General features: G+C 38.7%; 4 protein-coding genes across 10 annotated transcripts in view; all 4 read right to left on the reverse strand.

Annotated features, from left to right (window-relative positions):
• The window catches only part of stmn3 (stathmin-like 3), a 4,734-nt gene extending 2,750 nt beyond the window's left edge, over window positions 1–1,984 (reverse strand). The window contains exon 1 of the mRNA XM_079460642.1: window positions 1,855–1,984. Within this exon, the coding sequence (XP_079316768.1) occupies window positions 1,855–1,873 (19 nt within the window). The 5' untranslated portion in view covers window positions 1,874–1,984. The remainder of the gene's footprint in view (window positions 1–1,854) is intronic.
• A 1,686-nt stretch (window positions 1,985–3,670) lies between these two features.
• Window positions 3,671–6,809, reverse strand: arfrp1 (ADP-ribosylation factor related protein 1). 2 transcript variants are annotated; one of them, XM_079460641.1, is made up of 8 exons: window positions 6,607–6,809; window positions 6,061–6,111; window positions 5,371–5,458; window positions 4,945–5,027; window positions 4,779–4,860; window positions 4,606–4,676; window positions 4,395–4,495; window positions 3,671–4,067 (listed from the first exon to the last, which is right to left on the reverse strand). In XM_079460641.1, exons 1-8 carry the CDS (start codon window positions 6,628–6,630, stop codon window positions 3,980–3,982), a joined length of 588 nt encoding a protein of 195 aa, XP_079316767.1. In that variant the 5' UTR covers window positions 6,631–6,809; the 3' UTR covers window positions 3,671–3,979. The 2 variants fall into 2 exon arrangements, with proteins under 2 accessions (XP_079316767.1, XP_079316766.1); XM_079460640.1 differs by lacking the exon at window positions 6,607–6,809 and having other exon boundaries at window positions 6,061–6,422.
• A 4,650-nt stretch (window positions 6,810–11,459) lies between these two features.
• On the reverse strand, window positions 11,460–34,161 carry kcnq2b (potassium voltage-gated channel, KQT-like subfamily, member 2b; the record flags this gene model as incomplete). Its single annotated transcript, XM_079461376.1, has 16 exons — window positions 33,698–34,161; window positions 26,082–26,172; window positions 25,868–25,994; window positions 25,370–25,545; window positions 22,829–22,954; window positions 22,294–22,404; window positions 21,789–21,884; window positions 21,293–21,387; window positions 20,174–20,242; window positions 19,922–19,951; window positions 18,905–19,128; window positions 17,951–17,998; window positions 16,549–16,657; window positions 15,739–15,870; window positions 12,271–12,394; window positions 11,460–12,194 (listed from the first exon to the last, which is right to left on the reverse strand). The coding sequence occupies exons 1-16, from the start codon at window positions 33,988–33,990 to the stop codon at window positions 11,460–11,462; spliced, it is 2,586 nt and encodes an 861-aa protein (XP_079317502.1). The 5' UTR covers window positions 33,991–34,161.
• Window positions 34,162–39,147: 4,986 nt separating this feature from the next.
• On the reverse strand, window positions 39,148–56,598 carry ralgapb (Ral GTPase activating protein non-catalytic subunit beta). 6 transcript variants are annotated; one of them, XM_079459942.1, is made up of 33 exons: window positions 56,426–56,598; window positions 54,884–55,091; window positions 53,750–53,952; window positions 53,376–53,542; window positions 52,935–53,121; window positions 52,575–52,706; window positions 52,272–52,450; window positions 52,000–52,050; window positions 51,769–51,816; window positions 51,477–51,524; window positions 50,375–50,526; window positions 50,089–50,293; window positions 47,733–47,934; window positions 47,321–47,488; window positions 46,918–47,032; window positions 46,665–46,812; window positions 46,434–46,498; window positions 46,203–46,341; window positions 45,209–45,342; window positions 44,803–44,985; window positions 44,521–44,672; window positions 44,251–44,438; window positions 43,877–43,980; window positions 43,620–43,772; window positions 43,248–43,457; window positions 42,903–43,061; window positions 42,648–42,807; window positions 42,413–42,535; window positions 42,037–42,173; window positions 41,596–41,701; window positions 41,445–41,520; window positions 41,181–41,329; window positions 39,154–41,097 (listed from the first exon to the last, which is right to left on the reverse strand). In XM_079459942.1, the coding sequence occupies exons 2-33, from the start codon at window positions 55,058–55,060 to the stop codon at window positions 40,904–40,906; spliced, it is 4,614 nt and encodes a 1,537-aa protein (XP_079316068.1). In that variant the 5' UTR covers window positions 55,061–55,091; window positions 56,426–56,598; the 3' UTR covers window positions 39,154–40,903. The 6 variants fall into 6 exon arrangements, with proteins under 6 accessions (XP_079316070.1, XP_079316068.1, XP_079316066.1 ...); XM_079459940.1 differs by having other exon boundaries at window positions 43,620–43,775; XM_079459941.1 differs by lacking the exon at window positions 56,426–56,598 and adding an exon at window positions 56,006–56,320 and having other exon boundaries at window positions 43,620–43,775.
• Window positions 56,599–72,089: the final 15,491 nt, after the last annotated feature.

Genomic DNA, 72,089 nt, shown 5'->3' on the forward strand with positions numbered 1-72,089 from the left:
CTGTAATGTTGGCACAGTCTTACAGCAAATCGTAACTATTTTATGAGGTCGCTAATTTGTATGTCATTTGTTTTTTAGTACGTTTTGCTTTCGCCCAGTATAAAATCTGGTTTAGAGATGGACCAATATTGCTTTTTTCCAATCATCGTACACACACAAATTCATACAAAAATCGCCAGTTTGTAAAATAGTTGTTTTCCTGCAATATAGGTTTGGCGAAACTGGACTAGGTTGTCAGTATTCAAATCCTGAGTCACGTTTAAAAAAAAATGTATCTTTAAGAGGTATCTTTACCTCACACAGCATCACAGATCAGATAACCAATCAGCAGTCAGACAGCCGCCCTTAACAAACCGATTTATGCTTTATTGATCTGATAGGCCCAGGACAAGCACCCATTTCCTCACTATCTTCAGATGGCATTGTGTCCAGCATTATGTCCATCAGCAGATTTTAATGGCATAACTGAAGCATGACACAATGCTTTGTTGTCACGGGAACATGACAGCTGAAGGTAATGAGGAAATTACTTCGCTTCCTTTGCCAAGTGCATTCCAAACGTCTCCATAATGGCACGTAAATGCCTTGTTCACTCCAAAGGGTAAACTCCAAGGGCTCCGCCCTTCGAAGGAGTAAGGCATAGGAATAATAACTATAATTGGAATGTTGCCCATGACAGTTCCGTACAAACACACGTACCTTTACACCCCTAATGGACTGCTATTACTATTTGTATGTACAATACGGGTGGAGTTAAGTGGTGTGTGTATACAAAATAGAAAAGGGATTGAGTTCATTACAGTGGCTCATAGTGTTTGTTTCTCCCTTGAGCTCTTTGTATTGTATGTGTGTGCATGTATTAATCAGTCATGTGTTCGGCTTAAAGGGTAAACTTCACAATGAACCCAAAGACTATTATAATTCATATCATGCATCGCGGGCGCTGGTCATTAGATAAACCCAGAGACCTTGCCGAGATCATGATATGTGGTTGATCAAGTCGACTCATTCCAAACCTGTCTGACTTTCTTTCTTCAGCAGAACAAAAAAGAAGATATCCTGAAGAACTTTGAACATTTAAACCTGTTTATAAACACAAACCACAGAGACATTTCTCGTCTTTTGTGTTCAACAGAAGAAAGCGTCACGTACAGTTTTAGAAAACATGAGGATGAATAAAAGACAGAATTTTCATTTTTGGACGAACTCACTAAACATGCTAAAGTTTATTCAGAGAGTTGTCATGACGGATGTAGTCCATCTGTTGATACATATATTTATATAGATTTACCCGACCTTGCACATGACATTTTAGCATCAATGCATGTCTAAAGCTTTGAAACAGGAAACACTATAATTAATGTTTAATATATTTAATATTTCCGACAAACAGTGCTTTGTATAGAAAAAGATGAAGATAGTTACCCAAGGGTGTGACACACCTATTATGGGTCCTTCATCCTTTTTTTTCCGTAGTATTGACGGATTTGTTACTGCACCAAATGAACCCGTGTGGATTTTATATCAGAAAATCTGCAGTTATGCAGCACGCACACACAGACACAGTGATGCTTAAAAATATTTATTCCTGTGATTTCTCCAGTTATCCTTCAGTTCACCTCTACTGTGCAGAGACCGGTGCCACAAGGCAATATTATCACTATCGTCTGATCTCAGAAAAAAGAAATCTGTGCTATTACCATCAATGTCATGTTAAAGGACCTCCGCCCCAACACACACACACATCTACAACAAGATTCACATTAAATATGCTGTTATATTCCAAATAAAACCCTACCTACAATAATGTATACTGTTAAACTATAGAGATGATTGTAAAAGCTTCAGGCATACCTGAAATTGTGCTGCTCATAGTGATGCTGGAGGCGGGCGGATGCTGAGCAGAGATGAACCGAATGAACCTCAGAAGAGTGATGCACAGCAGGGGAGGAGAGAGAGAGGGAAAAATGCATGCAGACAGAAGAGATGTGGAGGGGTGTTGAGAGAGAGAGAGAGAGAGAGAGAGAGAGAGAGAGAGAGAGAGAAATAGAAACAAGAGGTGGTGATGCAGTCATTCTGTTTGATCAAAAGAAACAAATAAATAAACAGAGCGAAACGACAATAAGAAAGTGATAAAATAAAGAGCATTTTTGCTGCTCCCACACACACACGAACAGATATTTTGATACCTTTAAAACAATGTTACAATCTTTATAGATTGATCATTTGTGCTGTCAGGGAATGTGCCATTTAACTTAAAGTAATAATTGCATTTACTAATGTTACTTGATGACCAGAGTATAAACATGTGAAAGGGTGAACAAAACCGTTCCGTACAGCCACACTTAAAAACGAACATCAATACATTAAATATATAAAAGGTAAAGACACATTTGAAAATGTGGATTTAGTTCAACAATATAATTTGCGAAATAATCAAACAATAATCTATTGCCAATGAAAACAAAAAGAAATAGTCATTTTAAAGTGTGACCAGGGTGTCAAAATACTTTTACGCAGGATGCTGTATGTGGTTAATATTTAATGAGACCTATTTATTCAGAGTATTGTTGTCTGTGAGCAGTATTGATTTCTCGGGTGATGTATTGAGCTCAGATCTGTGACAAGCCCTCAACGCTCCATCGTTTCCGATCAGTTATTGATCCAGGAGTGACACTGGAATAAATGAAATGGATCAAGCTTGACAATTCTGGTGGGAATTAAAGTAAAACAAATTGAAAGGTAAACATGTTAGTTCGTCACAGCACATCATTTTTTAATTAACAACAAACCCGCCTATGGTTTATCTATCCCACATCTATTCCTATCAACAATCTATTTATTCTCTTCCATAAGCATAAACCAAACAAAAAAGTGAAGTTTATACCTAAAGCATAAGGGGGTTAGAAACTTGCAGTGTAAACATGAGACTGGGGTTTTATTCAAGAGTAAATGTAGAGTTATGAAAGTCTTCATACACAATTCATGCCTGTGCTGAAGTGTTGCGTGCCGGGACAAACTCCGCTGCTCTCTCACAACATCAGCACAAGACAGCCGCTTCATTAAAGACAATTCAGGTCATCTGTCTCAGCCAATCACACGCAGAGGATTTCCATCCTCTCCAGAACTATCTGCAACGGCCACTCCTGTGGAAAAACAAAGTGTTCATAGAGCCTAATATAATCAAAGTTATTAGTATTTTAAAGTGAGACAGACTAACCAATATCAGTATTGCATTGATCGTGCATCCTGACAGTATTCCGGAATTCTTGTATTGGGTTGTCATTGGATTTGATCATCATATTAGCTCTTTCACAAACACATCCGAACATTCGGCAGGTGGAGTGAATCGGTTTTAAGTGTCTGAGGATTTACTCCGCTATAATCACATGCATTTCTTAAGAAACACTTATTGCTTCTCCGGTGTAAAATGCATTCGGCTCAGATAACAGTAAATCAATAACATGATAGAATAAAGTGTTTCCTGCAGTCGCTTGCGGGGGGTCGGAAAAACATCTGTTGGGTGAATGAAATCCAGTGGCACACAAATGATCTCATTTCCATCTCTGCTTTTTATTATAGAATAGTTCTCAAAAATCGTTCAAGCGCAATCACAGGAATGTCTTCGAGTTCTTCAAACAGAGTTTAGTGTAAAATGAAATTGCAAGTGTATATTTTAGTTAGAATAAAAATCATTTATTCGATTGTGCAAAACCAAAGCAGATTCACTTGTTTTCAACTTCATTGTGTTTAATAGACCAATGAATCGCGAGAGAAAATACCTGTAACCATGTGTCAGCTTAAAATACAAATATGACATTAATATCGCACACCGACTGTTCCAGTACCACTCAAATATAAAGTCACGTTTCTTCTATATCTTCTGTGAGGTGGCAAGTTGAACTACTGTAGATTCATCAAGTCTCTGAATTTACAGGAAAGCACTTCAGATACCTATACCTCACCCCGCAGGGTTGGTCTATGTAATGTCTTTTAGTCTGGGTGGGCGATGAATGTTCCGGATCACACATTTGACCATCCATTCAATTCCCTCGTCCACCCCTTCCCTGAAAGACACAAGAGAAAACTGACATTATGACCTTACAATGACTAAAAACTCAATTCTAAATATTTAAGTTTTTTTCTTATCTTAACAGATCAAAACATAATTTCACTCAAACAGCAGTTACACCGTAATTAGTCTATATTACCCAAATCAATGCAACTTTTTAAATAATCATTGGTTTTCAGTACAACTGCACACTGCTCTTTCTGTATTTTTAATAACAGCACATCATTTTCTTATTCTTTGCTCAGAATGCTTGTACAAAGCAGGCTGCACCTTTCCATCCAGATCACTGAATAATTGATGTGCTGAAGGAAGTCACACATACCCTGATAAAGCACAGCAGGGCTGAACCAAACAGTCACGTTTACCGATTTTGGGAGCACAGTCGCTGAACGTTGTTTTGATGTCAGGAACAGAGAGACAGTTCTGAGACACAAATCAAGAAGAAACCCATCACACTTTTGACTTTCTCTGTTGTCAAAGCGTAAGATGCGTGACTTTAAAACGTAAATGTCCATGTGTGTTGTACTTCATACCTCCACATCTTGTTTGTTTGCCAGCACAAGAAGAGGAACACCTTCAAGAGTCTCGCTGCTGATCATCTTTTCTGAAAGAGCAAAACTTGTTTCACATCAGATGTTGAAATATGTCTATGTCTATGTAAAGGACAGATCAGTTGGTTTAGCATGTTAAAAGAAAGAAAATGTACCGAAAGCATTCTTTGACTCGCCAAGTCTCCTCTCATCAGTGGAGTCGATGACATAAATGACACCGTGAGATTCTGCATAGTACTGAAACACCACAAAAACAACACAATAAGATAAAATCAAGATTTGTTTTCCCCAGAAAATCACGTGATGAATGTGACTGATCACCTTATCCCAGAGAGACTGTAATTCCTCCTGCCCTCCCAGATCCCAAAACATCAGCCGGGCTTTTCCCACATCAATAGTGCCAACTGAGAAAATAGACATCACAAAATTTGTATTTGATGTAACATTTTTATTTCTATGTTCCTCCAAACAATTACAGGATAGCAGGAATAAACAATATGCAATAAGAAAAGTCAATATACACTACAAATAAGGGGATAAACAAAGTGCAATAAAAGCATTAAGAATATTTAATAATTGTATAATTAAAAAATGTATTGTCATGCAGGTAATGATCAAATAACAAATGTAAAGTGGTGATAAAGTGACAATCCATATCACATAATGAAGAGTGCGTACGGACGTCCAAAGTGAAAGTTTTTATTCATTTTATAAGATTTCATTAGTTTCACGGCATATATTACTCACTGTTGAGGCCCACTGTGGTCGTGATCTTTGACAGATTCATTCCTTTGTAATTCTTGCTGAACTTTGTCTTTGTCTGTTCCAGAAAGGTCTGTACAAGAAATCACAAACAAAAGTCAAGACAGCCGGCATTACAGAGATCAAAGTGCTTTTACTACATGGGCAGAATGAAGATCTCCACATGTCTTCAATCTCAATGTCCTCAATACTTGAAGCACACTTTCCTCCAATTTCCAAACACTATATTTTCATTTCTGCTTGTTATTTATCAATGTTTGTTTTGCTTTATTTCACATTTCTGTGTCATCTCGAGGCCCTCTTGGATGTTAGTCGGGGCCGCCATCTATTGGACCCCTGTTAAGTATTAGCTATGGTAAACTGCACTACCTTTTACTGTACTTTTCTGATGCATACTACATCAATCTGAATATTGTAGTACTTACTATTGTAAAAAACGCATATCTAGGAATTTAACTACAGTTCACGGCAGTAAACAGTATGTTTGGTAGATGGAAATGTCATCATAACAGTGACATCATCACAGCATTTGGGAGGTTTCTCATATCGAGTCAAACTCTAGTACGTTCACTAAATAAACAGCATCATAACATTTTGTGAGCAAGTGATGACGTCTGGATGCTAAATGATATAACTGCACTGTATAAGGAGTTTAACTAACATTACGAGTCTTACCGTTTTTCCAGCATTGTCCAGTCCGAGGATGAGGATGCAGTATTCATCCTTCTGAAAGACATATTTATACAGACCCGATAATAAAGTGTACATGCTCGAGTCAGGGCTGTTTACCAGCTAGCATTACATCCGTCTGCAGTTAGCTTAGCCTAATTGCTAACTGACACAAACGCTGAACGACTCTCCGGTGAGGACTAGAATATATAACAAACTCGATTAAACGACCGCATGTAAAGTCAAAGGTCAATGTGAAATATTAAGAGTGGTCTGGTGTCCAGTATTTTCAGTCCATGCTCATAAAAGACTTTCGACTTCCTGTGTCAACCGATCGACGAGTGACATCGAAGTGCCCAGCACGGCTCACGAAACGATCTCGCGATACTTCGATGTCACTCGTCGATCGGTCTACGCAAGCGCGGCGTGAGGTCGAACACGTAAACACTTGGGAAATTACTGAGTATTATGGGATTATCATTGTGAAAAAATACCGCGACAAAATATATTACACGTAAAAGTCTACTTTAGATGTTTGATGCTGTTCTTTACCTTAAAGGAGTCATGATATGTCATGGCTAAAAAAATATTATTGTTTGTTTAAGATGTAATTCAATGTGTAAACACGATTTAAGGTTAAAAACGCTGTTTTTACACATACTGTGCATGTTTTTATCTCCTCTTTTCCCCCGCCTCTCTAAAACGCACAGATTTTAGCTCATCGATCTGAAATGCCAGGTGTGCTATGATTGGCCAGTTAACCAGTGTGTAGTGATTGGTCGAATACTGCAAGCGTGACGGAAATGTTACGCCTCTTACCATATTTGGAACATCAGGTTCCTCTTTGATTGTACTGACAGGTACGCCCACCTTACGCGCATATACATTTGGGCGGTCTTAATCAAATCATAACACGAACTGACGTAGATGTGTGGGGGTGTGGTTACACGAGGCGTTTCAGGCAGGTCTGGGTGAGCATTCGCTTTTAGATAGAATGCATCTTTGTTCTGACACTTTAATTTATGCGATTTTCCGTGTCTAATACATGCATGGGCAACTTATAACACACCAAAGACAAAGAAAACACGTATTCGTGCCATATGACCCCTTTAAATGCTGCCTTCACGTGCTTTTGGAAATTGGATCATTCCCACTTTAACTGCGTGTCCTTACGTTTTTCTGACTTTATGTTTTTTTGGCACTTTCAGTTTCAGCTTTTCCCTCGACACTTTCATGATCCATAAATCCATGTTGTGGGAACGATTCCGAGCTTTGTATCATACAGCTGAGATCCAGAACTGCTGCGTGTCAGAGAGTCAACTGCCGTTTGTCTAAGTTTTATATTATAAACGTTTTAAGAACTAAAGCCTCTTTTTTAGATTAAATGTTGTGACCTGTTCAGGAATACGGTCACACATTCCCTGCAGAAAAGACATGACATCAAAGACCTCTGGACCCATCAGACGATACAGGTCCCTGGAATATCTGCCTCGGCTTGCACAGTGAACATCAAGTCATCTGCAATACTCAGGTTCACATCGTCACTGTTTTACCAGAAACAAAACGTACATATGTCAATCACAGATCACGATATCACTGTTTTATTTAGTTTTCAGACTCCTGAGATTGCACTTCGGTTTGGTTCACTTCTGATGCAAAGAGAATCCATAACTTAAAACTTTAGAAAATATTTGCATACGCAGAAACATACGTTTTATAGAGAAGACCGATTGAAGCATATAAAAAAATATTGTAAACCTCAACCAAGGTTTGATCAGACCATATTTCAATGCCATATTAGATGTAACATTTACACTATGATATTTAATTTCAGGTTTCAAAAATGAGAATGAGACGTGGACTCAAAGACTCACAACAGTTTGTGATAATGTGACTGCAGAAAACAACTATTCATTCATTCAAGTGAATCTGATTCTTTCAGTCTGATATTCTCTAGTTATATTGTTAACAGATCATATCGTCATGAATGGAATCATCAGGTTCCTTTTTTGTTTCGTATGGCATCGTACTTTGTGTAAAGCTGCTTAACAACGATTTATTTGTATTGTGAAAAGTGTTACACAAATACATTTGGATTGATTCTACGTTAGGGCTGTGAGATAGTATTTCATGACAGTGAAGGAGAAACTGTGATAACAGAATGAGGACACAGCTGTATCTGAACATTCTGATATACAAAGTTTATTGTACACGTCCCATGAGTTCATGGCTTTGAGAGACTACACAACGGATATGCTACATAATAATCAAAAGTGATATATATTTATACATATATATGGCATTCGGCGACTGAGAACATGCCAGCAAGCATTTAGTTTTTGTGAAAATGAAAATAAAAGACAACATAATTTGTGAGAAACAGCATTTATGGAGCGCCAAGGTTGGCTCTGATGAAAGCATGGTGTAGGTTCGCCGAGAGCCGGGCTGTTGGAAAACACAACTTTTGAATCGCACGTGAATCACATAAGTTGAAAAGGGGATAATTTAAGGCATGCCGCATTCGTGCCGTGAGTGGGCCGTGACATTCTGCTTACTGTAAATTCTTGATTTCTGGAAATAACAAACACGGCCACCCTGGTTTCTGAGAAGTGCTGTGTTAAGATTTAATTTTTAAGTTTAAAAATATATTTTGGTCCATCGTCAAAGCACTGATGACTTTAAAACAGCAATCTGTAACCTTTGCCTCTCTGTCGTCACCTCTGTTTAAAACATTAAATTGAAGAATACATTGTGCTTATTTTTATGTATTGAATAACATCAAACCGACATTTCCCATGAAAACATCTCTATTTTTCTTCATTTTTAATGAACATTTTTTTGTGTTTATTAAAGTTTTAAAAGTGTAAAAAAAATGTCAGAATTTCCATGCAGGCCCAGTTTGGTTTATGCTGGACCATCATGAGAGTTTTGCTGGTTTACCTGCTGGTCATTTCAAAGGGCTGAAAACATCTAAATAAAGACTTGCTTTAGTGTTTTGTTTCTCATGTAAAATTGTAAACTGATATAAGATGAATGTCGGGAGTCTGCATAGTGAAAACAATGTAGGCCCTATGACAGCATTTTAGAATACATTCACATTGAGTATATTCACAAAGAATATCAAAACATTTTTACATGACCCAAAAACAAAATGGTGACAGCATTACAAAACATATCAAATGCAATTTAGCGAAATAGAAAAAAGAACTTTGGGAAAAACAATGTACCAGGCAAAGCAGCTATTAAAACATTCAAACACTATTACAGACATCACTGACTGTAAATGTGCAAAGAACTCAATTCTTATATTTCTCTATTGTGTTGGCATCAGATGGAAGTAAAATGGTAAATTTGGACACTTTTGTTTCGAATTCTCTAAGGTCTCTAAGGTGTATGAAATCTCAGTCCCGTTGAAGGCCCAGGTGGCTCTCACAGGGCTAATATGTTGTCACGTGTTCGCTTCTTTGCCGAAAGACAGAATCTTCCGTATTTAGGAAACACGTTCTGTAGAGCAGTTCGTCCGTTTAGGGCTACAAAAGGGCAAATTCCATGTGATGGGACCCGCGTTATATATAGATAGAAACAGCTCATTCTAAGGTAATAAAAACATAACACTGAACACATAGTCATGTCAATTATATAGCGTTTGTGTCAATAGATCCTCCAAAAAATGACACACTGGACCTTAAAGAATTCAAATTTCTAATCAGATCTGTGTATACTGCACATGATTTTGTATCAAGTAGCTTTTACTAAAGTATCTGAGTAAATCTGCTGCTTTAACCACATTTGCGTCCCAATTTCATAGAAGGAACGAAATCTTAATTCTGCATAACTAAAATGAAACTTGTGTGAAGCTTTAAAACAGCATTAAAGGGTTTGTGAGAGAAAGAAACTGCTGAATATTGAAACGCAGGCCGTATGGAAGACACGATGGTGCAAATCTACACGATCATCTTTGGAGATGGAGAGTGTACATGTGAAGTGCTATAAAACAGTTTAAACACCACGACTGACAGCTTCAGAGGACTCCTGTCACAGGTCCCGTCTGTGTGTTACCGCTGATATTTGCAAAAAGATGCAGTTTTTCTAGTTGGACCGCGGGACAGCAGACTCTACAGTCGTACAGTCATTTTAAACAATACTTCAGTATGATTTCAATCGATAAACAAGCAATAAAGGCAATCGAACACCAATTACATTAGAACGAGACGCATAAGGCAAAAAGTAGCTGTACGTTTTTGAAGTGATAATAGTGCATCATTCAAAGCTGATGTTTTATGAGTGACCACATTGATTTCAAAAGACAGACCGAGTTTATGATATTTAACTTTATCTTACAACTTGCCTTCACGATGATTGAAGATGATGACACAAGACATCGCAAGTGAAAATAAGACGCTTATACATCAAATACATGATCGTAGACACATTTCGTTATTAAATTAAATTGTGGCGTTACGGAAATAGTTTCTATATACATTTTTGTCCTTTATAGAAATTGCGTTGAAAGATTTATTGTATTTAGGAAAAGAAAAACAAAACTGGTTAGGCGCTCTTATCGCTTACAAGGCCGTTAATTTGCGGTATGAAATTTATTGGAAATATACATTTCTTCTACGTATTTTTAATTGATCAGCATGCAGATTATTAATCTGGGGTGTTTTCAAAAAGTGTAAATTTGTGAGAAAGTGTTTATATTTCGTACGAACTTCTTTACCCTTCGACGTGAGTGTAATGAAGGAATATTGTGATAGTCGTTGAGTGACCTGGCTTGAAGAAGTTACACCTTTAAAAATTCACAAGCTGTCGTGAAGTACATTCACAAGCGAACATGGACGACGTGAAACTACAGTGACGTGTCTTAAAGGAACAGTTCACCTCAAATCAAATTCTGTTGTTGTTTACTCACTCATATGTCAACATACAAATGTCAACGTCATAACTTAGTTTAGACTATAACCGTGTATTAAGCGTGACTGAATATAGATTTTTTTGGTGACAGTTTCTTTACCCACAACATGACAAACATCGACAATGTGTAAATCCTTGAGAGTCAACATGTTTGTAAAGATGAAAATGCACCACGTATGAAATGGTAAAGACGTTATTTCCTTCCTGCTCATCTATCCTGACGTCACATTCCCTCGCTCTCGTGTGTGCGGCGAGGTATGAACGGATGAATAAAGCAAGTGTTTCTCAGTTCTTGAGTCATTCCCGTCCGGACTTCAGTAGCAGACATTCTCAGACTTTGGTGGCTATCGTTTAATCCTAAAGCCGTGCTCGTGAGATTTCACGCTGCTTCTTAAACACGCATGACCACTCACATGGCTTACTAGCGTGTCCTTTGCTCCAGACACTGCTCTTGTTGGATTAAATCCTGCTTTATGACATTTCTACCAAGCTTACTTGGGACCAGACCATCCTCTGTCTCCGTAGGCACCATCGCCGGTGGCAGAATGAGGGGACGGAGCACACAGGTCAGAGTCCGTGTCCGACTCGCCCTCAGCGATGTAAGGCCTCACTTTAGCGCAGCGCGACACGCCGCTGAAGTAGGCGTTGTTGAGAAACTCTAAGTTCTCCTTGGACTGAGAGATGGAGAAGCCACTGAAGGAGCGTTCTAGTTCCTCGTGGTCCACCGAGGGGATGGACATGGACGTGTCACTCTCTGCACCGGGCTGCTGCTGGGAAAGAGCCAACGGGCGTCCGTCTTCCAGTCCACGTCCACTTCCCCGTGAATGACCTCGGGAACTGCCATTGTGCGCACCAGAGGAGCGCTCGTGGGCCGGAGGTGGCGGGATACGCACTAGAGATGGGTTGCCCACGGGTGAGGTGCCCTGGCTTCCACTTTGGCTGGGTTCCGGGAGGGTCTGTGCGTGCCAGGATGTTGACGGGGGACAGTGGTGGTTGATGCAGGTGGAGGGGGGCGGGTCGAAGTTCTTTGGGCCGGCGGAGCTGTTGGAACGGATGATTTTGGTGATGGAGCCGCTCTTCTCCATGTGGTCCAATGGGCTGTGGTATGGAGGCGCCGGGTCAGGCTCCTTAGAAGCAAAGTAAGCGTCCGTCTCAGACTGTGGAATTCCCATCCGCTGGATGTAGATGTTAACCAGGAAGTCCAGTTTTCTCTCCATAGACGTCACCTGCACGGTATGAATGTGTTCTTGTGTCATTCTTGGATTTGTTGGTGTTTGTGTGAATAACAGACAGATAACTGACCTGTTTCTCCACCTTTCCGAGTCTTCCCATCATGCTTGGGTCTTCGGGCAGTTCTGTTTCTGTGGTACCTTTAGGACGGTCTTTATCTGTTATCGGAGCGCCTCGACCGACAATCTGATCCACTCTGATAATACATTTAAACAGAGCAAACATCTAGAATACAGCTTAATACGTTTTCCAGCGCCCATACATCTAAAAACACTGTTTCAAGAGGAAAATGTGTGATTTCAGTCATACATCAAACATTGAACATATTTGATATAACTGTTGCGCTTACATGTTTATCAATGACATTGCTGGCAGTCACCTGAACAATAATAAACCAATATTAATGGAAGAGATTTATATATTGTTCATTTAAAGACGTGAATGAGGTAATTTCATTTCGTAAGCGCAAAGCAGAGAGGGATTTAAATGAAGGCATGCAGGGGGAGGGGTATGATAATGAGTGGGTGTGTCCACACACAGATATTCAGTGAGGATTGGACAGGAAGAAAGGGTCCTACCGGGCGGACATTTTTCTTTGGTCAATAATTGGCCTTTTATTTTAGAATAACGTGTCGATGCAAAACGTCGTACGCTCACTTTGACACGTTATCCAAAATTTCCAGTGATGTGCTACACTTGCAGGAGTCTGTCAGAGGCATCTATAGAAGATCTTCATTAAAACATCGAATTCGAAGATACTATTTAAAAGCATTTTGCACCAAAATTTGCACTGAAAAAGTTGTAAAATGTAAAATCAGTGCCGTGTAGAGCCGCTGGATCGAGAAAACGCCGCTAATGTAAAACAAAACAGATTAAAGACTCTTAGAATTCTGATATTCCAGCACAATCTCACAGGAACTCATAACTATTTTAAGAGGCAAATAATTCGTATGATGTGAATCGCACAAAAAAGAAAACATTGAAGCCCCACCCCTACACCCACTGGCGCAAAGAGCATAATAAAACTTATTAACCACTTCATACTAAAGTTTTGAATTGTCATGAGATTGTGTTGGATATTCTAAGTCAGCTGCTGCGCATTACTCTCGGCATGCTGTAAAAACGCCATGCAAACATGCATGTGTATAGAAACAGCAATGATTAACAAAATAAAAAAATCTCCATTTGCTGCTTATCGCTCTTAACTACCCATATTCATACAGCGGTGCAGGCAGACTAGCTTAACCAGTGTGTGTTCAGCTACATGACTAGTAATTCACCAATATGTGAAACTTACATCACTGATTTTTATTCAAATACCTCAGTTACGACAAACAAGTTTATACATTTCTGGTCTACTGCAAACAAAACATCATGAGATGCAGACCTATTTTTATGACGTGTTCCAGTAAAAATATCTTTTAGTTGACTTAGTTGCAGAGAACATGTTGAAGAATAATACCATGGATTCTACACACAAGAATAAATACTGCAGTATACTTAGTAAATTTGGGTATTTTAATTTACTATAGTATTTTTGAACTTTACTGTACTACAGTTTACTAAAGAAAACTGTCATCTAGATTGACAAAGTATAGTAATGTATACTACATATTACCATAGTAAATACTAAAGTATATTACAATATTCACCAGAGTTTAAACATTTACCGTAGTTGATACTGCAGAATACTGTCATATAGTGATGTGGTAACCATGGTTAACACTAAAGTATACTACACTATTTACTCTAGTTTATTAATTTACTGTAGTAAATCCTAAAGAATACTATCATATAGACCGGCAAAGTACAGTAATGTAGTATACAACAATTTACCATAGTAAATACTAAAGTATACTACGGTATTTACTACTTTATTCATTTACTATAGTTAATAGTACAGAATACTGTCATATGGATTGACAAAGTACAGTAATGTAGTATACAACAATTTACCATAGTGAAAACTAAAGTATACTACAGTATTTACTCAAGTTTCTTAATTTACTATTGTTAATACTACAAAATACGATCATATAGATTGAAAAAGTACAGTAATGTAGTATACAACAATTTACCAGAGTGAAAACTAAAGTATACTACAGTATTTACTCAAGTTTCTTAATTTACTATTGTTAATACTAGAGAATACGATCATTTACACTAATAAAGTATAGTAATATAGTATCCTACAATTTACTAGATTTGACTATAGTAGAAAAAACGAAGAAAAACAACTTGCCAATGTAAGAAACAAACCTAACTAAAGTTAATTTAGCTGGTTTATAAAACAATGTGAAGAAAATTTGACAAAAACACTGACTGATAAGATTGTTTGGGCAGCGTTTGTTTAATCTCACTGGTACTGTATATTCTGGACCGATCCAGTTTGTTGAAACTGATCCACTGACTTGATGCTCTACTAGTCATGTAGTCTGAAACAGAACTAGCTGTCTGTATTTGTCTCAGCAGCACATCCAGAGAGAAAGAGAGAGAGAGATAGAGCTCTATATAACGCAGGCCCGGGAGATGCAGTCTGGGGCGTCCTAACCTAGTCGAGAACTCAGGCGACTCTTTGGTTCCTTTGCTTGAATACTTCTTTTGGCGAGGGGTGCTGGGACCCGGGGGACCCAATATCATATCTAACCTGGCGAAGCAAATAGAGTAGAGGATAGCACAATGCAGAAGGACGTGACACGGACCACCAGAGCAAACACTAAGACCATGAGCACATCAGCATGACACGGAGAAACAAACAAACTAAAACACCAACACAGACACAGTTTTCAAGAGTCACAGGGATCCAATATGTACAAATATATTCCAGACATACTTCATGAAAGAAAGAGACAGGAAAAAGCCGTTTCGTGATGTATTATTCTAAAAGCCCCACACCTCGGCATGTGCTGAAAGTATGTCATCATGTTTGCAACACACGCTCAAGGAAAGCAGGAATATATTTACATATGTGTGAAATCACTTTTTTTTAATAATGATATTTCCCTAAACATGACAAATGTAAGCACCCTGAGGAAATGAATGTAGATTGTCGAGGTAAAACCATCTGCATTTGCGTGAAATGTTTCATATAGTTGAATAATATTGACTTTTGATTGCAGACTTGAAAATCTGAGCTCATCCGAAACTCAAGTGAGATACAGTTGAGAATTTGCTCCGCATTGAATCTCATTGATGTCTTGGAGAGAAAAAGAGATATTAAGAGATCACAACTGTGCTTTTTCTTTCATATGAGTGAAGCCTAAACCGTGAGCTTTTAGAGCTCAGGCGGTCCACTTTGTTTGATTATTTAAACACATACCGTATAAACACACATTATGTTGAAAATAAAGTCAGTGGGGTGGTTAGAGATCGTATGCAAGATAGTTCTGCTTTTGAAACATATGACCACCGAAACAGTGAAGGACGACCAGAAAACACACAACATGCAAAAACAATATAAGAGCGAGCCGTAAGTTTGCTGTCTGACAGCGAGTGTATGAGGAGAGATCAGATCAGAGGAGAGGAAAGATCGACTCTTGCCTGGACTGAAGGTTTTTAATCCTAGCCAGCATGTCAAGATGACCGGCAGAGTACTGCTCTATAACATCCATAACATCGTACGGCCGCAAACTCTCTTTAAACTTGCGCTTGGACACCATGAACTTCATAATGCTGCGGAGAGAAAGAATTCACAGACATTATTACAAATACAAGACAATGATAAGGAATGATCACTTTCACCCCAAAATCAGTGGACAGTGGAGATTTGATGTACTTTTTGACGTACATACGTATTTGACCATTTCTTAAAACAATCAAGTATTGTTGTTTTCCAGTTCAGTTCAAGACAGCTAAACTTATACAGTATATTTTGTATGATAAAACATTTTACGTCTTGATTTCAGTGTAACCGAACTTCATTTTGTCATGTTTTTGCTTAATACATGTATAAGCTGTTTGAAAACAACATGTTCTGGCGTTGTGCTGCCGAGTAAATGTGTATTTCTTTGCAGTGTGGACGGGGCGCATTTCTTGATTTTTGGGTGAACGTAACCTGCAAATTTTTAAAGCTCACACATGAACTGTGTCCTAAACATTGGTGTATTTTCTCTGGGTTAATATGTTGATTCAGACCTTCATAACATTACATGCATAAAAGCTCATGGATTTGAGAAATGAATGTGAGCATGTAACAAATCATTCAAGTCTGTGCAAGTTTTGTAACTTGCATTCAGAAAATACACAATTTAAGTAGAAATAATGTCATGCAGACTTGTATGTTATCTTTATTAATAATATGTAAGTCTGATGAGTATTAAAGTCTCTTCTTTTTTAGTTATGTTTGCTTACCACACGGCCCTGATGGTGACCTTGAGTCCCGGCGTTAAATCTTGAGGGACAAACTCACAATGGCAGCTTTTATTGTCATCGACGATATCTTCTCCAGGAAGACTGGCTTCTACAAAACACAACGCTTGGTTAATGATCAAAGCCCCTAAACCTCCATCCAGCTCAGCTCTGTACGACTGCCACCTCCATACGTCTATGAGATTACACTGTCAGGCTGGGTCGGATCAGACATCATGATATACAGTATAAGGTCTTCTTATGATATCTTTAAATAAACATTAAGAGTGTATTGCTTTGATCTGTGCTAACCATCTGATTTACCTGGAAGAACAAACTATTGATGACGGATGAAGAAACTCAAAAACTACTACGATAAGACGTAAACGTAGAAGGCTGTTAAACATGTCTCATGACTAACTGTACTAAACCTAAATGAAAACATGTTGTATAGCATTTGAATCTATTTAAATATTTTGCGAAAGTATACAAAAATAAAAGTAGCCAATAAAAGCTACAGTAAGGAAACATGCAAAAATATACTTGAATAAAACAGACTAATGGTTTCAAACTGAGATGGAAAACACAGCAGGTAGACAGCGTTTAAAACCATCAGCAGGTAAGATTAACTAGACAGTCTCGTCCATCCATTTCCCATCATGCCCCACGCTCCCGCACCTGTCCCGTCTTTAATGTTAAATGCAAAGTATAAATAAACTGTTATTGGTCATTATTAAAGTGTTTTAGTCTATTACTCATCGCTGGGACGTTCCATTACAAACATCTTCTAGATTTAGCCCATGTCTGTCTGAGGAAATCTTACGTACTGTGGCTTTAAATGAATAAATACACAAACAGTTCATCACTTCTTGAAATGTTTGGTTCACTGCTAAACAACAACTTACCTTACATAATAAATTGTTTAAATGCTGCAGTGTTGAAAACATTGTCACGTATAGAAATCAATACATCTATGAAATGATCTGTATATCACAAGAAATGTAAAAGAGATAACTGACGGACACATCCTTAAATAATTTAACACAATTCCCTTTTAAAACCTGCAATCTGTCACTTTATAGTAAATCTACTAAAAACACGACTTATTTCAGCCCAAATGAAAAGCTTATAATAATGATTTATAAGTTGAGCTGTCGGGTTGGAGAAAATGTCAAATTTAACTTCAACCTCGGTAATGATTGTAAGCACATAAAGAAACCTGCACTTTTATGATTGAAACTGAGATGGCGATATAGAGGCAAAAGTTACCTTTAAATATGTCAACACAATTGAGATTTCAAAAGCAATATTAAAGCACTTATAGTTAAGATGTGACTGATGTGGGTATATTGGATTTGATGTGGTACAGGTTGAATAAGTTTGCGGCCCATCTGGGTTGCCTGACCTGGGGAGCTCCTGTGTCTCAAATCTTCCTCTTGCATCTCAATGAGCACTTTACCATCAGCACCCGACAAAGAAAAAAAACGGAGAAGACAACATCAGGATCCATTTTCATTCAGAAGACCGAAGGTAGAAATCATAAACACACACACGCATATGGATTTTAAACGGCCAACTTTCCACAACATGCTTTTCAAACATAGATTCAGAAAAATGTCAAACTGATTATATGCTGAAATTGTACAGTTTTACATTCTTTGCACTTTGTGGAAAGTGTAACCGAAGCACAAACGCACAACTTTCTCGTAAAATGTGTTTGCACAAACTCAGCCGATTCAGTCTGTTATGATACGTTCAATTATATATCTTTAACCAACGTCATTTATATCATACCAACCATAAAAATAGCAAGCTTAATATTCAACACAGTTACGAAGATGTGTTTCTTCACACATACGTCTATCATCCAGCAAAACAACACGTGACTCGATACGTTACGACAGACTTCACAATAACAAATAAAACACATCCCCGGTCACAGTACAACACAACACGGATGACATGCCATACAGAACAAGAATCCTGATGTGTCCAGCTAATTCTATCTTCATTATTTTCATTTCTGTCAATCTAGTTTAAGATCTATTCATTTCTTTATCAAGCTATCATGGAAAATGTCTTTGTACAGTAAAGATGGATAGTTATGCATTGCAGCTTTAAAAATTGCTGTCAGGTGGAACCTGAAATATTTCTCCATGACTTTGTGGCTATAGTGATGATTGATAATAAACTTTCACTTTTTGTGTCTGAACCTACAAGCAAACTTTGCTAATTGTCAAATACATCTAAAAAGAGGCGTATGGACGGTTTATAACAGTCTAAAACAACAGACCCACACCGATATGTACAAATACAGAAGTGTGCGTTTGCTCGCAGGAAACAGGTTGACTTCCCTTACCTTCCGAGTTCTGGCGTGACGCCGCACCTTTAAAGCGAAAGGCTTGTCTGGTGCGACTGCGGTCACAGAAGCTGAGACTCTTGGGTAATTTAGAGGGACTGTCTTCAATGTTGTCGGCGCTGGGCGAGCGACGCGGGGTCTGCTGACCTTGAGGAGAATTCTTCCCTTTATTAGCCGAGTTTCTGGGGCTGGAGAACACGCGCTCTTTCAGACTCACTTTCTGACTGTGAAGAAAACATGAGGGTTGAGATGTTAAAGGCCGTGGATGGGTTACATGAATCTGTGTGAGTTTAAATTCATGGAATGTGAGGTACACATATTTTTATTATTTAACTCCGTTTATTATTTTGACATTTTGAAATAAAAGGTAACTTAAAACATTTATTTTATGGATAAGGAAGTGTTTTTAAAAATAGCATTGCAAAAACACTACAAATACTAAATGTACTTTTCAAATACTTCAAAATATGATTTTTTTCGAATAAAAAATGTATATGTATTATATAAATTATAAGTATACGTAATAAAAAATATAATAAAATCATCAAATTGTTTTGTCTACAAAAGCAGTTTTATTAAAAGCTGTAAACAAAGATTCTGATGTGCATTCATAAGAATTTCATACATTTTCAATCAAAACTGAAATTAAAATGTTTCCAATGAAAATGAATTGTGACAACTACAACAAACCTGTTCTGCATTATTAACCACCGTGATAATAAAAGTGTTTCCAAAATATGTCGTGCAGGAAAGCACTGAACAAAACATGCTTTGATGGTTTCAGATGAAATATGGATGAAACATTTATGTGCGTTTGGCTTCATTGAACGCTACACATCTGCTTTAAAACAAGGCCAAAATAAACAAGCGTTCATATATATAATGTGTGTCTGAACATAAATCCTCAGACTGATAAATGATGTATATCACAGCGTGACGGGGAAACACCAGCTGGACCGGTCCGGAGATTCAGCGTCATTCTCTGTGAACTATGAAGGAATATACTGTGGCACTCACCTGGGAGACGGTTCAGGTTGAGATTCTTTCCTGTATTGAACAACAAAATCATACAATTATTAACATATGAAAAATCCAGTGATGACACATTAAACCCTACAAACACAAGTCATTAGCACTTCAAGTCTTTAACTTATACTGAATTTGGGTCATTTTATACTAAATGGATGACATTTTCATTGCTTACATGATGTATGTGTTTAAAATGACTTGAAAAGGAATGAATCAATGAGATTCAATAAGAAATGTTACCTGAAGGAAAGTCCAGATTTGCTCTTCAGGTTTCTCAGCAGGTCCAGCTGGTTCAGAGGAGGAATGAGTCTACAGAAGATCACAGAAAGTGTTGAAAGTACTGGCTGATGATGAATATGTACATTTAGAAACACCCCAGAAAGAAGAATCCACAAGAAAGATAAGTGTGCGATTAATAAATCTAACACCGACTGAGAGAGAGAGAGAAATGTATGTTTTGTCTTGTAACTTTTCAGACATTTATGGTCAATTACTTTTAACAATGTTTTGACACTTAAGTGCTGTGTTTACACTTGTACACAGTAAAATCACCAGTGTTAAAAAATACCAAATTAACACTCACAGTGTATATATGTATATAATTATATATACACTGCAAGTGTTAATTTGGTATTTTTTAACACTGGCAATTTTGCTGTGGAGGTCTCTTGAATGTTTTGATCCTGACCATTAGAAACACACAGTGATGGCCAAAATCACATCTTTAATCTTAATAAATATAATCATATTATTAAATATACTTTGAAAATGTTATTTATGTCCTTTAAATGTAAACCAAAGCTCAACTTTGTGAAAAAGCTTATGCGCAAAGTTTATTGAGACAATGCCCAGAACAATCAATACAATATTAAAACTCGAGAGGATCAACAAATAATTATGACGGATACAAGTTTGCTCGATGTTTGCTTTGTTTCTTGTAAAACATTTGCTTTTATGTTCATTTTAGAATAAATCCTATATTCCCCCGCTATGCCATATTGAAAATACCTTTTCAAGTTGAGTGTTTTGTCCAATTTGTGACAAATTCCTCATATTTTATGATTTAATTGAATCTCAGAGGGAACTGAAAGCAAATATTCTACAAACTGATTTATAACGCAAACACAGCTGCAACATGAATGACCTGCTGCTCAAACATGTGATATCAAACTGTGACGTGTGTGTAAAATATGACGAATCGATGCTGGAATGAACGGACAGAAGTTTTGACCTTGACAGCGTGAACAAAGAAACAGTCTGAAAGGTCAGAGAGAGTGGATCGATGCCGAGATCTCATCTGACACTCGGGAGGAATACAGCTCGAGGGAGGCGGGGGAGATGGATTAAAGGCATATATACCTGTACATGGGTACTGATACGGTTCTCTCGTAATAATCCCACGTCGAGTAGAGATCTGTGCGATTCAGGTTTGTCGCATAAAACCTCCAGGCAGCCTAAATAGATCACATGACACAATATGATGATGTGTAAGGAATAATGTACAAGCAGCCGGTTGTTATGGCAGAAATAAGCCCTGACATTGTGATCGTCTTGTGTCACACTGAAGAGGTTTATTTGTGATAACAACCGGCTGCTTGTACATTATCCCGCTTATTACACGGCTACTTGCCACATGAGAAAAAAACTGGACATTAAATGTGAATTTGAAATATTTTATTAGCTTATTTGGGCATTTGGTTTCAGTGTGGTTTGGTTAGCAACGTTCTTTAAAATATCTTGAACGGTTCTGTACCTTTAAGTTTTTTCAGAACACCCAGTTTCGTGATTTGTCTCTGTTATTTTGGAACTGGCGCAGGTGATTGTAACTAGGACGATGAGAAGAAACCCATCTTACCTGAATGAGGCCAGCGGCCGGATTTCGGCGTTTCTCGAAATGTTTCTGCCGATGCTGTTCCTGAACTTTCAATGCAAAGCCAGAACCCAAGATTCCCTGCGGACGGTGAAAAACGATGATGATTGGACCTCAGATCACCGTGTCATTCATCATTTGATGTATTTTTCTATAATGATTTTTTTGCCGCTGGGTCCACTAAAACTGCCCGTCCATCTTAAACAGCCTCGATCTGTTCCGATCAGACTGAAAGCATATTATTCACTATACATAGTTCTTCCGGTGTTTGTTAATAAAAACAGTATTTACCTTCAGTATTTTAGTGTGTTAATGTGCATCACCAGCACAGCACAACATGAAATCAATCTTTTATGACTATAAAGGAAAAACACATCAGGCAGCTGACTCATAATAAACTTCATGCGTCTACGTCAGATTTCCAAGAAATAATTGATTATTTCTGTTTGACATTATTTGTTCATTTCCCCTCGGATCCCCGGAGACTCACAGCGGGCAGAGCGAAAAAGGACACGCCGATCAGGGTGAAGGTCGCCGCGAGAAGCCGTCCGTTCCAGGTTATGGGATATTTATCGCCGTAGCCGATAGTGGTCAGTGTGATCTGAGGGACGTTAATGAAAACTGTCAGTTACCCATGAAACCATTTAAGCCACTCATTACACGGGTCTGTTCTCACACCGGAATCCAATTCATCTGATTGGTTAAAATACATTAAGAGTGACCGGCTGATGAGGTTGAACCCTTTTCTGGAAGAGGTCCAACTACAGACCGGAAAACCTGAACTCATGAGCCGAAACATAAAACCAGAAAGTGAAAACCTACATAAAGCGAATAAAATATCAAGATAACAAATGGTGTTTTTTCGTCAGTCTATAAACGTCGATATATTTGAAAACCCTCTGAATGTAATGGTACTCCGGTGTTACAGCTCATGGAATAGTATTGATCCAGACTACATTACAAGAGATCTGCGGACGCAGTACATTGTGTCGAAGTGTATTTGTTAATGGTGTAAAAGAACTCACCAGACCCCACCACAGAGCATCAGCGTATGTTTCAAACATCACATTGTCTTCTTTCTCAGCGAGATACACCAGGAATGACGCCAGGATCAGACACAGAAAACCAATGTACCAGGCAGTGATGAGTTCCTGTCACGGACACGTACAGTAAACATGACTTCATCGTTTATGTGAACACACTTGACATCTTTTTATACATTTTATTTAGTTTTGTACTATTGTTGTACAAGGATAAAATAGCACAAGATATATCCAGACTTGAACCCAGTTGGGTGGTTGCCAGGGTGTTGCTAAGCAGTTGCTAAAGCGTAACAAATCAGACGTCTTTAGATTGGTCGGATCTATGGTACACCAACATATTTTTAAATAATGATGGGGAAAACACTCGTTTTTATTTTCAATCAAAATATCCAAACATATCAAAACCATTATAAGTAAACGTGAGTTTTGTATTTTTCTTACCACATGACAGATTTTCAACATAAACTGACTTCATTCGTATATTTTATTTCAAGCAACAAACCGAAATATCTCAGGTCACTGTCCCCAAAGATAGATATCTGTGAGAAAAATAAGACAAATATCTATCGTAGTAAGGTACATTTTCTTAAGAAGCAAGACCACTGCAAATTCCGTTTCATCATCAAGTGTCTCACAAAACGAATTTCTCCAGCCCTTTTAAAAATGAACCATGGCTTAATTTTTTTCGATTAATTTTTTTTTCAATAAAACCAAAATAAACAATATAGGGAAATCATAGCACATTGCAGACATAGTAAAACGTTTTGCCAAATGAGAACAAAAACGATGTCACGCAAGCTTGCACGCCTTGGCAACAACATGACAAAAAGCCTGTTAGTACTTATAATGACTCTTTATAAGGTTAGCCAGGCCATTGCCTTGGTTCTGAGATGATGACATCAGGGTCAAGTTAGTATCCGTTCCTCATTTGTTTGAGGTTAAATCATTCACATTTCTTAACAGACTCCCTAAGGACACTGAGAAAGGGCACACGAGCTTAAACACGGCCCGGACGCAACGCCACTGCAACCAAAAGAACACAAAACAGCATCTTATTGAGCCTTAAAACAACAAAGAGGAAATGTGCTTAAACGTGTCCAAACACGTCAAAGGTAGTGACTATTTCACACATATAAACTACTAAGTGGTCGGCCAGATGGTCAGTGAATAAACAGTATGTGGTCCATAGATGTGTAGTTTAGGTTAGGTTGACATCATGGGTATGTTGTTATGGCCTTCATGTTCGTGCCAAGCTGATGCACTTGTTCCTCGAGACAAGTGAAATGAAAGGTTGAGATGGAGAATCCCAAGGACACCCGGTTTGCCCGGGATGCTGAATAGGCAGCAGTTATGCCAACCATCTCAGCAGGACATCTGGAGCGGTTCCGAAATTCAAGATGTTTTGCTAACGTTCACATTAATTTATGAAAAGTTTTTAAGACATTTAGCAACGTCATCTCATGTTTATAAAACATTCTTTGAACGTTATAGCAACAACGTTTTTATAATGTTAAGAGAGCGTTAGCTCTCATTTTGTGTGGACCAATGACTAAACAAAAGGAATTACCTCCGGGTGCCCTGTGTGGTGTAAAACACCTCTGCTTTCTTGGGAAACCAAAAAAACGTAGGTGCTTTGTTTGGTACAGAATATTAAATCATCTGCCCTTTATCTACCCAACAACAAGAACACACCTAACCTATATTTCTCTCTGGTTAATTATTTATGAAATGTTTTTATAGTTCAGCATGCTTACCGCAAATGTGCAATTTCTATTGCGTGTCTGTTTTTCAGATGGAATACGTTTTTGTTTTTAGAAAACAAATAATTCCCTGCGCGTTGTGAAAGAGGAACCACGATGGAGATGGAGCAGCGCAGCTAAAAATAGACTCGCACGGCAATGCAGGAGATACACGCAACTCTTTCTGCCAACTCATCATTAACCGAGATGTGTCGAGGCCCGGCGACCACCCGACACGTAAACCACCATCCAAATAATGCAGTGAAATATTTGTGCTTTCTCCTAATGAGAATAAAAGTAGAAACTTCTCATCTGCGTGAGAAAACGAGTCAGAAATGTGTCTGTCAGAGTTTCAGAAGAGACGTCAACAATGAACTGAACTGAGCTCAGTCTGCAATCAAAAGTCAAATAAATTAATAATGTTGGAAATCACCGTCAAAACTAAAACGTCTAAATCCATCGCAATACTAAAAAGAACAAAAATGTATTTTTAACAAAAACATATTATATACATTGTATTGCGCACTCATAGATCCATTCATTATTTATTGTGCCATACATATAAAACTAATATAAATTAGTTTGCACTGTATGTATTAATCACATTTCCCATCAAATTGACCCAAATCCAGATTATTTCACCCCAACATTCTACATTCATTTAAACCTCCGTATCTTTATGAATTATTTCCCCTTTTAGGAGAGACATCAACGAGTAAAGTTGATAGTTTTGGAAAGGATCACTGCAATCTTTTTGGAATGGCCATCGCATTTTCTTAGTTACCTTGCTGTGAGCATAGACCACAGACCCCAAGAGTTTCCATGTTCCTCCACGCCGATCCATGCGGATCATCCGGAGAATCTGGAGGAACCGGAGGCTCCTGATGGCGGAGGTGGCAAACACATTCCCTTGCGTTCCAGCTGCCAACACTGAGATGGACGCGATCAGCACCATGATGTCTGCAAAAACATTTGGCAGATGCTTTTAAATTCAACGCATACCTTGTTTCCCCATGTTCCCTGTGAACCAAACATCATACAAAGATTTTTAAACTAATGCTGAGATCAAGCTGAAAGCATTTTAACGAATAGTTTAAACAGATAGCACCCAAAATGAGAATTCTTTTCAATCCTAAATGAGTTTCTTTCTTCTGCAGAACTCAAAAGAAGATATTTTGAAGAATGTTGGTAACCAAACGACACTGAGACATTTCTGAAAATATCTTCTTTTGTGTTCCACTGAAGAATTAAAAAGCGAAAATATTTCTTCAGACGTGCTCACCGATAACACAGAAAGGTTTCCGAGCGAATTTGAGTCTCCCTCTCCATCCTCTGTATCGACAGCAACATCCCGCAGACCAGATCCTCACGATGTATTCCACTCCAAAAACCACAATGGTTACGATTTCCTACATGGACACACACGTCACGATAGCTTAAGTCCGCACGTAAAACCGTGTTAAATCAATCTTAACGGCTACGGTAAGATCATGTACCAGTATGTAGAGGGCATCTTCAGAACTCTTCTCATATTCTCTGATGGTGGAGAAGACAGACAGGACCAGACACGAGAAGACCAGCAGAAACCTGTAAGAATGAGAGAGAAACATTACAGACAGTATTCTCATAATGAAAAATGTGAATAATGGATCTATAATGGTCTCTGAGGGTCCCTGCTGGTACCTCGTTGGGTTCTATATGGGACATGTTATTTAGAAGACCACCACCGTTCAATCCTACTGAAATAAAACCCAAAACACAGTTCACAAAGGATGATGTAATGGTTTTAATGGTAAACAGCTGATGGTTCATACAGGTTTAATGGAAACTGTTGGGTTTATATTGTTTCTTCCAGCACATAGTTTGATATGAACCAAAAAATGACTTTTATTATCTGATGCTTAAACATAAAAACTTAAAACTGCTTCTTGATCTGTAACGAGATATTTATTGAACAGGAGCAGAAAGTTATTCTCTCTCTCTCTCTCTCTCTCTCTCTGTCTCTCTCAAAATCTGCTGGGGTTTCTCAATGAGTGACATAGCTTTGTTTCATTTATGTTATAATTTGGTTGTTTGGAGTTGTATTTTGTCAGGACTGAAACATCAGGAATGAAGCTCTGGACCAGCTGACAGAGAGGATTCATTTCTTTGCTCATCTCTTGGTGTTTCTCTCTCTCTCTCTCTAAATCTGCTGGGGTTTCTCAACAAACTCAATAAGAATCATCAGGATGTGCTGAGCTGGCCGATAACTTAAAGACATATGAGCATCGGCTGGTCTCTGTCTACAGCTCTCACACACACATGTATTACACACACACATCACATACACTCGCACCCTCAAACATTCTGGTCAGCAGATTCTGCTAACAAACATCAAGAGGGAACAAGAGCTTTCAGTGTTCTCCGCTTAATGAGGATGAATCACTTAGAGAATAGATCAAAGAACAAACACAAGGCGGCTAATTCGTATGAATGCATACGTAGTGAAACGTACCAAAAAACTTACGATTAATTTAAAGAAGCCCCATCCCTAATTTCACCACTAAAATGTATGAATGAGATCGTACGAATTCACACAAATCCTGAAATAGTTAAGTATTGTGTTGGAAACACAAATTCATATAAATTAGCCACCATCAAACAAAATAAAATGACAAGAGATGTTTTAGTTTGCATCTGTGAAAACCGCCATTTCAAGATTTCATGTACTTGCTTGGCAAAGCTCTCTTTACAGAATACAGTGTCCAATATCTGTTTCCTCTTTGGCCCTGCAGACAGAACCTCAGTCCAGTGGATTGGGTGACAGAACTGCGTCTCTACTTATAGATTATTGAACAAAAAAACCCACATCGATGGAGAAAACAGCAAAACGTCTCTCAGCGCGAGGGGACAGAAATCTGTCCAGCTTTGGGCTGTAAGCCATTTTTCTGTGGACGGGGACAAAGCCGTATTACACCACACTGAGTTTCATGTGAACATAGACATGAGATTGAATGAAGAGCAAATGGTTAAAATTTCATCCGTGTGAAATGTGTCTGTCATTAGAGTTTGAGAAGAGAGAACAATTACACTCTCATTTAATTCTCTCATTAAGAAATTAAGAAAAAAACATTCGAGACCAACTTGATACTCTAATGAAACAACTAAAAACCTCATCGAGTCTCCCAGAGCCGATGCTCCCTAAACGCAGACTAGGCAGGTTGCGTAAGGCCTCTTCACCACCAGGGGGCCCCCTTGAGTCCAGAATCAAAAACACTAAAATGTAAACAAGGCGCTATTTTTATAAATTCCGGATTAATACTTAATATTAATCTTTAATTGATTTAATTACTTTGACATACGCTGTCTCGGACATCGTGATGATGTATGTTTACATATGGCCATGCCTATAAAATAGAGCTATCCGTCTGTAAAAGAAATAGGCGGCATGTTTTTTTTTACTATTTCAAAGTCTTATTTAGTTTTGCCAAAATGTGCATTCACTGGAATAAAGTTGGTTTGACTTTGGACATCTATCGCTTTATTGCTCCCTGAACTTTCTCAAAGTCTTTTAATATAAATGTCTCCAAAGTTACATAGGCTACACATTACTATACAGGTTTCTAACTTCAACTGCATTTAAAGGGAATGACTTACAGTCACTGTACAGTGTTCATGTGGGTGTCCGCTATAATGCACACCACTGAAATCCACCCCCTGTGGTAATACGTCATTTATGTGTCGTCACATTTAGAGAATTATGGATGTGTTTTCGTATGCTTAGCTTTCTTGAGTCAACTATATTTATCATGTTTTGATGTAAATCCCTCATTTGGTTATTAAAAACACACCGCATTTGCATGTTAACATTTTATTTTTGACAGATAGATGGTTCCAGAGCCACGCTTCACATTAGTTATGGAATTATTTACAAAGTTTCATTTCTTTGATCTAAATCTAACTATGACAAGGGCCTCCAGACGTCTAGGATCGGCTCTGAAGTCTGTAAAAGAGAAACCTGTGAGCAATGACATATTCCTGGAGACATTTGTGAGATTTCCGGCACTTTTTCTTAGGACCCAGGTGAGACCGCACTCTATTTAATCCCGTCGATGTAATGATGATGAAATAATTGCGATATTAAACACATCTCTGATCATTTGCTTTGCAGAAACGACAACGAGCTATTTCCAACATACCTGATGTTCTCTCCATCTGACACGCACACGCAGAGTATATATCATACACAAAATATATCATACATTTCTATATTTTATAAAATGCTAGAAAACTGTGCTCCCCCTGGATCCACCTTGTGGCCTCCCTAGGGGACTGGTTCAGTTTGAGGACAACTGCTCTATACAGCACGACAGGACGTCCAGCTCTTTCCAAACTCACCAAAGAGCTCATTGAGATCTCCAGCCAACAGTGATTGACGCGTATCCATAATAAACAACTGTGATCTACTTCAATCGCCCATTCTGGCTCTAATATTGCACATAAGATGTGATGCAGCAGATGAAGATTTCAGAAACAGGCAGCATCAGTAAATCATTCTGGTGCCTCAAGGCAAGAGAGAACTCTCAACGCTTTTAACAAAAACAAGAGCGCTTTGAACAATGAATGACATCACTGGTGCACCCTCGCCCACAAACACGAATCCCTCATACACTGCTCTTTATAAATGACATGAAGTGCATGTGTGTGTGGTGCATTGATTAAAAACACACTAATAGATGATGACAGCTCTCATTTCAAGAGTCATTTCTGAAGTGTGAAGGTTGTTAGGTGACAACACATGAACTGTCTCTCTCACACACACACACACGCGCGCACACACAAAGTGAAGAGGTGTGTAGTCTGCAGGGCTATAAAACAGACGCTGAAGGGCCTGGAGGTCCTGTGGGTTTTTAGGTTGACCGAGCTGTCAGAACTCTTTTCCTTGGGTCACTGCTGTAAAAAGGGAGAGAGAGTGAGAGAGAGAGAGAGAGATGGATGGACACCGGCAAAAAGAACAGTTGCTGAGTACATATGCTGCCAGCTACACACCGCTCACTTCATATACTTCATATCCAGCTAAACTAACATAAACCTGCTCACACCAGCACGGAAACGTTTGAAAGTCAAGACTAACATGTAAACAACCAGTGTTACGGAAGTCGTGCCACTCGACGGCCACTCGATGAGCTCGATGAGCAACTACTTGCATCATAGAAAGTCCACGGTGCGATCGACTTGAACGGTATAAGGCCGATATTCCTAAAATCGCTAGCAAAAATCACAAATTTCCATTAAATAAATAAACATGTCATGTACTGCATAGTAACTTTGGTTCCCTTTCTGTCGGTTTCTCGACGTTGTGTCCCTCATGCCACATCTGTCGGTTCGACGGTTTATGTTTTTAACTGTAGCAAAACCATGGTTTATTTTTGTAAGGCTTGCGCACAGGCTTCTTTAGCTAGAGCGGCCATATTGAGTGGTGCATTCACGTAACGGCAGCACCGCATGTTGTTAATATTAAAATGTTTGGCTATACTCACTACACCCAATATAAACTTTTCTAAAGAAACACCCTAAAAAGACACATCTAACCACAGACATATTTAACTCAATCATTATCAAATCCTTATCAAAATGACAAGAGCAAGCGACACAGATTTACAAAGAGACACAGAGGAGATTATAACCATACATGATCAGGTTTGACAGAGAACCGATAATAAGCAAAATAACATTCTTTGCAAGAAGACTATTAAAACAAAGGCAATATGTTCATTTAATAAAACGTACTATGTAGGTCTACAATTTTTTTACTTTAACATTTCTTTTTTTGTAAAAATTTAGCAAGTTCTATTCAATTCAAACTTTTTTTATTGAGGCAAAATAACTTAAATCTAAAGAAAAATCTTGTTTAATTATTGTTGAGCAAAAGTAAAAATCCAGAGCTTGCATCTAAACTTTCTAGAATAACAACAAACTAGCATTCTAAGTTATTACATTGAAAACCTATTAAGTATTTCAGTTATTTACTCGGTATAATGTTTGTAAGATTAATATCTTTTAGTAACAATCCTCACGGTCTTATCATGCACCTATTTATCTTGCTCTTTATCTTTTGAAAGAAAGAAAAGTCTCTGGGATGCTCTCCCAGGGCCATGATCCCGAACAGCTTCATCTCAGAGTTCTGCTTTACACCGGCTGAATCTGCTTCTCTCTGGTCTGAGAGAACATCCAGAGCTTTTGTCATGCTGAGAACATCCATAAACATTTGACTCCGTCTCACTTCATCTGCTGCATTGACGGAGAAAACACTGGTGACATTAATGAGCCAATCAGAAATAAATACATTGCATGAAATGAATAGTCAATGCATATAAACAGTGCATAAACCTGTCACTTCACATCAGCCAAACAATAAAAAGATTTGCTGTAATCCTTCAGAAACACTGGAGCTGATATACATTAACATTTACACTTATGCATTCGGCAGACGCTTTTATCCGAAGTGACTTACATTGAATTATACTATACACTTGTTTCTGAGTATGTGCAATCCCTGGGATGGAACCCATGACCTTGGCATTGCGAGCGTCACGCTCTAACCACTGAGCCACAGGAAAGCTTTTAGTTCACTGATTTACAAACAGAAAAAAAACCCTCAGCTCACAGGAGACGTGCATCTTTAGGGCGTTTTCAGCAGCTTTCATGTCACAAACACACGGAGGTTGAATACTGTGTTGCAGGGCAGATGGCCACATCTCTCTCACACTGATATCACACTGCTCTCTTCACAGCGGACCTAACCGCTAGTGCCTGATTCACACCTGAGCTGAGAGGTCACACACACCTGATAATGATGGGTATTCATCGAGAAGAGTTCTGATACAGACCGCAGCACGCTAAAGACAACAAACACACGTGTCTCACAACACAACCTCACGAGATGAGGGACATAAATGCAGTATATACAGATTTCAAGAGAGAGATGACACGCGAGCACAAACTCACATGTTCATGCTCATGTTAATGCTCCGATGTGCTTTTTCAGAGCTCACAAGATTTGATGGAGTTCAGATGTGTTTAAGTGTCGACTTAGTCTCAGATGTTTCTCTTAAAATAGCTTCAGGAGACATACAAAGATAAACAAGTGAGAGTTGTTGAAACACACAAAGTGTCTGGGGGTGTAAAATGAATGTTGATTGTAAAGGTCAAATAATCTGTATTTGAGTCAATTTGATGAGAATTTCACATTGAGATATTCAATAACATCGCTTTTGATTGCACAAATCAGAGCTCAGTTTGACATATTGTTGACGTCTCTTCTCAAACTCTGTTTGGGAGATTTCTTTGAGACGCAGATAAGACTGAATCACATATTAAATTTACATTTAGATTTCTTATCAACAGTGTTAAGGTGACAAGCACACAAGTCATTTGGTGAACATCATCTCCTCACAATAAAACATTGTGTCTGCACTTTATTTATATAACTCTGCTTTCTGAACGCTTGAATGAGCGGCTTTTGCTGAGCGTGTGTTACTCTGCAGTTTTCTGCCAATGTTATAAAACCAGAGACGTCTGTAAAGACACATCTGCAGTGAAACCAGCTGCCGTTTAACTCCAAATGTCTATGTAGGGCTTCTAACATTTTAACATCCAAAGCTCAGGTCTATTTTATTTGTAAAGCGTTTTGCGTTACGTTTCCGTTTCGTTCCAATGTATCAACACCACCTCTGACTACGAGACCAATGTATCAAAATGACTACAGTCTACATATATATATATATACACAAATACAAATGATAATATGACCAGATGTCCATATACTGTTTATGACAATACAGACGAACCAGTTAATTGTTAAAATAACAAAAAATGACAACATAGAGTCATTAGAAGAAATAGGAACGAGTCTATGCGTGGACTAAGGAGTTACCAACATGAAACCGAAATGATCATCTTCTAGCTGGAATATCAAAGAGATTTAAAAAATGGCCACACAAGACACATTCAAATTGTGTACGTGCTATAGCATCAGATTAACTACCAAAGCAAGTTTCATCTGCAAACAAATGCTAGACGTTTGTAGATTTAACAATGACTTCGGCTGGTGTTGGTGTGATATTTGGTGGATGTATGAAGCAGCTTTACACAGGTGCCCTATAGCAATCATCCACAGTCTATAGTGTCACGATACTTAGTTAGCTTTTAAGTGAATGACACTTGCTTTGAAACTTGTTAGCAAATGTATTTGACGTGTAATCGCTCATTTATTGGAGCTGCCAGACGTTGAGTTTTCATTCATGTGTTTGTGGAGCTGTCCACACACTGCGGTGCTGAAACGGCCACATTCCCTCTCAGTCTCTGACAGTCTACGGCCAAACCATGATGTTTAAAAACACACTCTTCACTCCAAAACCACTGGCACCAAGCATATTGCAACACATCCTTTAAACCTGACTATGCGATGACTGCACTTTAATAAAATCAACGACAAACCCCAAACGGTTGGTTACGCATTTACGCGCATATTCTCTCGGGAGCTTTCCGTGTCAACACCACGGTACACACGGTAATCACCGAGTACCGTGATACATAACTGTGTAATGGAGAAACCAACGGTATATTTATGTGTGTACAACAATGAAGGAGTCGCTGTACCAGATCAGAATATTGGGCTACTCCAGAGCGCGATAGCATGATTAACAACATTCCCGAGTCACATGGGCAGACAGGATTTTCGTAAATAATTAAGCAGCTTCTCCTAACACTACCCAAGACGTTCATTTCCCTTTGAACTTTCACTTTAACAAGCCAACGTCTTTCTTAAGCCAATATCAACACTTGCTGGTGGCAAACGGAACGTTATATTCTAGACTGAGATGTGAATAAGAATCAAACCTTCAATTCAACACAAAGATCAAGTCCAGGATAACACAGGTAAGATTCATATAATTTCCCTTAAGGAAGATGTTTAACAAACCAAACGAGCAGAAGATAAACTCATCTATTGCTGAAAGCCTGGAAACATCTCCAGAAATAAATGGAAGTGCCCGAGGCGCGCACGTCTCCTGTCTTTGTTTTGGTGAGCACATATGAACACACACGCGAAGTCAGTGATGCAGCTACTTACACGTAAGCGTGATAGATGAACGCCCATCCCCGCGGTCTCTCCAGCACATTGTAAAGGAAATTCTGCAGGCGTCGGTAGAAAGCGTTGCGTTTCGGCGGCCTCTTGCCCGAGATGCTGGAGCGCTGCTTGCTCAAGATGCTGCCGCGCTTCGTCGCCTCGGCTCCCGCGATGAGCAGCGCGCCGTCTCGATTCGACTCCGTCGCGCCCGCCTCCAGCCCCACGAAGCCAACCTTCAGCTTCTTCTCGGCTTGCGGGCCGGGATACACCCCGCAGTTGCGGGATTTCTGCACCATGCTGGAGGTTCTGCCGTCATGGAGATGCGCGGGAACGGGTGCTGATGCTGGGGGTTCTTCGCCCTACGCCAGGTACGAGCATCTCTGATCTGGGCGTGAGAGGCGCGCGGCGTGCGCTAAGGGCGGAGGAAGCAATAGCGATGCGAAGACTACAATCTGCAATCTCTCTCTGTCTCTCTCTCTCTCTCTGTCTCTCTCTCTCTCTCTCTCTCTCTCTCTGTCTCTCTCTCTCCCTTCCGCTCTCTCTCACATTCTCCTCCCTACAAACCAACCTCTCTCTCTCTTCAGAAATTAACTATGGTAACTATGCAGTTATTAGTTATATAAAATATTTTTTTAGTTAAACCATGGTTTAACCATGATAATAAAAGGTAATCAATCCGCCATAAACATGGTTACTGCACTTTTACTATCGTAAAACCAGAATGTTCACAGGTCTCTCTGTCCATCTATCACTCTGCATCAGCACCTCCCATCAGCATTCTATTTTCTGGTTGCTAGGGTGTTGCTATGGCTGCATAGATCTGTTTGGATACGACATAGCAATTTTAAAAAAGCACATCAAAAGTGTCATAAATGCTGGTGATACAAACTCAAAAAGTAAATCGGGAAATGACAAAGGTAATGTTCGCCTCGGTTCTACTAAAAATATTGATGAAGATTATGGTCATCTGAGACATCTTACTCCATCACTTGTGAATTACACTATTTAGCAAACCACAAATAACAAAATGTCAGGAGCAGAACGTGAGAGGATAGAAAGCAACGGATCCTGCAGACCTCGTCCAGCGTTCCTTCCTGAACTGCTGAGTGCTTGTCACAGCGAAGCTTCTTGTGTTTGTTTCGAGACAACATCAGCATCTTCTGGGACGCAACGCGAGCCGCTTCAGATCCTGCCAAATCAAATCATGAGCAATCTCAGATTTATTCAACAAACCTGCCAAACAGACAACGAGTAGAGAAACTCAGGAAACTATAAAGATCTCCGTAGATGCTCATTTCAATCCTTAAACAGCTTTCAAGAGTCAAATCTCAACATCTGTCTGAATGGATTATTGCTAGAAATTCCATCTCAAAACCTGATTTAAAACATAACAACAACTTAATATTGTGTATTTAATTATTCATAATCATTATTTATTAGTAGTAGTATTATAAACATTATTATTCGTATCGTATTGATTATTATTTATTAAATTATTTATTATAGCATTATGGCAGTATTATTATTATTGAACTACCCAAAAAGTATCAGCATTAAAAACAAATTGTTTAGTACAGAAGAAACACGTGTTTCACATGGTGCTATGTTGAACATTGTTCTTAAACTGTTTTACACGCATGTGTAGCTGGAGGTGAGAGATGCAGAACAATACGCGAGGTCTGACATCAGACGGATCAATTATTGATCAAGGTCTGAGCTCTCACGGTCCTGTGGGAATCAATCGGTCAGCAGCACTTGGGCTTATTTCTGCACCTCCGCCTGACAACTCAACTCTTCCCATGGGAGAAAGCCTACAAATGATTAGCAATTTAACACCAAAGCTCCTATAAATAAGCATTTACTTTCTGAAGGTACAGGAGTTCTGATGAGATGGAGAAAGTGTCCATTGCAAATTCACAAACCGATGATATTTTTCCCAGACCCGAGGAGATATTAAGGAATAAATGGAACGCTGTTTTTCATCTCTTCTTGCTTGAGTTTCCATGACAACAAATCTGCTAACAATAAGCCCATTGAGGTTGTGCGTGAATGCTTGGGTGTTTAACGTCATTGACCGTACAGCACAGACGGGTCCAACCGTTTATCTTACGGTGAGCCGGTCATCAAAAAACACCATATAGCTGCACTTAAACAATCTCAAGGACTTGTTTTGAAGTGAATTAGAGAGATAAACAGAGAAAAGATGTCAAGAGTCTCAGAAAATGACTCTTTTGAGCAGGATGTCCTGAAGGTCGACACTCCCAACACTATCAAATGATCCCTATTGTCTAGTGTTGTGTTTTAGAAAGGATGCATTACATACAACAGACGTCTAGAACAAATAATTAGACTTGACTGTTGGTTATTATTAACCGGGATTTAACATCCATGTCAAAAGCTAAATTTCATTTTAATGAAAGCGTATAAATACTTTTTTGTTGTTGCTTTAAATTTTTGGATTCAATTCAATTTAATTTAGTATTTAAATGAACATGAGACCATTCTTTTTCCAATTGACTTGAAAACAAGTGCTCTTCAAAGGGCCGTACATGTAGTGTCTAAACCAGTGTTGTAATGTAATAAAGTAAAAATACTTGAGTATCTGTAATTTACTTGATTCTTCATATTTATGCAGACTTTTTCATTTACTTTACACTACATTTCATCACTACATTTCCTGAACAAAATGTTTACTTTTACTCTAAGCATGTTCTACAAAATAAAAGCATAGAAACAGAACTGTAATAGACAAGGCGATCCGTTCACCATGACAGTACAGAACTAATCATTGGTTAAAGCTCAAAGTGAAAATTTTTTTATTTCATGTATATTTGGCAGATGCTTTTATCCAAAGAGACTTACATTGCATTATCCTATACATTTATACATAGGTATCTACAATCCCCTGGGATCCAACACACAACCTCGCGTTGTTAACACAAAGCTCTTACCACTGAGCTACACAAGGTTTTATGTGCTGCTTCTTTTAAAGATAAACAGATTCAATGAAACATCAAACGACTGGTTGTTACTGTGATGGAAATGCAAGGAAAGAAAGAAGTAAGGGCCACACAGATTTGTTCTGATTTTGTTTCAAGTTCTTCTCTTAGATGGATTATATTATGGGTGGGAGGTTACTATACTTTTATAAAGTTATAAGGTCAAGTTATTAAGATGTAGTTTCTGAACTTATATGTTGTAAGTTGACTTGTATTTTTATAGCATTGTGACAACATGTTCCAGATAAAACTGAGCTTTTTCAAAGTTGTACACCCTTTTATATCTTTATGCTAGAAAAGTATTCAATTTTTAAAAACTTTTGCTTCGACTTTACTTTAAATGCTAAGTAGATTTATTATTAAAAGTACTTTTGATACTGAAGTACAATATTTATCTGTAACTAAAACTTTTACTCAAGTCATACTTTAAAAGGTCAAGTAACTTTCTGGAAAGCTATATTTGTACTTTTACTCAAGTTTTGCTTTTAGGTGCTTTATACATCACCGGTCTAAACAGTTTAGGGTTGTTACCATGACAACACTCTCCTCACTCCCTTCAGCTGCAGGACCAGACAGCAGACTTCTGCGACCCTGACACGGTTAAAAACCTAAAGACACCTAAATAAACAAGATGATGAAAAGATTTCACCTAAAAAGAAATTGGTAACAAAAAAATAAGCCTTTGACTTTCACTGTATAAAAAGAAACGTATTAATAAAAAACAAATCTTGTTCTTCTTTCAGTTCTTCTGATCTGCACATCTCCACAGACCCGTCCAAATATCACCAAGCACACACAAATGCTGAAGCAAATCCCCCAAAACAGGCCATCTGTCCCACTGAAGGAAACCAATGACGTTCCTGATGGACTTCTAAAATCTTCTACACAGGCTTCACTATATAAACTGTGCGTTGTGAATTATTACTGAAAATTGCAAAACTGTACACGCAAAGGGTCACTTTAAGAAAACGTCTTTAACTGATTAAAAGCATTAAGTTACAATGGTCCATTGTGTTGACATTATTTCTGATGTTATTTGAGACATTTTGGTTAAATATACCATATTTGATGTCTGTATTACGACTTCAAAAAAATCAAAGATGGAAACAGACAGATTTAAAACATTCATGCCAACAGCAGCCTCGCAGAGGCATCCCATGATGCACCGCGACGGCTTTCTAGTGAAGTGCTTGAGTATATGGGGGCGTAAAATGTGCAAACACACACACACAGAGAGAACATACAGATGACAGGAGGCTATGAATCATGCTGATGAGGGAGTTCCAGCAAACAATACAAAACTGCACATGAACAAACCTTTAACAGGTCGCTGTAAAATCAGCCTGTTTTACTTAGAAATGATCTTGATTCTACATTAATATCAGTAATTATTACAGACACAACTGATTTATTTTGGCAGGCTAATAAAATGATTCAAGTTTCTTTAATGTGCAGTTATACGTAGGTATGTATTGTTATGTATCGTAAAGTAAATATAGTGCAAATGTAAATAATGTTAAATAAATATATAGATAATGTGTTAGTCCATCATGCAATTGAGGTTTATCATATTTCAATGTAGAATGTGCAGGACCATGAACCATCATTATATGTAAATGTTTTAGTCTTTTGACATAAGAGAGACAGTTAACCCAACAATAAAAACACACATATCTTTATTTACTCTTTGTGAAGATTGGTTTCAAATCTGCATCCTGTTCAATATCCCTCACGTGTTTTGGTGTCTAGATTCATCTCTGCTCCCTCAGTGTGACTTTTTTTGTGTACTTCATCATCCATCAGCCCAAAATAGGAAATCAGATTAGAAATTAAAGTCAAGCTTCGTGGCACACGAACTTAATGTTAATAATAAGATATCTGAATGTTTGCAGGTTTTACCTTTGTTCCTGACAAACCCTCGATCATCTGCACCCGTCCAAGAGTAAGCGGTCTTATTTAGCATGCAACCACTAAACTGAATCAAACATGGAAGAAAATATGGTGAAAATTGTGTATAATAAGAGTAAAACTCTTTGTACCCGCTGATTTCTCACAGAAACGTCTCTTCTGCTGTCTCGCTCTCTCTCTCGTTTCTTTAGCACACTGCAGATTGTAAAGATGGAAGGATGCTCACATGTGGGTCAAACTTCAGCACATGTGACCTTGTTTTCGTGGAACAGCAGGAGATCAGGTCTGTAAGCTTCTGTACTTCTGTACCTGCTCTGAACTTAAAAAAAATCAATATGGATGTGATTTTGAAAACAAAGGAAACAATGAACCCACCCACCAGTGCTCACGAAGAAAAGCAGATTTTCAAGAAAAGCAATTGAAACTGAAAATCTGTGACGCGATACATTATTTAGACATCAGAAAAATAAGAATAAGTCATTTGAACAGCATTTCTAGGTGTACTGTACTTTTCTGGACAAACGACCACAAGTCAAACTCTTAAGTACAATGCAAGCCAGCACCACAGCCGTTTTATGATAAGAATTTAATTAAAATCTTTATTTCATTACATGTGTTACATTCAATATCCAACGTTTGTTTTGGACACATATATGAGGCATAAATACAAACAAGCTTTCGTTTGCTGTGCTGTCTCTAATCAATAGTATAAGATGAGTGAGCTCGACTTCACACCCGCATATTTACATACAAAGTCAAACTTTATACAAAGTCCACACCGCCAATATTTACACACCGAAAGAGGAAAGCGATGCCTCCGACCAACCACACGGACATTCTGAATGCCGCATGTAGGTCTTTACAGTTCTCTTCTTACAAAAGAAAGAAAAGGCGACAGAAATTATTGAGTCTTCTGACCACAAAAATGACACATGATGTTCAATTCTGCTTTGAATCCAAACTATCTCTGTTTGGGTGAATGAACAGAAAGACATTGACATAATAATAGAACAAATATAGTTGACCGAGGAGAGTAACATGTCATATCCCTTATGTCTACAGTACTTGTGTTGTGAAAACGTCCAAAATCTAAACGTATGGACGCAACTGCTGAGCAGGTTAACATGTCAGATTGGATGAATTCAGTGTCGCTTGACAGCAAAGCCCCAAATAAACAAAAAGATATTGGCAAATGAAAACGCAGGGGAAATAAATGTGTGTAACAGTGTTTCTGACATCCAGCAGACATTTGTATCAAAGAAAAAAGACAAAGTAAAACCACCGATAAAATAAATGAAAAGCCCTTATATGTTCTTTAACAGAAATGAATCCTGGTTCAAGGTCACGCAGTGTTTCTGAGCACCAGGTGAAAACTCAGTAGTTTGTCTATGTATGGTCAAATCCCTTATAATCTTACTCGACTGTCTGTTGAGATGCGAGACACGATGGAGAAACAAAAAATCTTAATGTCTCGACACCTCTATTTCTCATTATTAATAAACTGAACGATCTTCAGAGGAGGAAGAATTAAGTTTATGTTGGACGACATGAAGATGTGTAAAAAGAATGACACTCGTAACGCTTGTGTGTGGGGACTGGAGGAAGGAAGGAAGCTACTTGCATCGTGTCACTTGCTGCCGACATGACGTGGATTTTAGTGTTTTTTGTAATCGTGTTTGTGGAGGAAATGACTTTCTGTGACGATGAGCGAATGCTTCCTGATGTGTATGATAAAACATGATGAAATAATTTAATTCAGTGTGAAGTACAGTAATGGGTTCATCTCATGAAACTTGTCAAGAACATCTCCACCTCATATTTCACCCAAAACCGTCCCTATTTTAATGAATGAAAATAAAATCTATTTTTGACCTACGGAGTTTGTACACTGCCAGACTGACAAAACACAATATACTTTTTGTCAAGTATATAGAGTACGCACATGTATTACGCATATTGTATTTTTCATTTATTGTACATTCTCAACATTTTGCTAATGTCAATAAATAAAAAGTAAAAAGTTATATTACAATGAGAAAATAAAATGTCCTGAAACTTCTGATATTACAGCAACGAATCAATAAAAAAATGTCATTAAATACGTTTAGGTTTTCGTTGGGTTTTGGTGAGAAATGAACCTGTACAAGTTTTCAGGAGATACCCCAGTGAAACGGATTTAACAAAGATTGGATTTTAAGGTTAAGACAGAGGAAGCAAAAGTTCTGCAAAATTTTGGCCTATCGACATGGAAAACACAACTTATCCATCGTCACAGACGCTGAAAAACACCGCCCTCGTGCATTTACGGATTCAGACTCGTCTCACCGACCTCCAAAAACAGCGAGGTGTAAAACTCCGGCTCGAGTTGTTTATTACGATAACGGTTCACGATTTCTGAGATTTTCTGTTTCCGCCGCACGTGTGGAGGGCTGTAAGAGTCGCTTTCTAGACGCTTCCTCCGACACGCGTTTATGACAGTCTCTCGCACTAGGAACCCTAAAGAGAGCAAAGGAGAAATTCATGACTACAGGATTCATTTTAAACATCAAATATGAAAACACAAACACGTGTAGACGTACCGAGGGATCTTCTACTGACGACCATGTTGTCCACCAGAGGAATGACCATGTTAAATTTACCCAGAGCACCGTGTAGTTTGATTCGGAACAGCCCGGTCTTCAGCGGGTGGATGAAGATTATAGGGACGTCCTTCTCTGAAGAGCTGGACCTGTGAGAAACCAGTGAGGGTGAGTGAGATGAACTATATTAAAACTCACATCACAGCGGTCAACTACGCACAGACAGCCGTGACTGAACAATACGTGTATGTGTTTGTGCGTTACCTGGACGCAGTGCTGTTGGCTGCTGTCTCCACACCTGTGCTCGTCTCCGTCAGTAATTCTGACACAGGAAAGTTCTCTGTATGAACAAAAGCATTTCATCATGCTGGAGAATCATAACAGTACACGCATGTAAACAGGCTTCATATTTCACCTATGTCATCGAATCTCTCGACCCACACGACCAACACTTTGGCATCTGGTCCTAATGGAGGTATGGTCCGGCCCGCCGGCAACTTCCTGCTCTTCACCGTGGGAGACTGAAAGAAACACCACAAACACAATACACATTACAGCACACAAACACACAAGACATTATGTTATTGACTGCTACTGTAATAGAAGTCAAGGAGAAGTCGTGACTTCCGGTTTCCATACGGACACAATAAATGAAACATGATATATAATGTGCTGTAAATCTCACAGTACAGCACCCATTCAGACTACATATTACACTTCTGAAAATGACTTTCAATGAAACTGTTTTCCTTGCTTATTGCTTAAATATCATATCGTCAGTATAGTCTAGAAAGAGAGAAAATGTGAGACAGACTTTAAATGAAATGAAACATTGAGAGAGGGAGAGATGGTTCACCCGCTGCGCCGGGCCCATGTTTTCTGAGTGATTGGGGTTGAGCTCCAGCGTGAGGTTGTGTTGTTTTAGTAAAGCGGGTAACAGCTCCATCTGCGAGTCGGAGTCTGCGGTCGGAAAGCTGCTCTCGGACGACTCCGCTGCACACATTATCACAGAAATGAACATTTGTCATGCTGAAGAAATCAATAGAAATTCATTAAAAGGGTTTAACTCATCACAGCAAACAGATCCACTATAAGCAGCACTCTGCAGTGTGTTATCAGACGCTTGTGACGTTTAATTTCATTTCTGTTCATGCATTAGCACAGAAAACAAACACACTACGGGCTAATAGAGAAACAGAAGTCATGTGTTTAATGTAGATGAGCTGACGTACCAGACGAGTCGCTCAGAGACGGAACGACAAACGCTATTTCCGTCAGTCCATCGGCGTAATACAGCACATGCTTTTCTCCGTTAAACACACCGCCGCCCGTGTCGCCCAGCGTCACACAGTCGTCTACAAAACAAAAAACATTCAATTATTACAGGTCTTACCAACCATTGACACTCAAGCAGGTGGCAAAGGGTTTATTTTGGTCTTCATTGTGTGTGTGTGTGTGTGTGTGTACCTGGTGTTTCCGTGCCATTGGGTGTGTTTATGGTCCAGCTGGTGAACACGCTCCCTGTCCATCCGGGGTGCTGTCCGACCTCAACCGGCCAGCCCAAAGATAACAAGAGCTCCAGAAAATGAGGCTGAACGTTAGCCGAGGAGTCCACGTTCCTCAAGATCTACATGCATGTGAAGACAAACATTTTGTTAGTCATAACGGCGGTAAACTCTCAAAATCAACAAGAGTTAGAGAGATTTAAAACTCTGATTTCACCTCTTGGCTGCTCTTTTGTCCAGCTTTCATGTAGAAGATAAAGACGGTGTCACACGGTCGGGAAGGCAACAGGTCTAGATAACTGATGTCCTCGGAAAAGCCGGAGACGGATGAGTCGAGAGCGATGAGGTGAGGAGGCAGTCGACTGTTTCCATGCTCCTGAGAAAGCACACAAACCAATTAGACTTCAAAAACACAAAAGAAGATATTTTGATGAACGTTGATAACCAAACAACACTAAACCCCTTGACTTCTATTGCATGAACAAAACCTCCAAGACATAGTTTTAAATACATGACTGGCCATTAATAACTATTATTATTGTTTTGCGGTTTCTTCGAACACCTTGAGTGCCTCTAGTGACAGGAAGCCGAAGTGCGAGAGGAAGAGTCGAGCGGTCTGGAACTCTTGAGCTGGAGGAGGAGGTTTACAATCTGTCAGAGGGTCAGGGTAGGGTTTGTTCCTCCATAAATCCTCTGTGTTATGCTCCAGCTTCTGCTCATAGTCCATCTGTTTGGCCATCACGCCTCGAAGTTTATCATGCTGCTGCTCCAGCTGAAACACACACACACACAAGATTAATGGACAGTGTTTCACATGCAGTCATACTCTGATAAACACACACGTGTATAAATCTGCAAAATGATTTGCACTTCATAACACACTAAATCAAAGGTCAAGTATCTTCTGACCGCTGTTCTAATCAAATGTTTTCACCTCTTTATCCACAATGTCATGCAGGTCTGGGATGCTCAGGTCGGCTTTCACAAACGGGATCTTATCCACTTCCTCTGGGAACGGTCTGTGCTTGACGTTAAACCGAATACCTACGTCGTTTTTAGGAGTGGGACGACTTTCAGGGACAAACACCTGCTGTAGGTAAAAAGAAAAAGCTTGTCACATCATTGCCATGTACAATAGCCACGTCATTCGACTGGCCTCTGCTGGTCCATCTCTGTTGTGATTGGTCATACCTTCTGATTGGCTCTTGCTCCTCTGGGCTGATGGAAGAGCTGCATTGTCCACGCGTGGCGACCGGTCATGCCTCTGATTAACATCGTAACTGATGGACAGGGGTCTGCCGACACACAAAATCCAATCTTGTAAAACATTTCATCATGTTTAAAGACATTGGCTTGATGACGTCAACATTTCAAAATGACTGGTGAATAATAACAAAATGTCTGTCCTTCGTTAACCCTTCATTAAAAATTACATCACAATTAATTTACATTTATGCAATTGTCAGACACTGTTATTAAAATGATAAGCTGTACATTTTATCATTGTGTATCGAACCCATGATTTTTTTGCACCCCTGACAGAATACAATCTGTGTTTTTCTCACTCTGTTCATTTCCGAGTGGTTGTTCGAGCATGGCCAGTATGACAGAGTTTTCCAGAACAATGTATCTGAAGTTGCTGTGGGACGTGGAGGTGAGTCGTGAATATTTAATCAGCGTGTCCTCGTTCAGCAGGCTGCAGGGAGAGGCGGGACCGCTGGGAGATGGGAACGCCCCCAATACCTGCATTATACTGGAACACAGAACGTTGGGAATGAAGATCGGTCCGTGTGTTGGAAGAGAGGAAGCAACATGTGCACATCTGTCTCGCTCACCAAGATAACGTGGCCTCCGCGGCATCCTTCACTCTCATGGATGCAGGGTTGTGCTCTTTGTCACCTTTATACTTCACCTCTTGATCGGTGGTTTTGGACTTGCTGCCCGAGATGCCGAGCTCGACGATTTCCAAGACCTCGATCAGACAATCCTAAAAATCGATAAAACACTCAGTCTAGATCCCAGAAGATGATACAGCAGTGGCATAGCTTATGTATGGAGCTCTCGTATGAATAATGGAATATATTTTAGTATGTTTTTTCATTCCAGACGGGCAACACCTTCTCGTTGAGCATGTCGGGGTGTTCGGTCAGCCAAACACACAGGCAGTGGAAAGCAGCGACGATCATAGAATGCAGATCTCTGGAGTGAAGCGGAGCCGGACGACTGCACTGATACACGATGTAGCTGCACACGGAGCTGACGGCCCGCTTTCGATCAGAGGACTCCACGCTCACCTTCACCTGACACGAGAGGAGGGGAAGTGTGATCATATATCAAACCAAACTGCTTTATTTACAAACGATCCCTCGAAACAGCCTTGATCTGAATGTAGTAAAATGACCAAACACACTGATCACTCTGGCAGATAGATTTAGCGGTCCATCGCACAATGACATCTTTAATCACATTTTCTATGAGGGCTATACAGAACCACGCTGTACGAGCGTGAATCTGTCAGGGTACCTTGGCGAGGCCGGCGAGAAGCTCGAGAGCGGCCAGTGAGATGCTCATGTCGAGTCTCCACTGAGAGTTGAGTCTCTGGGTGAGCAGGTGAATACTGCGGATCAGCAGCCCGGTCGCAGTGTCTGTGTGAAGAGCTGGGATATAAAACACAGCACGCCACACACAGCGGGTTAGTAACACACACACAACACAAGCCAGGCACAGAGATGCAGTCACATGCCACGAGACACCCATGAAACAAATGAAACACAAAAACAGAGCAACATCACCAATTTGATTCAGACTAATGGTCAAAATAATAATGAGCTGCGGTACGATTGAGATCATGCCCAAAAAACTGGTTAAGGACTCAAGAAGTTTTGCAAGAAAGAGACTCAGTCAAAGATGCCGCCACATTCCATATGAGACAGTGATGGAGACATACAGTCTGTTCTGTACTGTTCACAGTACTTGTCAATCAATCAAGACTCTTATTACTGTAAATAAGAAGAGAATTGAAGACTAGGACTGTATTTTACACCTCATAGCCTCACGTATAATGTTCATGTGACATTATACACACCATCTGGCCTACGATAAAACACGTGTATTTACAAGCAGCCATTCATTAGACAAACATGCAGATGAGACGGTGCATTAGAGCGCATTCTTCTGTGTCTTTGACTTTAAGACCAACACAAAATACACAGAGAAAACAACATGATAAAAGTTCAGCAAAAACATTTCCCTCACAACCTCTGTTCATCTGTCCTTGTGGTGTTTTGAAGGTTGTGATGGGATGGAACAAATAATCATTGTTTGGTCACGGCCTTGCAATGAATCTGCTGCAGCGCTCAGGAGTTTCTTATGAACGTGAGTGATGCAAACTACATTCCAAACACTGTAAACGTCACCGTTTTATGTGTTGCTTTTAAACAGAACGAACTGATGCAATCCCGCGTGTGTCATTGTGACCTGTTCTTTCATAATGAAATAATTAGAGTTAAAGATGTACCGTAGTCTCTCATCAGGGCCTGTGCGGGTCGCTCGCTGTCTGGGGTGGTGGCCTCTGAGCTACCCGCGCTCGTGTTGCTGATACCGCTGTTATTGCGACTGTGGCTCTTGGCCAGAGAATGACTGCCATCCATACTGGCCTGAAGACAAACACATACACGCAAACAGAAATTGCTCTCACGTGTGTGTTTACACTTGGACATTTTAAACAAATGAACAGAAACGCTCGTACCACTTCAGCCTGAGTACCAACAGATTCCAGAAGCGCAGAGTCCTGAACGATATTGAGCATCGCCGCTGTTAACAGAAGAACATACAAAACAGCTGTTAACAGAATTTTAACATGGTCTGCATATGTTGGCTATCACACAGCAACGTGGCTTGTCCAATCAGATTTGTGAGGCAAAACAATCCATTTCAGCAGACAAACCGGTAAGCTGATTTATTGACCCGACAGCCTTACCTAGTATCATCTGTGTATTGATCGAGTCTGTCTCTGTTTGCAGGGCGCCAATCAAAATATTGACCAATCGCAGCTTGAGGGAGAGAAAGGTGACCGCCTTGTCATGAGTAGAATTATCATCGTTGCTGAATTTCCCCTCCAGAAGAACCTGCCAATGACAATTCAGAAACCACGATGGGTTTATTCGTATTTTTATACTAGTCGATCAGTTAACGGAAACAAAACTTTTGGATTCTACGGATGAAGTCTGCACCTCTGATTTGATGTTGCCGAAGTGGTGAGGAAGAGGCAGCATGGACAGCAGGATGTGAATGGATGCTCTCCTCAGCTCGGTGGGGTTCACGTATGACTTGAACTTACTCAACTCTCTGTTCAGACCAAACAGAAGGAAACATTTAAATAAATGTGAATTAAATTTTAAACCAAAGGTTTTAATTAAAAGTGAACAGCATTGGAAGAAAGGTCGTCCCTTTTAACTGTTATGGGAAAGTTTCATTTCATTCCAATGAAAATAATGTTTATAAAACATCTTATATTTCTTTAGTTAAAGAACAGTGTTTGTGACAGCGGTTTAAAGGTTTTTTCTCCCCCTCATCTTTCATTCAAGAAAAGCCTTTAAAAAAACAACAACAGATTAATGGTTTTTAGTGACTCACCGATCAGGCAGAATGGTCTCCAGCGCCGATATGAAATATGGAACCACAACATTGATGCCTTTGAGATCAGAGCAGAAGAGAGCTGAAGAGTTCAGGATAATGCTGGCCAGAACCGGTCTACAGATAAAGTCTGATATCTGAAGGCCCTGGACAAGAACCATGTAAAACCTGTGAAACCAAAGAACAGCAGCAGCATTAAAACAGTCTTTCAGAAAACCTTGATGGAACATTTTTAGTCCACCCAAACCTGATACTGAAAGAAACAGGGCACATTTGTCATTACGATCAATATCACTAATGACAAGACGAATTGATTTTAGACCACATCATCCAAACACACGTTTGATGCATGTAGTAACCTCACGTGTTCATGAAACAAACTGGAAGACAGCACGAGGACACCAGCGTTTACCTGGAGAGATAGACGGGAAGGATCTCCTCTCCGGTCTTCTTACTGCAGAAGATCCTACAGAGAGTTCCACACGCTTCAGCCCGCCCAGACTCATAGTTATCAGGAAACTCGTTTGCATCAAACATGGGGTTTGACACCATGGTGTCCGTGGACATCTGAGAACCCTTCCGTCTCAATTCAACTCCAGCCTGAGTCGCCAGGGCTGAGAGAAAGAAAAACAGAGAGGAAGAAGCAAACACAAAGACTAAATGACACTTTCATACATCTACTGCAGGAGGACATTACAGGGATGACGGACAAAGAGATCTTCTGATATGTACGGAAATAAAATAGCGGAATCCCTTCTGATAAAAGCATGCTGTGAGACCTCTTACATGTTTTTGGATTGCATTACATGTAAGTTTGGAAAGAAAGGACGTTGCTCACTACAACGTACATCCTTAAACTCAATTAATGTTTTGTTGTTTTAAAATAATCCAAATCTATAGATAACAGTGTCCTTTACTCGGATTAAATTAAGATCTATTCACTTGGGGGACTGTTTTGATCTACTGAACAGACACAAGCTTGTTTGGAAAACACAAAACTAGATTCAAATACATTTCAGTCCATTAGTTGAAAAGACAGTACAAAACTGAACAAATTACACCTCCTGGTCGGTCTCCCTTTTATCACAGCATGTCTGACAAATATCATTTCACTCAAACTTGATCCAATTTCTATTCGTCCAGCATCCTACATTAAGACAATAAGGCACAACATGGCTGAAACAAACTGCACCAACAACCACGACATGCAGATATATCCATACAAAACCAAATGAACGGATGAAAACTGAAGAAATGAATCAAACGCTAAGGAAAAACAAAAGCTGTCGAATGAATGTTGGGGAAAAAGAACACTGGTTGGTGCGTTTCTTTGGAGAAGATTAGTTAGTAGAGGTCCTTCAGGAGATGGTATGGGTAGGAACTAGTTTCAATGATGGCAGGTAAGTTGAAGGATCAAGCGCATCAGATATTCTCAGGTCTCGACGGAACGCAGTTGCTCTGCGTTCCAACGATGCAGAATATGTGTTGCAGTTGAGCCGATGAGATTTGGGCAGCAGTCATTAATAAGACCCCTTACGGACCCCTGACTCAAGCAGCGTATGCGCACGTCTCTTGCCCCAAGAAAACAAATACTGCAACAATGAAAGAGTGGAGGTCAAACAAACCAAAAATAAAAGATTAAAAAAGGAAATCAACGGAAAATGAAAGAACTGCAACTGGTAAAGCTTGCGTTCCTACTTACAAGATTTATAAGAAAGAAGAATTTGGAAAAATGTCGCTGCAAGATAACAGAGATAAAATGGAAAGAAATCAAAGAACAGCAGTAGAGGTCATAAGACTGTGCAGAAGGTCAAAATGTTTCCATTGCTTCGCTTTTATGAGACCATCAGAAAGAGCTTCAGTTTTTTTGATCATGCAAAAAAACTAAAGTAAACAAAACTAAAGATGGATTGACAATTTCAGTATGATCTAAAGAGTCCTAAACACTTATAGTGTGATTGTAATGTCCTACATTTGTTTACCTCATTGACTAAATTCAATTAAAGAATTTTGTCTAAATAAAGTATCAGTATCAAAAAATAAAACAAAGATCTAAATATATATTAAAACTTCCACATTAACAGCCATATTTGGCTATTACAGTCATTTTTTTCTTGAGCTGTGTTCATGCATGCTTTATCATCAGAGAGTAATGACACAAACGCGTGTCCATCTGGTTTCAAGTTCCTTTTCTTCTGTTGTGTTGTGTGACTATCAAACCTAATGACCGGTGTCATATACTTCTGAGGAAGTACAGAAGCCACAGAGGAAATGATTTTGGAGGAACAATTATTTCATTACAGATGAAAGATTACAGAGCAAAACATTATTTCTGTCACACAAAAAAACATGCACTGATGCCTCATACAGATTCAATTTAGATTTCATATTTTAGCTATGAATGTAAGATGCACTAGTAATGCAAGTGGACACTAGTTAGTGAGGGTTCATTTTCAAACAAATCCTCACCACTAACCCATCTGATATTAATCTGACTGAGATGTTGTGCAAATAACTACAGTGAGAATAAATATTTGGTGAGATTTTTGGCTTCATAAATATTTCACTGCATCCAGATTGGCGGTATAGTTTCACACTTCGACACAAACCCTGAACGTGGTTTAATCTTGCAGGTAGGAATGTGTGTGTAAAAGAAAAGAAAATCAAACACGCTTTAAAGGTAAAGAAAGGAGAGAAATGAAAAACCAAACAGAACGAGTGACCGCAGTATTGATTGTGAGACGGATGAAACCGAGAGAATGTCTTACCCGTCATACTGCTGTCCCTGCTCAGACCCGAGTGAAGTTTACAGTGGACCAGTGCGGCGTCAAACAGCCATTGGCCGAAGAGGTTCAGCACGCTGTTAACCTTCGGTCGGGTCGGGGCGGGGAGCGGCCGTGGCTCTGAGCTTGTCTGGTTGGGGCTGGAAAGAGGCGATGTGGACGGTTGCTGTGCCACTTTGGTTTGGCTGGTCTGAAGAGTAACGAAGAGTATGATTATTTTAAAACAGAACATGTCCATTTGAATTTCAAAGCGACACATCAACGGTCATACCGTTGAAGCTTTGCTGGTTGTCTTGGTAACAGCAGTGGGGCGGTGTCTGCGGTTGTGAGGGGGTGTAGTGTTAGTTGTCGTTGGGGGCGGCGGCATGCTGAGCCTGTTAACAGGGGTGGGCGGAGCACTGTCTGACCGTGGGCGAGATATACCTGAGACAGATGGAAAAATGACACAGAATCAAAACCAAAATACACAGAAATAAGACGTCACATCCGTTTGGTTTCCTTCAGCTGTCAAGATTCTCCCATAAAGCATCTGTCATCATGTTGGATGTTGTGATGGCTGCAAAATCTCACGAAAGAAACGAATGAATTCATTCAATTTTTGGGCAAGCCCCAAAACATCTGTTTGACACATCGACTACAAAATAATCAAGTAAACACAAACAGATGTGAGCTGTAGTTAGAATAAATAGATATAGCAGTTGTTTATGTAGTTTTCAACAAAAAATTGCTTCAATCAGTTTTATGCATTGAATAAAACATGTTAATTTGAATGCTTCATGGTGAGTTCTGATTGGGTGAGTAATGCAATGATGCACCAAAAAAAGATTTTATATTTGAGAACACACAAGAATCTTCTGGTGTCGTTCATATAATACCTCATTTAACACACATCTACATCAACACACAACTGGAAGTCAGAGTCATGCTGATAGAAACAGTAAGTCTCCAAAGATGAGCATCAGCATTTTCATTCAGCATCAAAGCTGCATTGCTGATGCGTAGAAAATGCTCTCAAACCTGCATTCAAATTAGTTATTTGCCTAAAACCCGATTGGTTTGCAAAGGAAAGAAATCTCTCCTTCATTGGCCTGTTTCAGAAACCTTTCCAGATCACAACCCAAGACATTCATTGATTGTTGCCTTTGGAAGATCAGAGATTATATTTCACAAGTCATTTCATCATGGACACCACCACCTCGACAACAACTCAAGAGACCCCATGAAAGTTTTGGACCAGGGTAGTTTTTATTCTAGCATTTATTGTCCCCATTAAATAAAAGGGTAAAGGCTTTCGTATGTATACCAAACACCAAGAAAATCTACAATAGATATCAATCTCCCTTTCGATTGGTCAGAGGCGTGTTATCAAATACCATAAGATGGGAGCCGGTCTCGAAAATTGTTGCGAGATACAGCAACACCTGGAGAAGAATGAGATTATAATGAAAAACATAAATACAGCGACAAACTGTTACTCAAGGGGAAAAACGGCGGTACACATTATTCTACTAATACTGTATATAACACATTTTCATTGTGTCAGTATTTCTGATCAGCATGTGAGGTCTTCTATTGCACCCAAACACCTCAATGGACAGAATCAGTCTGGTGGGGAGTTAGTGCTACTGTTGGTTAACTGATCGGGTTTGGATAGGGTTAGTATACCTATAGAGGGAAGTCTGTCTCGAAAATTGCTCCTAGACACTGTGGGTCCTGAGAAACGGAGAAACATAAAACAATATCTCTAAAAAAAACATCAAAACACGTGAGACCACTTTAAAATAACAGACACCTTGCTCAGCAATACCACTTGACCAATTATTTGGTTGGCACAATGATTTTTTTGCATGTAATTCTACAGTACAGATTATCAAACAGCAGTAACATCACAAGTACCATAAATCGGCAGAATTTCACAACATGGGAGTATCTTAGAAACAGCAACACCTGAGAAATGGAAAGACAGTCACACAACATGGCTAATAAAGAGTAAACACAAACTGCACAGATGTTCAAATGAAATGCACAGTAATAACATCACAAAATGAATGATCTCAAAAGCACAGCCTCATTGCGGTGAAACTGCAAATCACAGTACTCAAAAGTGCTGCGAGGAATACATACTACAGTTGTCGTATATATAGACAGATAATGGTGCATGGTCTTACCGAGGAAGGCATCCACGAGACAGCTGACTCCTCTCATTGCTCTGAAGAAGATCTGGGGCAGTTGTTTGAGACAGGGGTGATGCATGACCTCATGCGGGACACTGTTAACCCCCAATAACTGGTCCTGAAATTTCGGGGTGGAGCTCACTATGACGGGGTTGCTCAGATCCACGGGGTTACTGATGGGAGAGAGAGAGAGAGAGAGACCTTCAGATTATAACATCTCATGCATCCATGTTCTGATCTGTTTGTTGTCTCATGGGTTAAGTGTGAAATAAACACAAAGCAGGTTGTGTTGCAGACCTGAGCATGTGCAGAAAACGATACCACGTCTGTGACACACAGTCATTGTCCATCTCAGCTGGAATGAGACTAGCGTCCTCCTCTGGCACTTTAAACAGAGGGAATGATGGGCCGTACATGAACCTAAGCAACCTGCGGAACAACAAATGAGATGAAGATCAAACAAACCGAGGCAGTAAAACGTACACAGCAAAAGATCAACAGTTGACTGCATGATATCCTGCGGTTACAGTGTGCGCTTCAAACTCAGCATTTTAAAGCAGGTCATCTTATAGACACACTACAAACTGCAGCGTGTCTGTGTAGTTGCTGTCAATATCAGATCACTGATAGCACTGCACATCACTCTTGCTGAAGTACCTGGAAGTGAGAGCGGCGATAACTTTACTCCACTGCTCCACCACGGGAGGGTGGTGTCTCCAGTTGGCCAGCATCTCTCGTGCGGTCTTCCAGTAGGGCGGCGTGGGGAAACAGCGTGTGCAGGCCAGAAACCAAACCTCGAACAACACGCTTATTAACTTCTCCGCCAGCTTCTCTGCTATACCTCCTGCAGGAGACAAAAAAAGTGATGCCCGTCATATAAGCTAGAAAAAAAACAAAATCTGGTGTTCAACAGAGTTTAAGCTCGACCCTTTTGAGCCGAATGTTTTGTTAAAGGTTAAACAAATTCATCTACAAAACACAAATGACATCACCGGAGGGTCATTGGCATAGCGCACACAAAATTCAGTTTGTCTAGATGCAAATCTTGGACAAGCTCTCATTTGCATGCCAGTCAATGTGGTTGTTATTTATACGGACCTCCCACAGTGGGCGGGGCAAGTAGCGTGTCATTGATTCTGAGCAGGAAGAGTAGGAGCACCTCCCACGTCTCTCGGGCCATACCTGACGAGTCTCGTGCCAACTTCTGCACGGCAGATAACACTTGCTGACACAATTTAAAGTGCATCAGGCTGAAGTGCTCGGGTCTGAAAGAGAAAAAACATTTCAATCACTCTCACTCAGATCCTCCGATAAACCACAAACATGAAGTTACCTTCAAACACCTGCAGCATTTCTGTCATTTAACAAACTACACAGTTGCATTACAGGTGAACTGTTACAGAGTTGTTTGGGCCATTTGTGTTGTAAACACTGACAGATCATGGGTAAATAAACCCTCGGGTCAAACTCACCTGGGCAGAAAAAGGTTGTGCAGGTGTTTGAGGATGGTCTGAACGTAGAGATTGGGTTCGTTGATGATGGGCTGCGGGATAGAGTCTCTTGGAGAAACCAGGGCCATTATCCAGTCCGTGTAGACGTCCACACACAACTTCACTGTATCTCCATCCAGCGGGAGCGTCAGACCGTAACACAGAACCTCCATGGTCCATTTGACCTTAAGAACAGAATAACAAAAGTTGAAACCCATTTCAAATCGAGAAGAAACAGGAACACAGAATCTATGAAAATGATTTTAGCACAATCGTTTAATCATTCGGCCGAAAGGCATAAACATATTTCAAACAGTACATGTAGGGTTTGTTCACTGACACTATTAGTGTACAAGCCGTAGTTAAATTATGTAGGAAACCGCATGGCTGTTTTACTGGACTTTATTCCAAACTGGCACCATCGGGCGGCAATGAACTTCATCAGAAGCAAAGGGTTCGGGGGGGTGAGGTCAAGAAAAACAAATCAGAGGTGAAGAGGGAATTGACAGGATTTCCTTCTGCCCTTATCACAGTACACAGAAGCCTACAGGAACCACGAGCACAATGAGATGAAGAGGGAAGTCAGCGCTACACACACACAGCGATGAGAAGATATTTAAACCACAAAGATACACAAGCAAACAAAAGAGAGAAGACGAAGGCCGTTAACAAATACAGACGTTAAAAGTAACGAACGAAAATCACAGGTACTAAACAGCCTCAATTTTTCCTGATGTTTTCATTTCCGTCCAGATCATGCAAATGTAAAAGAAGCCGGAGGACACAAGACAGCGCTGGTCAGGGCGTACAGAAACACACACAGAAAATAATACTATGGTATTCATTCAGTATCAAAGTATTCAGAATACACACTAATGTCATTAAAATGACAATTATAAACTTTTATTTTTGTGTCTGGAGTTTGTTTGTATGTCAACAGTGTAAAATCCCCCACTCTGTGATTCTCAGTATGAATGTTCTCCAACAGGACACCTCCAGGTTTCTCTTTAACTCGGCAGAATAACAGTTAATAGTTAACAGGTCCTGAAGTAATTATTCTGAAATAATTCATTGGGGTTTGAATGAATAAAGAGAGTGGTTGCACACAGTCTTTACCTCCTTGTCAGTCTTCAGGAAGCATTCGGACGCCGTGCCTCCGATGGTGTTTCCCAGGGGGCGTACCACTGCATTGGCCACGTCCCGTCCCACGCCTGCCGGGTAACTGTGCAATACACTCAGGTGGCCCTGGTCGCTTTGGACCACCAGGTGTAGCGACCGCCACTCCGAGTACATGACCGAGACTTCAGATAGATCTCAGCGTGGCCTGAGAAGAGAGACATACGTTGTTGAAACAAACTTTATCTTACAAACTTTGCAGGAAAGTGTTTGGACATCACTACAGCGAGCGATAACCTGACACAAGCGGCTGACAGATCAAAGTGATGATGAATTCAACACATGATCTTTAAAGTCGCTTTGGATAAAAGCGTCTGCAAAATGCCTTAATAATCTATACTAGGAACAGTGTGCTAATATTAGAAGATAAACGTTAAATGATGAAGAAAAGTCACGTGAACACCTGAAATCCAACTACTCACTTCCAAAACAAATAAACACACACATATAATAACTACTTCCCAATGGATATCAGAATAACTAAAAGCTTTTTATAAATAATCATCAAAGATTCTTTTAACATCATTTCAGTGATTTACAACCTTCTCCACAGAATACCATAGTACACCATTGTACCTTAGTTTAGTAAACTGTAATTATTTGTTTTTAAACGTCACGTAAGCGACGTGATAAGATACACAAAAACCACCCAGACGTGCAACAATAAACTATAATACATTCAATGTTTAACGCATTTCTGTTGTTGTTTTCAATTTAACTTCCGTAGCCGGAGCGTGTATTAGCATCCGCGCTAACTGTACAGACAAGAGTCCCCGAACACAATAAAACCATCCACGTTCATATTTATACATGTACATTAATCTCTTCGCGTTAGTTCAACCTGTTTGCATACGCGGAAGTGAGAGATTTAGTCTGTGCAGGACGTTAAACAGACAGAAAGAACGCTTCACTGCTAGCAGCTAGCGGTAGTCAGTCAGGTAGGGTTAGCAAGCTAAGCTAACACAGACTCGTCCTCAATGACTGACTGACATAAACCACACAGAAATCACAACATCATCGCTAAAGATACAAAACACTCGAGGTACGAAAGCACCTTCATACCTTCTGTTTAATAAACCAGGAAACCCATCAGAACTGCGTATCGTGTTCGTTCAGGTCAGTCAGGTACACTTGACAACTGACTCCAGCTCAACACAAACACTCGTCGCACAACTATTCCTCATCTGATCAAGATTCACATTCAAGACAAAGTGTCGTAAAGCAAATTAATTCGTACTGTAGTCTCAATAAACCGGAGCAGGCCGCAATGCGCGACCGCGATTCAAACGAACCCAAGACGGCTCGCTTAGCTTTAATCTCCTGAGGTAAAATCCTGGATGTACTCGAACCAACGCACTTAAAACACGAACCACACTCAACGTTGACTTTGGGTTCGGTGCTTAAACACGAGTTTTTCATCAGGCGGGCGGCACGCTAGGTTTTGAGACACATCCCGTATGACACAACGCAGCGACACGTTACCTGATTCACTTCACATAGCAATAAGTCTGATGCTCTGGGTGTAAAACAGCATATTTGTCATTAGATCAGATCCTCCATCGTCACCTCAGACGGCTGGGCTTCGGGCTGACTGCGGCGGCCGATGTGAGCGATCGCTGCCGGGATCCAATTCGCCAATGACTCGTTTTGAGAGCTGGTTCGTTTTCGTGATTCGCAAAGCGACTCGTTTGCGAATCAATCGACTTCGAAGTGGTATCTTAAGATAATTGCTTTAATTATTGCTTTAACGTTGTACTGTGTTATTGCAATGCATAAAAAACGTGAGCGATAACTAGACAACTAGAAACAGTGAACCGTTTCGCACAAAGCCTCGAGTAAGTGAGTGAAAGTGCAGCTTTTTCTAAAATAAGAAACTTGAAAGGGTCATTGTGCTGCAATAGTTGATATGATCAGAAAACCAGGACACCTTGATCAATAGAATCATTATATATTATATATATATATATATATCAAAAGTGACATTTACGCACGTACATGAGAACATGGAAACGATTGTGCGGTAACTTGTGACATGCGAGTCGTTGAATCGTTCAGGTGAGCCGACTCTGTATAATGAATCTGACATTTCAACGCCCAAACCTTCAGGGCGCAAACCGAACTTCATAGAAAGGAGAAGAGACGGACATGCAAATATGTTTTAGGACACGTGTTACACGTTTATATGGAACAAAATGATTTGCTTAACATTAATAATATAACATTTTAGTTGAAATACTACTACGTTAACTTGCTTGTATTATAGAAACTCTTGGAAAGACAGTGGTTTTGTAAAACACAAACATATTTGAGGTGTTTTGGCATGACACATTATGTGTTTATTTTATTTCAAGCTCGGTTCTATTACGGTACCGATGTCTGCCGGCAGAAACCTCAATTCACAACAACACAGACACTTTTCAGTGTGACTCCATGATGTTGACCACATTGCCAACCCTGCAAAGCATATTCTCAACCTAAGAAAAAGGTCAATATCAAATATTCAGTGTATTCAAGAGGATCAAGAAAGCACTGCTGTGTTGGGTCGTATAAGTCAAGTCAGCTTTATTTATATAGCGCTTTTGACGATTTTCATTGTACAAGAAAACATTGACTATAAGCAAAACATATAAGGTTATGCATTCAAAACACAGGTCAAATATCAGACACACTATAAATTCCTATATGCAGTGTTCATTAAATAAAACTATAACATTTTAGCAGTCCCCTGGCCAGGCAAACAGCAACGAGGAACTCAAAACTCCATTGGAGGAGAAAAAAACCTCAGAGGGAAACCAGGCCTAACCAGAGGATTCCAGTATAACACATACCTTATCAGGGGATTCCAGTATAACACAAACCTTATCCTTATGTCATATGAATATCTATTGAGGTCACAGCCATGAAAAAGGGTTGCTTGCTATTTATGGTCGGTGCAGGTCGAGCCTACGTTTGTATTTGTTACTTTCTCATTCTACACAGCGTTCTATTACACAAAACATTTCAGATTTATATAAATATAAGATATATATTTTAGTATTTGTTTATTGAAGAGCAAGACTGAACTTTATAGGCACATGGTGACTAATAAGACGTAATGCATAAGATGGTAAGAATGCTTTAGCGCACTAGATGGCAGTACGTTCACATTGAAAACAGACATGACGCATGACATGAACACTTCTGCCCATCTGATACTATAGCACTTAAAATCTAAAAAGAAAGACCTGAATGTTGCCAAATCAGGTCTTTGTTAGAAAAATTATGCCTGTTTTTAGTATCGTTAATATTGCACGCATTAAAATTCTCATTACTCTTGATGTTTGAGTTTTTGTAAACCATAGACACATTCACATTTATTATTATTCACAGTTTGATTGTCATGACTGTAATACGGGGACAATTTTTGACCATCTCCATGTCCGCCAGTATACATCCACATTACAGTACAGATGATTTGGGGAGTAAAAGTGATTGTCATGAAAATATTTCACCGTGCAAAATAAATCGATAACCGTAATCACTATGTAAAGTCCATGTACAGATGACATAAGCTATACAGTTGATGAGTTGTTGAGGAGAGTTGGATGTTAATGTATAGCTCTCATGTTGTGTGTTTGCACAGAGAGGAGTTTCAGAAGGCAGAAGTGCTCATCAGGCCTTTCAACGAGAAGTGTCGTCGACCACAAAACCCTGATTGCAATTGAACCGTGAGTTCATTCTTTCTTTTCATCATCAAACCAACCCTCTTATTTCATTTACACCTCCGTGTGTTTGTGTTTCTACCTGAAAAACAAATCATTTACATCTGAAATCATGCTATAGTGTGTTTTAGCCGTATAATGATTCGGTGTGATTTGTACAGTATAGCTGCTGATTGCAGGAAACATTTTCTTTCGCAGGATTTTCTGTGTGTGTGCTTAAGCAATTTAAAGTCCTTTAACTATAGTGTTGTCAAACACAATAGCGCTGATTTTTATTGTCGGGTGGGTGGGTGTATCTTTTTCTTGGACCCCAGAAGCTTGCGGCTGGAACGCAAAAACGAATATGAGCTGTTTCAAAACCTACAGAGCTCTCTACATACACAGCATCTGTATCGTGATGACACGTCAACACAGAAGCTGAAAAGAGATACTGTAGATCACGTGACATCTGCTATCTTTAATCTCATTGGTTTCACGTTTGCATTAAGGTTAACTTTTCAATGGACACCCACATTCTGAAAATGAATCTGATCAGGTGCAGTGTAAAAAAAAGATTCTGTATATTAAAAAAAGTCATCTGGATTGACAAAAATATACTGTAAAATATTAGTTTATTCCTGTAAAGCTACAGGATATAAAATAAAATAGTTTTCCCATTTTCCTTTGATGTCTTTTTATATACTTTTCATTTTCTTAACGTTTTACGAAAATAAACGGTAACAAATAAAATCCTGTTTAAAAAAACAGAATTTTTTTGGCAGCTGGACGGCAGAAATAAACTGTAAAATAAAGTTTTTCCCTGTAAAATTACATTTGCACAGTTTTTAATAATTGTATTTATTAAACTTGCTGTCTTTTTCTGTAATTTTACGAGTTTTTTACCGTGTTTAAAACAGGAAAATTCTGTAAAATTAAGTTTTAAGTTTTCTTTAAATATGTAGAATTTAGCAGCAAACTTTTTATTTTGTATGAACTTATATCTTTCTTTACGTTAAAGTTTATTTTATCTTGTGCAGGACGTGACAAGACTGCACATACGGTCCTCTATGATAAAGGTAAAATGTTGCCAAAATTACAAGATTTTTGAGGATAATGTGAGGGTGTCTGTCAGCTGATAGCAATAAAAGTCAGAATATAAATAGAAAGAAATCTGAAACTAAGATAAAGAAAATTGTATAATCTACATAATATGAAGCATTTGCAACAACAAAACAAGGATAAAGAATAAGATGGGTCTGTTAATGACAGCCAACGGCAACAAGAGTTGAAGTTCCATCACCTAAATCAAGTCCGTATCACTTCTGAGTGGATGAATGGGTTACAGTCCGCAAGAAGCTTTCTCCGGCCTCCCACAGCATCCACTCCACATCCACACAAGGCTTTTATTCCTCTTCCAGTACTGCAAGAAGGCCACTTGTTCTTCATTAATTGGCAGTGTTGTTTCAGATGCGCTGTTGTCTTGGCAGCGCGGAGACGGCGGAGGACGTCTCTTACTGATGAGAGAGATAGTTATAGCTCTGGGGAAGATGAATAATACAATACCACAGCCGTGCCAAATGAAAACAAATGCATTTACAGTGAATTAACCACCGAAGGACAGATTTCAGCGGACGGCACGCAATCTTTCTCTATCTGATCAAACGAGAATCAAAAGGAAATGGGTCTAGGTTGACTTTGTGGTGTTGTCTAAGACAAGCATCGCTAGAACTGTAAGTCATCTGATCGAGCATCTTAACTTTGCCACGTGATTCTGCAGTGTGGGTTCTTATTTTTCCAACGCTTCAGACTTACGATTTTCACCCAGTGGAGGATAAAAAGGCCGAGCAAACCAAATTACAGATACATAGCTTATTTCGACATGGATCAGTGAGCAACCTGCAACCGGAACACCTTAGCAACCGGCTAGCACTGCCTTAGCAACCACCCAGAACATCATATAGCAACAACTAAGCAAAGCCTTACACTTGAAGAATAAAAATGCACATACAGTAAAATGTAAATGTGTAAAAATGTGCACAATGCAAAAGTCATCTTTAAGTCCCAACGAAGATATTTGAAAGAAAAGGATGACATATATGCAGCAGCTGACCTTGAATTGTACAACGAAAGCATTTATGCACACGATGCATTTCATCGTATCTCTCAATTCCATGCCATAATGCTATATTTAAAAATCCACTTTAAATATTAGCCAAACTCTGGGGCCCGTGTAAATCTGTTATTATAGCAAATTTTATTCTGCCATTAAGCTTTTGTCCAAAGCCTTTTTAATCATCCATTATTCATCAGTATTGTCACTTTGGCTCTTTATGTAGCACTTAAAAGGTCATTGTGCGGAATGAGTAAAGAAATGACTGCGTTCACAGCTGCATGTCAACCATTAGCTCGCTGAGCATTTGCATATTTTGGTTAGTCACTATTCCCTATCAGAACAACAATGAGGTTGTGTGCGTGATTAAACACGGTTAAGACTTCATTACAAACAATTTCCTCCATAAGTCACTAACTTGCAGGTTTTGCTAATCGCTAATGTGAAATTGAATAAATAAACCAAACAAAACATTTTCATTACGGCGAGAGGAGAGAGAGCAGGTTCTAACATTACAATTAATGCATCAAATAATTGAAAGAAACAACGCAGACGTTTTCTGTCTGACATCAATGCGAAAAAAAGAAAAGGAGTCAGAAATGTCACAAATGTCATTGGAGTTTGAGAAGAGATGTCAACAGCGTTCAAAAGTCAATATTATTGAATATCTCAATATGAACTCAAACATTTCTCAGCAAATTTTCTCAAATCCACATTATTTTACCTCTACAATGTACAATTACACTCTCATTTCATGTTATGTTTTCATTTCTCCTTCAAAGCAATTTTAGTAGAAACATCCACGACTCAGTGGGAGTCATGAAGAATTAAACAATGGTGCAGAAACTTATGAGAAGACCCCTTTAATGTTGTCCATGCTCAGATCTCAATAATGAAACCGTGGTTTTTCTCACTCATCATTATATTCTCTCTGTATTACTCAAGTCACTCTCACCTGGGGAACCCCCCGCATCTCCTTTCTTACTTAACTTTCTGAACGTTCTCTTTCTTAAAAAGACAAACCGTCTCTCTCTTCACTGTCTGTAAATGTCATAGCGGTTGTGGAAAATTCACTCTTCTTTCACAGCTCCGCAGCATGATGACGGACGGTCCGAGTGCTTCTGTCTTTCTCTGTTCTCTGTAAATGAAACTAACCTTTACATACCACAGTTGATGGCACAGCCCAAGGAAAACATTCATCAACTTGGTTTCAGATGTTTCTTTCCGAAATTGCTTATGGAGAATTAAAATGTGGGCAAAAGAGACTTGACAAATCATCAAGATTTCAGAAATCATCATCACTTCTAACACACAACAACATCTTTATTCCAGAACACCCCCCACACCCTCCGGTTCTTTTCCAATGAGACTGATGAGAAACACGATTGACCCTGATGTCTCCTCCGCTCATGATAAAGAGAATGGGATTTTAGAGAATGGGATTTAAATCATAAAATGCTCCTTTCACATGATGAATCTGCTTTTCGGAGAAAGACTTCACAATACAGATGCTCATTTTTCCTGAGTTTATCGTTACACCACTAATAATCTATTTTTCTTTAAGTGAATTTAACGGCATTGTCGTGCATACATGTTCTGTAATGCTGCAAGTAGATTTGTTTTCCTCTCTTCTAATGGCATTAGTTGTGCATCTGTCCTAACTAAGTTATTTTAATACTAATCAATATAATAAACATATCTCAGTTGTCGGGTGCACTAAAATATAAAACTAACATTAGAAGGACTGCTGAATATTCAGTGAATGTATGAGGCAATGAAAGAGTTAAATCTCCTCATACACTCGTGTGTGTCCCTGAGACTAAAAGCACATTAAACAACACGAGAATGAGCTCTATCCAAGCTAATAGGCTTTCAGTGCAATTACATCTCTTCAGAATCAGCTAACCTTTCCATGATTTCAGACGTTAGTCATCCTCACCTAATTTTAGCAGCACACTCCCAACCGTACTGGCCTTGAAACGGATAAATATAAGACCAAATGATGATTCGGCTTCGGCGTTTCTATTCAACAAATACAACCAGCATGGAGTTCATATACAGTAACATTCTGTAAGCCATTAAATACCATATTTTATGTTCTTTATACATCAAATGAATAGTTCACCCAAACGTTTAAATTGAGTCATTATTACATTACTCAAGACAAACTGGTTAAAATGATGGATTATAATTCAGTTTGTATGCCTTACAAACCCAAAACTATTCAGACACCAGATATCATTATATTTTCTTACTAGTGGGTGCAGGACACTGTAGTTAATTCATGTAAGCATGATGGCAAAATAAAGTAAACTGTGACGACATATTGGACGAAATTCTTCATCCAGTGGACTTCCAGTTAAACGGTAATTGGTTGCTCTAAATCTGTATTATCTATTTGATTGCTTAAATGTCACCTTCAACCTAATCCATACCTTTCTATCTGAGTTATCTGACATTATTAGTTCGGACACAGTTTAACTAGTTCGTGTCATATGTGACTTCCATTTTATTAACTATAGAGATTAAACTGTGCAAATGTTGGAGGAGTCTGAATACATTTTGGTTTGAGTCTCATTTTTGTGTCCTTTTCCTTTTAAGGAAATAATGACAAGTGAACAAACTCTTTAAATGTCTTAAAAACAACAATGTTTGCGAGTGCTGTTGAAGGTTGCATTATCTAGGACAGCGTCGTGACCTGGATGCTACAGTGGAAGATTCCAGACTTGAATTATTTTCCTTTTCTGTCAATTCTTCTTTTTTGAAAGGTCAAATCATATAGAGGTTTTAATGAAGAGGTAAATTGCGATGCTAATGCATGCGTTGTTTTTGTGCTTGGGAACAATGCGGCATAATGGAGCGAATGTGTGAGTTTTCTGTAGAAAATGAAGCCACGTGTTTGGATGATTACTGTGGGAAAAACTGAAAGAGGTTTAATTGTACTGTATACATATGGTAATTATGATGAGAGAGATTGATAACAGAACATGTTTCATTCCAATCTGTTTGGTCTCATCAAAATACATTACAATATCAAATGAGACCAGCAATTTATATTACGTTCGGCAGGCATTAAAACCACAAAATGTTCTTATGAAACAAGATGTAACCTGGCAAGAAGTGAGATATTCTTAAAATAAACCCTGACGGTCCAAAGGTGGTCTTGGCTTCTTAACCTTATATTTAGCGATGCAGTGTGTCAGACTGAAACCTGGTGGTGGTTCTTCAAAGCCATAACCTTTTAGACACAAATGAGGTTTGCTGTTTGTTAACAGGCTAAACGTTTGCACTTCAACAATCGATCCGTGTTAGTATCATGCTAATAACGCAGCGCTGGAAACCACCGGCCTGTTGGACATATCTGAAGTACAGCCACGGTGAATAAAGGTTAAAATAAACCGTCACAATCAATTAGCATGTTTCACTTCACAAATGAGATAACAGAGACGAGCTTCTTTTTTGCTTTTCAGATGAAAAGTGTGAGTTATGTATTTGTGGCACGTGGGGCTATTGACCTTTTGATGCGTTTTATCATCTGTTTTGCAGATCAAACGATAATAACTGCTGTTGGTGGATCAGTTATCAGAGACGGAGAATTCACATTTGAACTTGTGACAAACACAGATCATAAATTGGGAAAAAAAAAAAAAATAACAGACAAATTCTATTATTTCCATTTAAGTTTCCTCGATCTTTTGGTCTCCAACAAACTGATTAAAAACATATCAAAACAAATAAAAACATCTCATGAACATCTCGTTTTTTGTCGTCTTAACATCTTAAAGGGACATTAGCGGAGAATGAGCGTGCAAGAAAATGTCATGTGTGTGAAAAACAATCAGGCGTGTCGTTTCTCTGCCTGAACAACATCGAGGTGTGAAAGAAATGATGCAAGAGAGATCAGAGTTTGTGTTTATGTCTGTAAGAGCTGCTGGAGGTGTGACTCGCACATACCAACCATCACTCCTATGTCAAAAACCTCACGTCATTTATTTTTAAATAAAAATATTCTATAGAAACACAGAAGTTTATTTCTGCAAATGTCGCTTTAAAGAAGATTTATATTAACACAATTATTAACTCATTGACATGTAAACAATGTACAGGTATATAGCACAAATGTATGTCTTGGTTTTTAGAAACCTCACACATACGTGTAACAGAGGACGGTTAGTTGATATTTCTATGTTTTTTGGCTAAGTTAAATTAAAACATCCGTCATCTACACATTTGTACTGTGAGGCTGTTGCGGCGAAATGGTCTTTAAGTAACTCCAGCAGAACTGTAACTAAAGACATTTAAAGGCTGCGCTTTAAGTAAAACTACATTTCCTCTTGAATTAAAATAGGAAATCCGTGAGATAGCGTCCCGTGCTTTAAATAAAATTTAAAATGCACCCTTTGATGTTTTGCATCCTCTTTCTTCAAACCATGCCCATTTTTCCTCCTGCTCTTTTCCATGCTTTTTTCTCTTTGGTTTGTTCCAAATTTCCAAGCGTCTGTGGGTATGTGATACTTCTCTTCAGTACAATACGAGCGGGCAGGGAGGCAGTGTTTCCCATAATCCGCCAATTCATTCAATTCTCACATCATATCATGCAAATGGGGCCTGCTGTCTCACGACCCACAATCCTGTTCCAGCCGTACGCCTGAGCCTCGCGCGATACAACGCATTTATTATGCATGCAATGCACTAGGCTTATGGTAATAAGGTATTAAATTAGTACTGGACATTATTGCTTCACCAGATCATTTCTGTTTCAGAGATTTTTCATAAAAGACGTCGAATGTGAAAGAAAACAGACGAGGGAAACCTTTATTCCTCAACGCCACTGTTTGACATTTCACATGACTGTAGGCAGACATTTTTGGGGGGTTTTATGCGTCATGTTTGGACAAACAGTCACGCCAAAGTTTCCCTCTGTTAAATTAATGTTAAAATGAAACTTGTCAGCAAAGACGCCGGCAGATTCTTCCGTGTTAAATGGGTTAGTTCAGCCAAAAATGAAAATAATTTCATCATTAATACACCCTCATATCATTTCAAACCTCTATGACTGTATCTTTCTTCTGCAGAAGATATTTTGAAGAATGTTGATAACCAAACAACATTGAACCCCATTGTAGGACCACATAACCATCGAGACATCTCAAAATATCATAAATAAATATTTTGTGAAAGTGAAAGAACAAGTGCATTTACATTGCATAAATAAAATAAATTATATAAATATTATTTCTAGACTTTTTTATTTGATTCTCCACAAAGTACGAATGCAATGTGACTTAAGATGATAACTTTGAACAAATATTGTTAATGGAAAGCATCAAAGTTGTTAACTTTGATGCTTTCCATTAACAATATTTGATAAGTTTTAACAAAAGGCTGTTTCTGTCATTGTAGCTACATACAGAATATTTAATGTCTTTTCTTTCACTAATTGTGTCACACAGAAGCCTAATAAATCATTTGTCATCATGAATATTCAACACATTATTGATCACTGTTTGTTATGACCGCGACTGACACTGATGTATAAAGAGCACATTAGATTAAACATATAGTTTCATACTCCTCATAAGCTCAATTCAGAGCCTCTCAAAGCATTTGTTTCTCCTCATAATTTTATGACAATCACACAATAACAACATGAGGAAATCCGTTCCAGCATCCACTGGGAGTCCTGCAGCAGCGAGTAAACACTCATTATAATAGCAGAAGTTCCTGTGGAACACAAACGCTTGTTTTATAATATAATGCAACATATTTTCTTTTCTAACGTGCCCACTGTGGCCTTGAACGGAAAGTACAGTTTTACACCCGAACGGTTTTAAGTTCATGCGTTATGAGGGAGATTTTAAGGACAGATGGAGGTTGATTTTTTGAACCAACCTGAGAAATGTCTCCGTGGTTTTACAATGGAAGTCCATACTGTTTGGTTAACAACCTTCTTCAAACCGTCGTCTTTTGTGTTCTGCAGAATAAACAGTCACACAGGTTTGGAATGAGATGAGGGTGAATACTGCAAATCAATGGTTTTCAAACCCAAGATGGTTCCAGGGGGGCTACAGATTTTGTGGCATTTTATGAAATATAGTCATTTATCATCAATTTTGTGCAATCAAACATCAGCCACATAACCAAAATAATTGATATTCTATCATTGTATAACTGAATATGTTTTTGGTTGAATTAAAAATAAAAGTTTAAGATTTTAAGTTTTTATTTTGGGGGGACACAAAGCAATGCACTCTACACAAAGGGGCCTTACAACAAAAAGTTTGAGAAAGGCTCCTGTAAATGATAAAATGATTTTGCGGTGAACTGTCTCTTTAAATGAAAACACATCTGATGCATCTTTTTCTTCAATGCAAACGTTTCTTAAATCCTGTCACAGTCTTGAATTAATAATATTTTCATGTCTAATTAATAGTTTTCACCTTGCCAAGAATGGTTTTCTTCCACAACTATTACTAATTGGTCCAATTAATCATGCAAAAGATAATTAGCATAGTCAAATGAGACACGAAGCCCCCAGGAATCTGCCATGTTTTTTTCTCTGTACCATAGAAATAAAGAATTAGTCAAGGGTGCGGGTCGATGGAATCCCCGGCATTCGCACCATAATACTAATGACCGTAAGTGCCATTGTGGCGCGGCGCGTGGGAATGACAGATGCATTCACGCAGAGAACTGGCACGACAATAGAAACAGCGTTTCTACTGAACTGTGAACAGGAAAATGTAAATAAATTTTTTGACCTTTTTTTCTGCAGACCAGAATTATCGGAGTGCGGAGCATGATCACCATCATTCTCAGATGTTGCTATTTTTTAGTTTAGGAGAGTTGAAGTTCTCAGATGCGTTTCATTGAAGTTTGCAGAAAATAGAAATAAATGAGACTGTTATTATCAATGAAGAGGTTGTCAAATGAATGTAGATTGTAGATGTAAAATAATCTGGAGAAATGTTTTGAGATCTTCAATAATATTGATGTGACAAATCATAGTTGACATCACTTCTAAACTCCAATGGCAGAGACATTTTTGATATTTCTGAACTATTTTCAGGAGAAATATCTGAGACACAGATGAGATTTGAGTAAAAGTTTCAATTTGCTCTGCATTTAATCTCATTGATGTCACAGACATTTTTGTTCCTTTTTGGAAAGCAACGAGATTGAAAAGAGAGCTAATGGAGCTTTGTAACTGAGAGCTGTATTAAGACTCTTGAGTGATAAAAGAGCAACTTTTGAGCAATAATTTTCCTCTCAGCTATAAAAGGCAGAGGTGATGTAACCACAATAATGTTGGCGGGAGTTCAATGAGGTAAGAGGAAGCCTCTCTCTCTCTCTCTCTCTCTCTCTCTCTCTCTCTCTCTCTCTCTGTCTCTCTCTCTCTCTCTCTCTCTCTCTCTCTCTCTCTCTCTCTCTTTCTCTCTCTCTCTCTTTCTCTCTCTCTCTCTCTCTCTCTCTGTCTCTCTCTCTCTCTCTCTCTCTCTCTCTCTGTCTCTCTCTTCTCTCTCTCTCTCTCTCTCTCTCTCTCTCTCTCTCTCTCTCTCTCTCTCTCTCTCTCTCTCTCTCTCTCTCTCTCTCTCACTGTGCAGGTGGTTTTAAATGTCACAGAATCAAGAGGCAACCGTTGAAAACACTTCAAAGTCTTCTGGTTAACTGTGTTATTTAAAGCAGCTACATACAGCAGATCAAGATGGACAAGTGTGTCTCACTTCAAGCACATGAGGAAATTTATGAAAGCAATCTTGTTCCAGTGAAGCCGAGCGCATTCACTTTAATTACTGAGAAAAGTAAGTCAGTGTAACTGTGAACACTGGAAAATAGCAAAACTGAAATGAACATGTTACAGTGAAATAAAAAGTGGCACATCTTTGTCACAAATAAAAATGTGATGGAAATCGATGTTGTTATAAGTCCTAATGACTAACCCTCAACTTTCCACTGTTTCACTTAAAACACCCCTCTGGTCTTGCTTGTAAACATTGCTTTAGTGTTTGCACCTATGTTATTGTACATGTAGAATAAAAAGACCGGATGCTTTATTTAAACCTGGACATTTAGACATTAGTATTTAAAATACAGATGATAATAAATATATCCCTATGCTTATTTTACTTTTTTTTTAAATAATGGAATCATCCTAATGTCTTCTGTCTAAACGATGCATTAAACTCAGAAATACATTTCTGCGACATCATTGACTAGGAAATAATTAGTTTATCTTTGTTCTGTTGAACACAAAATTAGATATTTTGGACAATGTAGGTCCTGGGGCACCTTTGACTACCATTGTAATTTATTCTTCTATGGTAGTCAATGATGTCCCAGAAATGTCAGTTGCGAAACAGTCTATACATACGATCTTAAAATCACCTAATTTTAATTTGTTTTGTAAATTTGTCATCGAATGGTTATGTGACTAATAAACTCTTGAACTCTTAAAGTTCAGATGCCCTGGTCCCTTGTGAAGCTCACGAGATGATCTTCAGAACATTCAGGGATCCTGCAGGAGAACACGGCTCTTCAGGTGTTGATTCAGCGTCGCTGTATATCACAAATGATTATTCTGATAATGTAACAGAAACAGAAGTGCACTCACACATCACACTCAAATCTAAACATACACTTATTTTCCGTAGCTGAACTGATTTGAACTCAATCCAGCGTACAAAAACGTATAGGCAATTCTTCGTATACTTTCAGTGTCTTGAGTTCAGCGATGCACAGAGATCATTTCTGACAGTATTTCTGCTAGTTTCTCTCTCCTCGCCGTCTGTGTGAGCTATCAGCAATGCAGGCAATTTAACAAGAACTCCTGTGTATTGATCAAACCGCCGTGAAATAAATAAACTGCCAGACTCGTGCCACTCACAGCTGACAGCTTATGAGAAGCTTGACCTGTTCTCCATGTTACATCTCACAGCCAGAAATGAGACAAGAAATAAAGAAATAAAATCACGCTCGGTTGATTTCAATCTAAAATAAAGCCAGTCTGGGAAACATATGGATGAACTCACGCTGTTATGAGACTCGTCTTTACGTGACCTCGCGAAACACCTCTTGATGATCAATGAATGTTAATTGTATTTTTTTATTTAACTTATTTATTTGTCAGGGACATCGTACAAAATACATTAATCTTACGAAAAGATGTTTTGTACCAGAGTTAGCAAAATCTATTTTCCATCTGCTGTCCCCGTAATTATATTCCTTTATCTAAAGGCTGCTTTTTGGCTTTCGCCTAAAATTTCCATGAGAAATAAAGCAGACACAAATGAGTAGGTATGAAAGAAAGTTTTTGATGAGAAATGTTCAAGTTCATATTGACATTGTTACCTGACAATGGGACCTTAGAAAATCTGAGAACACTTTGAGACATTTTTGAACAGTGTCAGGCAAGTAACTCTGAAAAAGTTATTAAATACAAGTTATTATTTACATTTTCAACAGTGTTATTAGATTACTGTACAAATGACTCTCTCCAAACAGTATTTAATTACTTATCACCCATTATTATTTAGTATTATCAATAATATAAAACTACATAAAGTAGTATTATTAACTCACCAAAGTATAACGCATGTGAGAATTATACAATCCCTTACTTTACTTTATCAAAGGAAAGTAATTAAATCACATGAATTAATTAAATAGTATCTAGTTACACTGTTGTTGAGATCTCTAGAAAAAATAAATGTGAGAAAAACACGGGAAGCAAGAGACTCCTGCAAAAGCCTTACTTTATTCTTAACTTTCTCATTGTTAGGTAAACAATTATTAAATATTAATGTACTCAAAAACGAATTGTTTAATGTACAGTACATGGGTCAAAGACGTTAACATGTCCCCAGTAAAAAAAGAGATGTACAAAAGGGATTTTACGTCCATAGAAAGCACATTATATGTAATCAAAATGTCTACTATTTTGGTTAACACAAAGTTTTTGGAGGATAAAATGTAAAAAATTTGGTTGAAATACTGTTACATTGTCATTCAGTGTGACACAATATTTATGAACAAATTCAAATAAACGTGTATATATTAAAATGTATAAAAGAATAAGGGAGCATATGACATATGTGCTTTAAATGAGTAAAAAATTATTATTGACAAATTGGCTAAAACTAGGATAGTGGCTCATTTTTTAAAATGTACAGTTACAACGAATTAGCATTTGGGTCGAAAGTAATCAGTCTTCTAATATGTCATAATTGGTTTGTTGTACTTAATATGCCTGACAAGATTGGTAAACGAATGACATGTTAGTGGGCGTCTTCTGTAAATCAGGGTCAAATGTAAGGTCTTTACTTTTTGCTCAGAAAACAAAAATACAATTCAATTAAACGGAAAACTTTTTTCATTTTTTTTCAACGACAACAACTCAAAGCAGTATTACACTTATTGTTTTTATGCTTGAACCCCTTTTTCATCTTTGACCCTTATTTATGTATATTTATGTATATTTATATGACACACTGTCTCAAGTAATCTACCAACTATGCTGTAAATCCATTAAAATGACAACACTTTGATATTTAATCAAATCTTAACAATTTTAATCAAATTTTGCCTGTTGATATGAACTCTGTTAAATAAAAAAATGCTAGAAATGATTTATTATTTAAATCAGTGCTGTGGCTATTAAAATGGAATTAAACGCAAAGTAAACCAAGATATAAATGAAGTGTTCTTCATTTATATCTTCTTAGTTAAGCAGAACTATATCAGTCAATTCTTTAAAAAGCATTTTTATGATGGAGATTTCATGGGCCTAAAATGCTGCTCACCTTACGCTCTTCTTTGGATTCAGAGAGTTGTGAAAATAACAACTTCGACATGTCATTGTTGTGTCAAACAGAAGAACAGCGTGGGTCAGTGAATGATGACCAACATTAATGACTGTCTGACTGATAAATTGACCAAAGCATGTTGTGTCTCACTTCTTCAGACAATCTGCCGTGTACACATCTCTTAGACCTTCCCTTCTTTTTTAATTAACTCGCTGATGAAAATTTCCCGAGTAAATCTACACAAGCACTGCTATAAAGACGACATCACTACAGGACTAGTCATGTTTTCTTTCTTAATCCCGTCTGTGCATTATATATGACTGTATAAAGCCAAACCTTTACAATGCAAATATATCTGATCAGGTCAACATCGTTTTAAAATATGTGGCATCCACGTTTATCCAAGCATCACCTGAACGGTGACTTCCCATAAAACAGTAATACTAAAATCATGTTGTGTTAAGGTTGTAGAGGTCATTTAGCCATGCTTCTGTTTTAAATGCTCATTTCACCGAAAGACAATTAAAGTGCACGTTCAGAACAAGTGTGCAAAC

This window comes from Barbatula barbatula (genome assembly GCF_947034865.1).
Source record: "Barbatula barbatula genome assembly, chromosome: 7".
NCBI lineage: Eukaryota > Metazoa > Chordata > Actinopteri > Cypriniformes > Nemacheilidae > Barbatula > Barbatula barbatula.

Excerpts from the sequence above, each read along its gene's own strand:
- ralgapb (XM_079459940.1), bottom strand. The coding sequence starts at position 55,060 with ATGTACTCGGAGTGGCGGTCGCTACACCTGGTGGTCCAAAGCGACCAG. Across the intron at positions 51,817-51,999 it reads TGAAATTCTGCCGATTTATG|GACCCACAGTGTCTAGGAGC; the intron begins GTACTTGTGATG and ends TCCGTTTCTCAG. Across the intron at positions 46,813-46,917 it reads TCGGCAACATCAAATCAGAG|GTTCTTCTGGAGGGGAAATT; the intron begins GTGCAGACTTCA and ends TGTCATTGGCAG.
- arfrp1 (XM_079460640.1), bottom strand. The coding sequence starts at position 6,153 with ATGTACACTTTATTATCGGGTCTGTATAAATATGTCTTTCAGAAGGAT. Across the intron at positions 5,028-5,370 it reads GACCACAGTGGGCCTCAACA|TTGGCACTATTGATGTGGGA; the intron begins GTGAGTAATATA and ends CTATTTTCTCAG. Across the intron at positions 4,677-4,778 it reads CGAGTCAAAGAATGCTTTCG|AAAAGATGATCAGCAGCGAG; the intron begins GTACATTTTCTT and ends TTGCTCTTTCAG.